The 70133-nt window shown below is 35.7% G+C and overlaps 2 protein-coding genes and 1 long non-coding RNA gene across 5 annotated transcripts; 2 read left to right on the forward strand and 1 right to left on the reverse strand.

The window, feature by feature from the left end:
* Positions 1-20778: 20778 nt before the first annotated feature.
* On the reverse strand, positions 20779-40820 carry LOC125654193 (histone acetyltransferase KAT2A-like). 2 transcript variants are annotated; one of them, XM_048884028.2, is made up of 17 exons: positions 40596-40820; positions 37172-37295; positions 36385-36530; positions 36167-36256; positions 34722-34903; positions 33650-33841; positions 33352-33458; positions 31679-31843; positions 31103-31248; positions 29988-30196; positions 29117-29243; positions 28879-28989; positions 26919-27062; positions 26137-26285; positions 23065-23131; positions 22830-22914; positions 20779-21703 (listed from the first exon to the last, which is right to left on the reverse strand). In XM_048884028.2, the coding sequence occupies exons 1-17, from the start codon at positions 40782-40784 to the stop codon at positions 21510-21512; spliced, it is 2427 nt and encodes an 808-aa protein (XP_048739985.2). In that variant the 5' UTR covers positions 40785-40820; the 3' UTR covers positions 20779-21509. The 2 variants fall into 2 exon arrangements, with proteins under 2 accessions (XP_048739985.2, XP_056000530.1); XM_056144555.1 differs by lacking the exon at positions 40596-40820 and adding an exon at positions 37470-37500.
* LOC125654195 (uncharacterized) lies at positions 37488-38063 on the forward strand. The gene is made up of 2 exons (XR_007362239.2): positions 37488-37627; positions 37835-38063. It is a non-coding gene; the product is annotated as an uncharacterized LOC125654195 (long non-coding RNA).
* Positions 40821-40823: 3 nt separating the features above from the next.
* On the forward strand, positions 40824-58261 carry LOC125654194 (pre-rRNA-processing protein TSR1 homolog). Of its 2 annotated transcripts, none has more exons than XM_056144557.1 (20): positions 40824-40996; positions 41084-41154; positions 41305-41391; positions 43425-43537; positions 44509-44704; positions 47491-47564; positions 47778-47934; positions 48418-48576; positions 48883-49033; positions 49563-49654; positions 50759-50860; positions 53567-53637; positions 53776-53868; positions 53993-54137; positions 54259-54310; positions 55301-55506; positions 55747-55849; positions 56391-56531; positions 57710-57784; positions 58043-58261. In XM_056144557.1, the coding sequence occupies exons 1-20, from the start codon at positions 40885-40887 to the stop codon at positions 58231-58233; spliced, it is 2391 nt and encodes a 796-aa protein (XP_056000532.1). In that variant the 5' UTR covers positions 40824-40884; the 3' UTR covers positions 58234-58261. The 2 variants fall into 2 exon arrangements, with proteins under 2 accessions (XP_056000532.1, XP_056000531.1); XM_056144556.1 differs by having other exon boundaries at positions 40830-41000; positions 41088-41154.
* Positions 58262-70133: the final 11872 nt, after the last annotated feature.

Raw genomic sequence — 70133 nt, forward strand, 5'->3', positions numbered from 1 at the left:
GGTGTTTAACAATGTATATTTAGATGACTGATTACACCATTTAAATATTGCCGAGCCCGATTCTTATTGACAAATCAGTTGTCTACGATGTAAAAAAGATGTAGTCTTTTATTTATCGTGAGAAATAGTCGTGTAAAATGTGGACAAGTCAAGTACGTTTTGATGTTGTTGATTTTAGAAAAGTTTTGTGATTTCAAAGTTACTATTAAAACATTGTTCGGAAAGTTTGATAATCCGCATATGATATACACTTCTTCTGGCATATGTTGTGGTACTATACGTCTGATGTTTTTCTTTCAGAGTAGTTAATGGATATGCAATGAGCAAGTGGTGTAATCTCAATGAGATGGTGTTACATGTACACACGTAAGCTTTTATTGACAAATAATGGTCGATTTCAGTGATACTTTACACAATATGCCATGTATTTCATTTGCAAGAAACAAAATATATATATATATATATATATATATATATATCATTTTTCAGTCCTAACGTTAGAAAATCGATATAGCCTGAAACATGATTGGCACCGCGTATGAATATCTGCAGAAAAGTGTACATTTCCACAGGTGTCTGTATGTGTCAACCAAATGAGGTGCATATGGATTGTTTGTATTCAGTGATAACACCTCTGATTTACCCAGGGGTCCGTGTTTGTCCAACTCTCTATTTTGTAATCCTTAAAGGAGTTATGAAATTAATCACTGCTCGTTATCTTCACCTTTCACTCAAAGGACGGATCTCTTTCCATGCTATCCTATGGGGATCCGGGATAGAATAGGTCCTTAGTACCCCCTTGCTTGTTGAAAGAGGCGACTAAATAGAGACCGCAAACATCGAGGCCCCGTGTCTCAGTAGGTGTGGCACGATAAAGATCCCTTCCTGCTCAATGGCCATAAGTGCCGAACACAGGCTTAATTTCTGCAGTCCTTCACTGGCAGTGGTGACGTCTCCACACGAGTGAAAGATTTTCGAGAGGGACGTTAAACAACATACAATCAATCAATCTTTCAATGTGTGTTGACAAAAATCAAATGTTTATCACGGTCAATACAATTTAATAAAGACCAATTCAGTTCCTGTTCTTCATTAGATGTGTTTAACAAAATGTCCCTGAAAATCCCGTTACATTCAGTTTGTATTTTCCTATGAAGAATTTTGAATACTTCGCAAACCCATTTTGCCCGGAAAACGCCTCCATGTCTATCCGTATTTCCTGATTTCTTAGATTGGTGAGTTCATGTATGATATCATTTCCTGTAACAGTTGCAAAGTAATGCAAGAAGCAATTAAATTTAATGTTTTCTGTTCTGTGCAAGTTTTGTTTTGTTTCTTTTTTAAATATCCTATTCGAGACTCTTTCACATTTGCATATAAACATGAGTAAGTGAAGTGGTACATATTGTTTTTACGTCGATTGCGTTCTTTGTATTTCCCGCATTAAGGCGGATCATATTTAGACGACGTCTTTTGTTTGAAACACAATCAACAATTTTAGAACAGACGATAAATTTCTTCATGGTATTGATTATGAAATCATACCATCCACATAAGGAAAACAATTACATTTGATGATAAAGAACTGCAATGCTATTTTCTTACCTACCCACACATTGCTTGTTGGAGTCCCGAAACCCGCTTTATAATCGTACCAAGGGAGATAAAAATCCACTGGTCCATCAACTCTCCTCTGCATCACCTTTTTTTATTAATAGAGGGCGAAGCCCTCTCACGGCCCGAAGGGTCGTGCGAGCGGAGCTCTCCCTATAGGTAACACGTATATACATGTTTAAAAGGGAAATATAGGAAAATAATGAAAAATTAAACCATACCTATGGAACTTGAAAAGTTTGGTACCAATGGCGTCGATTCGAATATTAGCGCGTGGACATGTATTCCTCCATTTTGAATCTCGTCTACCCTAGTTCACGTCGTTCTGAGATGTTACATAAAATTCGTAAAAGCATGTAAATCTTATTTTCTTAATCATATATAATCACTCCACGATTAACGCCATGTTTTTTGTTGTGGTTCAAATGCTATGTTTGTAAATTTCCTAAATAACGACGCTGAATATGACGTCACAATGTACTGTTTACATCAATTGCGTTATATTTCCCGCGTTCAATATATAGGCGGATCAAATGTCCAAAATTAGGATGCTTTGATACAGCTCCGTCCGCGTGCTAACTTCGGGTTGTTTTTTTGTCCTGTTTTGGATATAGATAATAATGCCAAAACTTCTTTGCTTCGCCCTCAAATACGGTAACGCCGTAAAACATATTAAGAATATCTTATCCATCTAAACAATATTATCAGCTTTATATCCAATGTTAATTATTTCTTTGCCTCGCTTTATTCTTCGCTATCCCGTGGAGATCCGGGTTAGAATGGGTCCTCAGTACCCCTTGCTTGTCGTAAGAGGCGACTGAATATGGCAGTCTTTCGGATGAGACCGCAAAGCGGAGCTCTCCCTATAGGTAACACGTATATACATGTTTAAAAGGAAAATATAGGAAAAAATGAAAAACTATACCATACCTATGGAACTTGAAAATTTTGGTACTAATGGCGTCGATTCGAATATTATCGCGTGGACATGTATTTCTCCATTTTGAATCTCGTCTACTCTAGTTCACGTCGTTCTGAGATGTTACATAAAATTCGTAAAAGCATGTAAATCTTATTTTCTTAATCATATATAATCACTCCACCATTAACGCCATGTTTGTTGTTGTGGTTCAAACGCTATGTTTGTAAATTTCCTAAATAACGACGCTGAATATGACGTCACAATGTACTGTTTACATCAATTGCGTTATATTTCCCGCGTTCAATATGTAGGCGGACCAAATATCCAAAATTAGGATGCTTTGATACAGTTCCGTCCTCGTGCTAACTTCGGGTTGTCTTTGTTCTGTTTTGGATATAGATACCAATGCCAAAATTTGTTTGGTTCGCCCTCAAACACGGTCACGCCGTAAAACATATTACCGAGCGAAGCTCGGACGGGCCGAAGGCCCGTCCGCGAAGCAAGGCTCTAAAGGTAACACGTATGTAAAAGAGAAAAGTCAAATTCAGCAAAAGTAAAAGAGATAATCTCTATATACGTTCACTGAAATTTTCGTGATCCATATGGGCGCCTCCATTTATTTTTTCATTATTTGCTTCAACAGTTATTCGTGTTTTATTTTGAATGCCAATAATATGTATACGGTGTGACCGTTGGATCGAGCGAAGCATGTACGTAACTCCGTTTCCCGAGTGGTAATCATAATTCCGTTAAGTACGGTAGATTATGATTCATTTAAAAATATATATTTTGAATGAAATTTCCTTGCGCTAAACACCCAGTAATTCATCTCACTAAAGGAGTTTATATGGGGACAGCAGTTTTACATGATCCGCCTATTCATTGAACGCGGGAAATAAAACGCAAGGCGACGTCAACTGTGCATTGTGACGTCACATTTAGCCTCGACTTTTTTCTCTTTTTCAAAGCAAACAATTATAAACAACACTAATACATTCCGTATGCAATGAAAAAGGCCGTTAAAATTAAACAAAATTAACCAATAAATTCAAAATGGTAAAAAAGTAACCGTAATTTTATCGTATATTCTTATTCAAAGAAACTCATTAACTCGTTCATCTATTTAGTCGTATTACGGTTTTATAGAGGGCGAAGCCCTCTCACGGCCCGAAGGGCCGTGAGAGCGGAGCTCTCCCTATAGGTAACACGTATATACATGTTTAAAAGGAAAATATAGGAAAACAATGAAAAATTAAACCATACCTATGGAACTTGAAAAGTTTGGTACTAATGGCGTCGATTCGAATACTATCGCGTGGACATGTATTTCTCCATTTTGAATCTCGTCTACCCTAGTTCACGTCGTTCTGAGATGTTACAAAAATTCGTAAAAGCATGTAAATCTTATTTTCTTAATCATATATAATCACTCCACCATTAACGCCATGTTTGTTGTTGTGGTTCAGACGCTATTTTTGTAAATTTGCTAAAATACGACGCTGAATATGACGTCACAATGTACTGTTTACATCAATTGCGTTATATTTCCCGCGTTCAATATATAGGCGGATCAAATATCCAAAATTAGGATGCTTTGATACAGTTCCGTCCTCGTGCTAACTTCGGATTGTTTTTGTTCTGTTTTGGATATAGATACTAATGCCAAAACTTGTTTGCTTCGCCCTCAAACACGGTCACGCCGTAAAACATATTATGTATTTATTTGCTAAAACCTGTTACAATGATAATTGTACTATTCACTTTGAACAAACTGAGTGTTTGAATTACGAATTGCACGTCAGAGTCTTCTATTATCGGTATTCAAAATAAAACACGAATAACTGTTGAAGCAGGTAATGAAAAAATAAATGGCGGCGCCCATATGGATCACGAAAATTTCAGAGAACGTATATAGAGATTATCTCTTTTTCTTTTGCTGATTTTGACTTTTTTCTTTTACATACGTGTTACCTTTAGAGCCTTGCTTCGCGGACGGGCCTTCGGCCCGTCCGAGCTTCGCTCGGTAATATAAGACTCTGACGTGCACTTCGTAATTTAAACACACAATTTGTTCAAAATGAATAGTATAATAATCATTATTACAGGTTTTAGCAAATAATTACATATAACACCATAATACGACTAAATAGATGAACGAGTTCATGAGTTTCTTTGAATAAGAATATACGATAAAATTACGTTTAATTTTTTACCATTTTGAATTTATTGGCTAATTTTGTTTAGTTTTATAACGGCCTTTTTCATTGCATACGGAATGTATTATTGTTGTTTATAATTGTTTGCTTTGAAAAAGAGAAAAAAGTCGAGGCTAAATGTGACGTCACAATGCACAGTTGACGTCGCCTTGCGTTTTATTTCCCGCGTTCAATGAATAGGCGGATCCTGTAAAACTGTTCTCCCCATATAAACCCCTTGAATATTGAGATCTTACTGGGTTTTTAGCGCAAGAAAAATTTCATTAAAAATATTTATTTTTTTTTCAATGAATCATAATCTACCGTACTTGACGGAATTATGATTACCACTTGGGACACTCCAATGACTATTACATCCTTCGCTCGGTCCAACGGTCACACCGTATACATATTAGCGAGCGAAGCTCGCGTCGCGAAGCGACGCGACGAGCTCGCTCCAATAATTACACATATGAGTCACGTGATTTGCTCTTCATCAGCTGAAAAAAGATGAGTATTACCCATAATGCTTCCGGAAAAATGTCGCCGTCACTGCGGTATACTTCATTGACAAATCCGTAATTAAAATAATTAGATTGTTTAGAAAGTACCATATATGTTTTTAAATTTCAGACAAGCTTTCTCGTAGCTTCAAACGTTTTGTTTTTGCTTGGTTTGAGAGAAGGAGAAAAACATTGCAGCTAATATGACGTCACAATGTAACTGTTTACATCCACCGCGTTATATTTCCCACGTTAAATGAAGAGGCGTGTTGCAAGAACTAATGGGCTTCGCTCACCTCAACGGTCACACCGTACAACATATTAGCGAGCGAAGCTCGAGTCCCGAAGAGAAGTGACGAACTCGCTCCAATGATTACACAATTGAGTCACGTGGTTTGCTCTTCATCAGCTGAAAAATGATGGGGACTACCCATAATGCCTCCGGAAAAATGTCGCCGTCTCTGCGGTATACTTCATTGACAACCCTGTAGATAAAACAAATAAATAGTTTGGAAAGTACCACAAATGATTTTAAATTCCAAAACAAGCTTTCCCATACCTTCGTACGTTTTGTTGTGGATCGGAGTTAATGATGACGTCACAATTCACTGTTTACATCAACCGCGTTATATTTCCCGCGTTAAATGGAATGCTTAAAGTCGTGTTGTAAGATGTCATGGGTCTTCGCTCGTCTCAACGGTCAAACCGTATACATATTAGAAGCCAGAGCCCTCTCACGTCCGGAAGGACAGTGTTAGCGAAGCTCTCACTATACATGTAGGTAGCACGTATGTACATGTTTAAAAGGAAAATATAGAAAACTAATGAAAAATCAAACTATACCTATGGCAAACTCCCCGTCGAGGCCTCATTACGTCACCTACGAATTCTGACGGAAGTTTGATACCTATGGAACTTAGAATGATTGGTCCAAATGGCGTCGATTCGAATACAACCGCGTGGATATGTATTTCTCCTATTTGAATCTAGTGTACCTAAGTTTATGTCGTTCTGAGATGTTACATAAAATCATATTTTCTTAATCATATATATGTAGACCTAATCAATCCTCGATTTACGCAATTGTACCATGTCTCCTTTGTATATTGTGACTTTGCTAATACCGACGCCTCCGTGGCCGACTTGTTTTGAACATATTTTATTGATGAAATCAAAAGGATTGGGAACAAGTTCTGACAACTTACAAGTCCCTCTCCTAAAATATTACAATATGTCATGCAAGGTAATAATTAACAGGTATAATGTACAATGATTAAACAAATCCGACTGTTTAGAGCATCGCTCTCAAAATCACGCGGCCTTTTATCTCTGTCGGCGCGGGTTCGAATTCCGCTCGCGCTGGTAAGTGAGAAAGTTTACAAGTTCACTTTCGGAAGGTCGGTGGTCTCTTCCCAGGTACATTGTATCTGCGTTCTCTCTTCCACCACAGATAGCTGAAAAATTGTTGAGTGTGGCGGAAAACATCAATCAATCAACCGACGCTGAATATGGCGTTACAATGCACATCAATTGCAATATGTTTCCCGCGTTCAATGAATAGGCGGATCACAGTACTTTTCGCTTCGCCGTTAAAAACGGTCACGTCGTAAAACATATTATGCCTCGTTAACACGAAGAATTTGATTCGCATTAAACGTAAGTTAATGAAAATTAAATCTGAACCGCGTTCACACGGATATTTTAATGCGTATTAGTTTACTTCGAATTAAAATTTAAGTCGCGATTTAATGCGAATTAAATTTACTTCGCATTAGCTTCGTGTGAACGCAAATCGAAGCTAATTTGCATTAAATATACACGCATGCGTAATGGCAAATTTGGGTCACATGCATCATACCCGTGGTCAGCTATACATGTATATATTAATGTTAGATTTGTGCGAAAAACTAATCAAAATGATAATAATCACTAAAAACATGTACAAACACAGTGATTTTTTAAGGCCCATTTTGGGCCCGAATTTCGGCCCTTTCCCCTCCTAAAAATTGCCAATTTTTTCCCAATTTAGCTTGTATTTTTCCCAATAATAAAATTATGAAAGTAAAACGTATTTGAAAAAAAAAATAAACATTCGATGTGAATTATATACATAAGATTTAACAAAGATTATGGGAATGATGATTTGGATAGAATAGTTGAACATTCTAGAAGGTTAAAGAAAATTAGATGTGTAAAATAAAGATAATATAATGTTTGATGTGATTTTAAAACGTATTAATGATAAAATTGATTTTTCCCAGTTTGACTGAAATGTTGACAATTTTTCCCAATTCGAAAGCCACAGGACCCTTGTAAAAAAAAATGTAGAAAAATCACTGAAACAGCATGTCATTAGATAATGTCATACGTAAATCTGTGCTAAATTTACATAGACATAATGAGCAATACATATGGAAGGAATTACTTTTAAATAAGACAAAAAGTGTTTTACATTAGTGATATTATGATTTTCTTTTTTACATTTTTTAAAACAAATATGCCGCTCATTGTTAAAGGCTTTTTATACCATATGACGTCATAGTAGACTTATAATACGTATTACGTCACAAAAATATTCAGTGGAATGGTGAAAGAGACGTTCCGATATTTTTTTTAAACTGGGCTCATGAAGAAGCAATATTTTGTCTAGAATGAATGTTGGTCGTCAGAGGAAATAACAAGTTATTTCTTGGGAACATATAAAAACAAACACGACAAAACTCCTTGTGTGTAGATCAGTTACATAGGCCTAGTGTTTTGAACAATAAATTCTGTATCTACCCAATATTCGTTAAAATATAGATCTATAAAAATAATAATATAGTCAATCCTTTAATTCATTTCCCGCACCCGTTAATTTAGAGATGCATACGAATTTAATGCGCATTAGTTTACTTCGCATTAAATATTACCGCCGTGTGAACGCTATTTAATTCGAATTAATTTAATGCGGATTATTTTACTTCGCATCAAATTTAATGCGAAGTAAAATTTAATGCGCATCCGTGTGAACGAGGCACAAGAGAGCCGGCTCGTACTGACTGTAGCGGGCAAAATAATCCGAGGTAAATCTGGACAAACTCCCCGTCGATGCCTCATTACGTCACCTACGTTAGCAAAGGAACTCTGGCGGAAGTCTGGGTCAACATTCCGTCAGTATGTTCCTAATTGAATTCTTGCGCGGTTCAATCAATTTCAATTTACTGTTTATGAAATAATATTGAAAATCTTCACATCTTTTAGTGTTGAAATTAGATTATAAGGGGTTTTATTTTTATCTTTTTTATACAATATAAATTGGTTTGGGACAGTTTACGCTTTTTATAAATCGCTTTGCATACCTTTCCTCAGAATCTTAATTACTCGATCTGGTCTTGATTGTATAAAGACACTTCGGCTTGAAGAATTCCTTTACCTCAAATCAATTGAGAATTCCTTAAACTTAAATCAATTGAGAATTTTTAACCTCAAATCAATTGAGAATTCCTTAACTTGGAGAGGTAGAAAAAACGACTTGTATAAAACGTCCTCTTGTGAATTACATTCCGTGGGGATCTGGGTTGGAATAGTCCTCAGTACCCCTTGCTTGTCGTAAGAGGCGACTAAATGGGGCGGTCCTTCAGATGAGACTGCAAACACCGAGGCCTCGTGTCAAAGATCCCTCCCTGCTCAATGGCCATAAGCGCTGAGCATAGGCCTAGATTTAGCAGCCCTTCACCGGCAATGATGATCTCCATATGAGTGAAAGATTCTCGAGAGGGAGGTTATTTTGATATTAAATAGTATACAATCAATCAATCTTGTGAGATACATGTACTAATTACATGGGTATATGTACATCTCAAAAAGCTTCCAGAAGGTAGAAACTGACCATTCAGAACGACTTAAGGGGCTAATCGGGTGGGAAATGACATAAGTAAGATAAATTATAGGTTCTGTTTAAAAAATAATTTCATTTTAGAAGAGGGAAGGGGGTATGTACAGAAGATATATACAGGCTATCCACACTTCAGGTGCCTGTGGTCCCAATGACAGACTTAGAAGAGCCAGGACCCCCCTTCCTTTTTCGACACAAATTGTGAGTAAAACTCCAGATTTGGCACCCAAAATCGCTGGGTACTTTGGCTAATATTTGACTTTCATATCCCCCCTTCGGAAATCCACTGAGTCCTGCGTGCGTTTCTTCTAGCTCTTTGTTTTCTAACGGTCATACTAATCCCAAAGTAAATTTTAGCTCACGTATGAGTTTTATTTAATTCCATTTTTACCTCTTTTCTCGCATGCAGAATCTGCCAAAATTTTGGATCTGTCCACTACACTTTCTCTCACTAGACGAAATGCTGCACTGTTTACTGTCTATGCGCATGCGTTTGAAGAACGAAAGGAGGAGACTCGATATTTTTTGTACAGGCCAACAAAATGTATTAATTTTTACGTTAAAACGGGAATTTTCAACTTTAGATAAGTGTTATTCTCACAAAGTTCATACATTCAACTATGCAACAAAAATTGAGAAAGCGCTGGAAAAGTTTACTTTATTTGAGTTTTTTCATCAATAAATTGCGTTTCAGCCTCAAAATAACAGGTTTTCCTTCAATATTTGTTTCTAAACTTGTTATATCTGTTAAATGATACATTAATGTTTCCAAATTTGACACAAATCAAATAACGTGAATTTTAATCGAAATTTCCACTTCCTGGCGATTTTTATTCAAAAAATGATGTTTATCCCCAAAATAACAGCTTTACCCTCAATATATTTTTCTAAACTTTTTTCATGTGTTTTGGAACATAAATTGAATTCCAAAAATGAAAAGAAACCTTTTGTTGCAACCATTACTTCCCCTTTCGAATCCACTTGACTATTACCGCATTGGTGCAGTTAATTTTTTATCGTTTCAGAGCCAGAATTCCACGTGAATAATAAACCTTTTTTTTTCCAAGTACTGCAAACATAATGGTTACCATGATGGTAGACATTTCACACATACGTTTGCGACTATAAATTCAGTGTACTCGTCGCGCTTTAGTCTGAACCTACAGGATGCTAGGGGCAACCGCACACATTAAGCCTACTACGATTTACTACTGTGACGTCATACAAATTCTACGTCACAATGGAATAAAACTATTAACGCTCTCGATTGCTTATAAATGCTAACAGCACCTATATTCTAAGTGTTAGCGGACCGAATTCACAAAAGTAAGTTATTTATTGAATGTCTAATATTTGTTTTTTAAATTTTATATTTAGGATGATCATTTTATTGTTTAAAAATACATAAGCATGTACCCAGTCAAGATGTATGGATCTTTGGTTAAAAAATTTTCACACGTTTTAATAGTCTTTATGCGTGTGGTGAAAATAATGAAAAATGCGATATTTGAAAACATCGATCTCTTTTATTTGCCTGTAATAATTATTTACATTATTTACCGGACCTAATTACCGGACCTAATATGATTTATATGTTGACATCTGTTTAAGTAAGTAAGTAAATTTTATTTAAAGTCGGCACTGTGTACAAGTAACAACAAATAACATGAGCTCTACAGAGCTCTTAAACCGACTATCACAGACAAAATAAAATACAAATATCACATAGTAAGCATGCAAAAAACACATATATACATATTTGCTTACTAGATAGATCTATAAATTCATGGAATGTGAATTCATCGTAATCACTATAAGTATTTTGTATTTGGGAGATGCTATTATTGATATTTTTCTTATATCAAATAGATACTGTGTTGATATGTATTTTCATAGATTAGAACTGATAATAATAAATGGGGGGGGGGGGGGGGGGGGGGGGGGGGGGGGGGGGAGAATTAGATAAATCAAAATAGGAAAAACGTAAAATGATAATGATAAAGAACTGATATTTAAGAAATCAAGGAGGGTTGGATTGTTCTCTGCATAATGTATACTTTATTTCTCCACATGTGCAGAAATGTCGGAAACCCTATATATCAAGTATTGTATCCGCACAAATCACACGTCTGTATTATACTTCCGTGTACATGTACCACGCGCAAATTGTCTTAACTACATGTACGACACACTGCATTACTTCATTTTTTAAAAAGTCTTTATCTATATGGTTTTTTTATTTAGGGTTTTCATCCCTTGTCCCTTTTTGGGCGGAAAGGCTAAACTTACCACCACCGCCATCCCCACCTCCACCCCCTAGACATTTTCTGGATTCACCACTGACGATTATATGTGGCTGTGATCTATTTGCAGTAAATAATGCCTCATCTTCGAGCACAAGCAAGAAATGACATCAGAAGTTGTCAGAAACGCACAACGATGTTCCACTCTGACATGCCAAAGTTAAACAGCTATAAAGCTCCTGCCATGCTATCTTCTCCTAATCTTTACACATCAGGGGCGGATCAGAGTTTCCATATCGATGGACATCGCATCAAGATTGCTACATCTGCTTCACCAGGGGTAAGCAAAGATTACTCACTCAGTGTGCATTCAGTCACACACCCACACACCCAATAAATAAGCCACTTCATTATAATTATGTTATACATTTTATTTTACTTAATTAGTCATGCCTTATGGATTTTAAAGATCGGATATTTACATATAAATATTTCTTTTGCAGTCGGCAGATTTCTTCAAAGGACCACGTTTAGGTCGCGAAAAGTGCGACCCACGAATGCTTGATCACAAATTTCTCAAAATGCACACTAGTCCATCATATGCACAGAGAGATGATTGCGCACCATACATGCACAGGAAAAGCGTCCCAGCAGCAAGAACATTGTCAAGCATTTCGTCGTCTCAATCACCCTCGAAAACCAACATACCTGGTACAGCATGTTCTAATATAAATTCAAAATGCAAATCAAGTTTAAGAAATGAAAAATACTCTTATTTGTATTTATTCTTTCTTCTTTACCTTGAGATTTTTTGTTTTTTCTTTACAGTACTTGACATAAAGTCGGTGACTGCATTGAGACCTTCCACTACCAGACACTCTTCTCAGTTAGCAATTCAAAAGAAAACATCTGTTGCACCACTGTATGTGTCCAAGTCAGGTAAAGCAGACGACAACACCTTGCCGCCATTGTTAATAAATTCAGTTCACGACAAGAAGGACAACAAACTTCCACTTTACATTATACCAAACAGTGATGTATCAGAATATACTACACCCAGAAACTTAAAGGAATTGGAAGCCGCCATGGAATCTCCTCTATCGTTTGCTGAAGCTGTTGACTTTGAACATATTGAAAATTTCTTTTTGAAAGATATTGAAACGAGGATAGATCCCACAGGAGTGGCATCACAAACACCACCAGGAAATTTACCTACTCTGAGAAATGATGACGTGCGTGGAGAGGTGGTTTCCAATAGTAGCACAACTCGTCTGTCAATTGCAGAAAATGTAGACTATAAAGATAGTAAAAGACACATCACTAGAGGCAGTTTGGACACTGAAATGATTAAGGTAGCCCCAGCAGTAACATCAGTAACAAACCAGCGTTCATCGCCGAGAAGCAGTCATGCGACCATGACAACTTTACCGCCTATTAGAGGGTCAACTTCAATGAAAGATGGTGTTCCTCCAGATGTGGTTTCCTCCATTAGCTCCAAATATGATCCAACCCAACTACATGTACCAGAGTTGTCATCCAGGTAAATCGTTTTCTCAGCTAATGATTATGTATTACAAATGCATTGGTTTTATATATTTAGCTTTCTTTTTCCAAAAACATTTTGGTAAAAACTTTTTGGGTATACATTTCAGAAAAGATGCCCGCCATGTAAAACAGAACGGTGTTGACTCTCTTCAGGGTACTAGTACATCTATTAAAAACAAGGAGAAGGAGGGATGTGCCCACCCAAAGGTGCTTCACCCCCTTCAAGTTTTCCGAGGTAATTCATGACAGTTCACTCTCCGGTCTAATTAAATGCTTGTTGCCTCTGTGAAAAGCAAAAAGTGTGAAATAATTATTATCTTGCGAGCTAGTGCATTTTACATGTAGTATTTTCCATTCTTCACTAGATTCTTTTCTCCATTTTTCTTTCAGAATTCAATATACCAAAAGAAATGTACGACATCTGCTTCCAACCAAATACCGATAAAAGATACGACCGCTGGAAAAGAACAGAAAGGAACGACAAAAGACGAAGGACGTCGATGTCGTCAAACCATTCTTTTGACGAGGAAGACCAAGAATCGATTACAGCATTTCACAATTTAATTCTCTGCAAACAACAGAAGACGGTTGAAGATGCGGTATCTAGGATGAGGATATTCTCCAACAGTGGCACTGATAGCTGTAAATCTAAACCTAGTACAGAATCGCCCCAAACTCGACACCGTAAGAAAGTGGGGTCTTCGTCCACTGCCTCCGAAGTTAAGCCAATTAGGCGTGAAGTCTACGAACATCCTCGTGTCAGTTTAGAAGGTAGTTACTTATCTTCTCATAATACATTAATTCTATATACAATACAGTAAAACATGGTTATAACGAACAAGCTTTTAACGAATTCACGCTTTTTGGGAAGTGCAATTTATTTTCCTAGGAGAGGAAAATAATGAAACTTTTGACATAACGAAATTTGGTTATGATGAATTGTTTTCTGCTGGTCAGGGAGATTTGCTATAACCGTGTTTTACTGTATATGGAAGTAGTCAAATGACAACTCACTAATTATATTCATACCCATTTAGATACAGGTGCATTGTGTGCTAAATCTAATCCATATAAGGATAGCACAATTTTACCAACCTTGCACAAAACTCGCCACAAGGTGACAATAGACAAGCACAATACACATGTCCTTCCGATTTCGCCGGAGAAATTGGACCACAACGTGATAACACTGGAGAAGCGCAATATCCTGATTTCCCCGGAGAAATTGAAATTGTATGGATCGCATCCAGTTCCTTCTAACGAAAGACCAGAATCCCTTCATAATCCCCATGCAATCAAAAGGTATCCACCACAAACTTTTACAAAATTTGAAACCGTACGTCCGTTATTCCAAAATTTCACGCCTCGGTTATTACAATGCTTCTTTTAACATTTACAACAGCCTTCCTACTATTTCAATGGCCAGAGATACCTCGGTAACAATGAGTTGGTCCACTGGAGACAAGTCCACGCCCGCGATGATGGGGTCCGATTCCAAGAAAGGGAATTTCGTTAGTCAACACACACGGAAAACCAGAGAAAATGCGACACTGAAATCAAAGCCTGGAAGGATTATGGAATCTGGATCATGTAAGTTTGCAATCCATGTAATTCTAAGACAGTGACTAATTAAGACAACAATCTAATCAAAAGCATCTGTTTGGGAACGGAACCGGAACGGATTTTAATCAAATTGCGGAGTCAAAATCTGGAGAATATATTGAACCTAATTCACGTTTGTAAACACAATACAATATCAAGGTAGTATTTTCTGTTTCTTTTACATCCCATTTGAAAATATTCAATCACATAGACACGTGACCATCTCTAAGTGAGGTGCTATAAATGTAAACCTATTCATGGTGCTCAGGACTGTAGCAGTGAGGGTTCTATATCATGTCAACTCCTACCGCAACACGGAACCTTCGTTTTAAAATCATCCAAAAGACTCGTGACTTTCACTTCTAATGCCAAACACTTGGGAAAGGAACAGCTACTATCTATGTTAAACGTGTTAGAGTTTAAGAGGCGGCGCCGGGATCAAACCCGGGCCGGCCCCTTTGTTGTGAAGGCCAGGTAGTATCCAAGTCCAAGAAATGATTGAACTAGGTTCATATAGGCCTGTAGTAACAGTATCGCGCTTTGTCTGGAATATATATTTAACTACATGTTAGCAAATAAGAAATATGGTGTGCAGCGTTTCATTCTTTATGATTTATTAGAAAACTCTTTGTTTTAAATCAAATGATGCCCTGAATGCAAATCACATATTTATATATACCATTCAACAGCATAGATAAATCTGAGTTATATTTTAATAGATATGGACAACTACCAAGCCTCGAGTCCAAAGTCCAAAGCCCAGGCTTCACCGGCTGTTGGTCCTCTGACCCCCGGGATGTACAACCCAGGTGTCACTTCTGCCTTCACATTCTCTATGTTTGAGTTACCCAGAGAACATAAAGACAAGAATGACACAATGAAGAAGAAGGCATCTGTAACCAAGAAAAACCCCAAGAAGTCTAAATATTAAAGTTTTTATCAAATATTTCATCTTGCAATGTAGGAACTTTATGTTCTTTGAAATTCTGTATCTTACTAAAATTCTGTACACAAATTAGAATAGGCCTATAAATACAATTCTCAAGAAAATAAAAGTGATACAATAACACGAATTCTTTTCCCCCTCAATACATACAGAGATCTGAATATAAAAGTGAAATAGTGAAAACAACGATCATTGATCAATCTCATAAATCCTATAGAGAATACAAAATTCAGAGTAGGGCAAACACGGATCCCTAGATGTGCGTTCAGGTCAAGTAGAGATTACTGTACAGAATTAAATGGATTATACGCCAAATTAAAGGTGCAATGGTTTTAAGCTGAATTAGTAGAAAACAAGTGATGACTGGATTTATGCTGCAACGCGTTCGAGGAGACGTTGACCACTGGTTGTGTCGTTGGAACGGTGGAATGCGACTCGGCTCCATTTCAATATAAAGGAAAAAGCTCAACACCTTTTCCATCGAAATTGCCCTCGTTGACTGAGCCCCATTTGGGTAGTCATAGCAGAAAGTTGATTGGTGTCATGTGTCGCATACACCATCAAGTCATTATCGCAATTCACCTTTGAATTAGAACGCTTTACCCGATATAGTATTGCGTTGTGTGACGACACAATTGAATGAGACGATTGAACAATTTGAATGACATGTTTGATGTAATACATCAAGAGTTTTCATTGGCCGATTACAGCCCGCCCACTTTCTTGAGCGGATTCAGTGTAGCTGGAGAACTGTACATAGCTCTCTGAAAAGATCCACCTCTTATAAAAACCTTTGATTTACGGGTCACAAAAAGCTGCGGACGGTTGAGGCCTGAAATCGGTGTATTCTTGTGTTGCTGTCTCATAAACTCAATATAAAAAAATCTTAACATATTTTCCTACTATATACTTGCGTCCAAACATACCTTCAAATATTCATTAAAGCCACACACCACCCGAAAACTCGCAGCTTCAAATGATTTCGTTTGTTGACGTAGCCATGTTAGGTAGCCGGTCAATTCGAACTCTTGCTATTGGTATCTATTCATAAAATCGGTTGTAAGTTATGTATTCGCTCTTCATTTATTATCAACACGAATAATTAATAAAAATTAAAACATTTTTGTACCAGTTTTTGTAAAGGTAAAATAAGCTGTAGATGAACGAATATGCTACATAAGGACATTAGATGGAGACCGGCCGGCGCGGCCGCTCATGACTAATGAAAGCCGCACTGCCGTGAGTTTAGCTATTTGAATAATTATCATTTAATAGGATTGGGGTGGTATATTATTTAAACAATTTAGCTAAAATATTTGTGGGGTATTAGTACACATCTAGACGCTATTGTGCCAATATGGAAATGAACCGGGATTCGAATTGACTGGCTACCTAACATGGCTACGTCTACGAACGAAATCATCAAAAGCTGTGATCGAGTCTTTGGGTCGTATGGGGCTTTAATAAATATTTGAAGGTAAGTTTGGACACAAGTATAGTAGGAAAATATGTTAGGAATTTTTTTTATATTACATTTATGAGACAACAACACAAGAATACAACTTTTTCTCTTTCTTCCTTTGAAGTTTTTTTTTTTTATCTAGCATCTGGCCGTCATGTTTTCAAATGCTGACTACTCCCGTATAAGGGAATTTGGGCGGACTTATACATATGGACCAATGAGAGTTTCTGTTGCATTTCGCAATTGTATTACAAACAGATTCAATTGTGTCGTCACACAACGCAATACTATATCGGCCAAAGTGTTCTAATTCAAAGGTGAATTGCGATAAGCCTTTCCTGTAGAAAGTGATACATAGTATTCACAGATGTCAAGTTATTTTTGGTCTCAGCCAAACTAGACGTCAGGTTGGACACCTCTGTTTGAAGATCGCTAGTCCCCGCAAAGTGCATAGCACTAACCAGGGCTTTAATGTCAGACATGTTTTGATACAAACGGGAATTTTCCTTCTTCAAGTCACCATTTTCTTTTTTAAGGATTTATAACTCCTATAAGGAATACAAAATGAAGAGTCGGGCAAACATGGACCCCTGAACATACTAGACGTGTGATTAGGTGCCTAGGAGGAGTAAGCATCCCCCTGTCGACCGGTTACACCCGCCGTTTGGGCTATATCTTGATCAGGTAAACGGAGTTATTCGTAGTCAAAATCAGTGTGCCGAGAATGGTCTAACAACACGTCAGACAGCATTTGACCCAAACTAGATTTATTGGCAAACTAGATCGTTATAACGACGTTAGAATTTGCGAAGTGCTTACTTTAAACGAGACTGTTGAAATCCCTGTACATGTACCATCAACTTGTTTGTCAATAGCTTGCCTCGATTTAAAAACTGACCATACGAAGAAGCTCTTGCGAATCGAATCAGTTGAGAGATATAAACAGCATATGCAGGTGATAATGGGATATTGATACATAAATATTGGAAGTTGACGATGGAGAAGCTGATATCATCCTGTTTGTCATAAACTGAAACAAAGTTTGAAGGTATTCACTATACTTTCAATAAAATATCTAAGTATGAAGCAGAAGTGGACGACTCTGTATTGTCTTTTACTTCGAGCTCATAGGGATATGTCGAATTGACATATGAATGAAAGTTATTATTGTCAATAGATAAAAGGTCGTCGTTATATCTAAATGTCAAATTGAAGTCCACAGCAAGGGGTTTTTTCTTCTCAAGTAGAAGTTTCGGAATAAATTCTGCTTCATATGAATAAAAACAGGTCAGCTAACAAAGGAGCACAATTCATGTCAATTGGATTTCAAACAGACCAAAAACCATGCACGAAGATAATGTCAATGAGGAACTCTAGCATAATTTTTATTTCAAGTTCAGAGTACTTGTGCGTGGAATCAAAGTGGTGTTTAAAAAAGTAATATCTTGGCTGACTGATCACTAGATATGAATATTTCCGTTTTCCATTTTTGTTGAAGAAGCAACTGTCGTGTAAAATGTTGAAAAGTCATAGGTTTTGATGGTGTTGATCTGAGAAAAGTTTTGCGATTTCAAATTAACTAAAAGTTCTTTTTAAAAAATTTAGAATCCACATTTGATTTACACCACTTCTGGCATATGTAGTCGCACAGTAAGTTTGAAATTTTTCCTTCACAGCTGTTAATGTTTTCGTGAGGAGCAAAGATAGGGGCTTGGTAGAGCACTTACTGGATCCAGTGATGTATAGATTTTGTTTCTAAGGGTTTTTATGCAGTTTAGGAATCCAGTATAGGTACGGTAACTCATATTCATTCAACCCACCAACTGGGATACCAACTGTGTCTAAAACCGAAACCTGGTTTTGAAGAATTTCATTTTTTGAAAGGGCAGTTGGAGTATAAGTACGATTACCATTCTGAAAATGTTTCAAGTTCTTCTTTTTCATATTTAGCCCATCGTCTGGCATAATCTTCGACAGAATTCATAATAGAGATGAAGTTCTGTCGCCAATTGAAAGACCGAAGTTTTCTGTACTTAGGACCTTTTAGAATAAGTGATTTGAGGTCCTCATTTTCAACTATATCAACATCACCAGTAATGACATGTCCAGCTGGACTACAGTTGAAAGAAGATGAAGATGAAGAACACTTAGGTAGATTACGTATAAGATGGTCTGTATCTAGGCACTGCAAATGTTTAACCAAACATGTAGCGTGGATTTTCGATCTGGTAAGCAAATCCCAATAGCCAACACCCTAAACAAGTTATTTCCAAGGTCACGAACAGTAGGCCAATTATCAAGGTCACAATGTCAAAATGTTTGGTACCATTTAAAGGTTTTTTTCACAATGAATGCATATATGAAACATGAAAGTACTGTCATTTACCATTCAGATGTTATGGCCAAAGTTAAACATTTTGCAGACTGAAAAACGAACAGAGCAAACACGATTACGGGATCATACACACTCGTGATCTTAATATCTCGAACTGTTGAATCACTTTTGTGAATTAATTATCACTTCTTTAACTGTCTCATATCAAAAGTATCTCATATTATACCAGAATCAATGTTTAAGAGTTTCATATTAACTCTTTCTGATTTTCATTGATTTTTTAGTCCAAAATAAGGCATTTCGCTACATAAAAATTCATGTGAATTCTTGGTATAAATAAAGAAGTTGTGAATGTTAACACCGTTTCTTGATAATTAAAGCAATTGTGTTCCTTTTATTTCGGTGTTAAGATCACTCATAATTCCCAGTTTTCGGCAATTTTGTTTTATCAAAATTTACGTTTTTGCCCCCAAAATACATGTTTCCCCTTTGTTGTGCGTTCTCAATTTTTATATACGCTAGAGCATCTCTTAATTCACCGTTTGAAAACAAAAATATCTCTGTTGCAATTAATTTGAGGTTACGCTATATTTTTGGCTAGAATGACTGGAGTAATACGCATTCCATAGTCAGATACCCACGGGTGATGTCGTTTTTTACTCTGAGTAAAAGATTATATCACCGTGGGTATTCAACAATGTACGCATTCATGAAATCATAAAAATGGATCTGGTACTTCCGATAGGGAAGCGGTAGATTTTTTACTACACTGCGTAACAGATGATCTCTCCCAATATTTTCTCAGAGAGCTAAAGTTCTGAAGTTAGCTTTATGTTAGATGTAAGTGAAGCTTGTGTAACACACCCTCTGTTGGGAAAATGCATTTACTTATACTTGAGGTCATTCCACCAAATATGAAATGAAGCACATATACTCAATTAAAAATAAAAGTTACATAGAATGTAAAAAGTTAACAGAATTCAGTAAATTATATAGTGTCCTGAAATCGACTTCGCTTAACCAAATGTTACTTGAATCAAATAACATTCATCATGATTGCAGCGAGATGTTGAATATGTCTCTACCCCTCCTTATATTCATGTGCAATTAAAAATATTATTTCGATAGACTTCACAAGACTTTCACCATTATCGTTTGGCTAAAATTTGAATATATCATACATAATTTTAAGAACCATGTTAACAAATCTTGAACTTAATGAAAGACATGCAGTGTCTGCTTTATTTGCAGTCTCATCTTCTCCCTTCTACTCGGTTGCAGACCTGCTGTCGATGCCAATTCTAAAATATTTTCACATTCTTTCACAAACAATGTGTGCGTTCCATTGACATTATTAATATTTTTATGTGCACGGCAATAATTTCGTTTGACAAATCAATTAACATACATTACCAGTCAAACTATATTCAGTTGCGTAAAAGGGTGGTAGTGAAGAGGTAAATCCACAGGACGGACCCGATATGAAGGAGTAGCTCACTACGCGAGTCAACTCAATAAAATGACAGACACACAGTAAATGGTGGAAGAAAGGATTGTTCCTGTCTAAACAAGATACTTATTACAAAAGTATTACAACGTAAAATAAAATGTGATCAAATGAAATGGCATGTACTCAGTTTTGTTAATGTCACATGAGATTCAATGCAGGGCTAAGTACTCCCTGATCAATAAATGATATGTACAAGATTATTACATTCATGTACAGTTTCTTTGGTTGCACAGCTATGAAACAAACTTTCAGACATATCCTGTATTTAAGTTTATAACCATCAAAAATTTTACTGGTGGCACAACAATGAAATTGACTTTCCTACAAGTCAATGATTTCTCTTTTTAACCATAATAGTGCTTATTGGCAACACGGCCTTGAAATTCACTTTAAAATTTCCATAAGTCAAGCATCTCTCATCACAATTTTTTCTGGTTGCAAAGCAATGAAATTCACTTTTCCACGAGTCCAGTGTCTCTAAATTTACCCATCACAAATTCCTTGTTTACAAAGCAGTGTAATTCACTTATCCACGAGTCCAGCGTCTCTCAGTTTATCCATCACTTATCCATGAGACCAGCGTCTATGACTTTACCCAACACTTATCCATGAGACCGGCATCTCTCAGTTCACCCATCAATTGAATTATCCACGAGACCAGCGTCTCTCAGTTTACCGAACACTTATCCACGAGTCCAGCGTCTCTGACTTTACCCAACACTTATCCATGAGTCTAGCGTCTCTCAGTTTACCCATCACTTATCCACGAGACCAGCGTCTTTCAGTTTACCCATTGCAAACTTTTCCAGTGTGTTGGCACACTTGTAATACTCCGTATCGGGTTTGTTGTACGATCTACAGTTTGTAAAGATCCGGGTCATGTCCGCAATAAACAGTCTTTTGTGACAATAGTAACGATTCTTTAGACGTTCAGCCATTGTCTTCAGATCTGAAATATTTACCACAGTAATACAATGTTCTCCTATAAACTGTCACCTGCTCAAGAAGCCCAAGGTGGAACAAGCATTCAATAATAATAAGAGTTCTGTAAAGCGGGACACATTCCTTTTCAATGAGTGTCTAAAAGATTTTTCTATGAAGTCCCTAATGACCTTGACATTAGACCCCAAAATCATTAGTGTTCTTCCTCTCGATAAAAAAACTAAATGTGAGGAATGAAATCAATCGAGTAAAGAATGTGGCCTTTAGAGAGTCTACAAGGTCAGTGTTTCACACACTCCCACAGACAACAAACAGTCCTGTTACTATATCCCCTCTCACTGTGAATTGTGAGTGGATAATAAGCAACATACAGGGATTAATTTACAGATATATAAAAATCTACATACAACAGTGCAATCACGAGCAAAAACAATATTCACAAAAAAAAAAAAATTCTTTATCAAACTTTACAGATGTAATTTCTTCTCAGATATTAATAAATTAAAGTTTGCTATTGTCAGACAGGTCAGCAGTTTCTTGACATAATTTTGAGAGAACGGGAATTATCTTGGTGTTCCTCTCCTCCTCCCTCTGTTTTAATTGAATGAATTCAAAATTATGAAAAAATACTGATGACAGTTCCGAGTCTATTGTAATGGTGAGATGTTTATTGAAATTGGACCAGAAATCATTTTGAGGAAAAAATACTTGTCAATGAATTATAGAGATTTTTTTGGTGAACTATGATTTGGCACATAACTGTACATGTATAACAACAAGTTTGAGAAAATGCAAAATCTCAATTTTTTAAGCATCCCAGCAATGATCTGAGAATCATGAAAGGTTTTGAAACTTGGTGGTTTTGATCATTTTTTTTTTCTTTTCAACATTCATAAAAATGTAAAAGCAACTTCTCTTTCAATAGCAAATTATATTACACATTCCTGAATTGAGCAATTCGAAATGTTATACAAGTATTCAAATAAAACACCAATTTCAATGCATATCATTTTCCACTGTTACAAAGTTGGGTCTCATTACTTAATGCTGTGTGACAAAGCCAAAAAATACACATACACTGTACATACCCATTGGGAACTTGATGTGGTCATAATAATGTACGGTGCACTTACCCATTGGGAACTTGATGTGGTCGTAATAATCTGGGGCATCTGATTTCTCAACAGGCTTAAGGAACGGCCAGGCACTCGCATGGCTCTGAAAGTTTAACAACAACGTACAATGAACACATATAATCAATTTCTTTATCTATTAAATGACAATCACAAACATAGAATAAATCAAGGCTTTACCCTGGCTTGCTGTATAATGGTCTTATCACAAACATAAAATAAAACAAGACTTTACCCTGGCTTGCTGTATAATGGTCTTCAGTATGTTGTGTAGCTGGTCAGGATCTGTGGGTGGGTCTTTGCTGAAACAAAGTTAGTTATACCTTATCAACACAAATTCTGAAATATATCGACATGTAACTGTAGTTTAAATCAATTTTGTTGGCATCAGATTCCGTGGTTTGGCTTGAAATGAAGAAGAGACATTTATATTCAAATTTGTGGAAAGCTAAACTTTGTTCTGTTCTTTTATGTGATATATATTTGATTTTTGTGACTTTGTTCATCCACAAAAACAGCGACAATCCAATCATGTTCAATGAATAATAAAACTGTAGTACATTATCTAGATATACATGTAGGTAATCAATGTGCATGATTCTTTAATACATCATTTGAAATCTAGCCAACCACACAATTCTTTACATCTCATTTGAACACCTACTAAACACAATTCTTAATATCTCATTTCAACAGCCAGCGAACCAAACACAATTCTTTATATCTCATTTGAACACCTACTAAACACAATTCTTAATATCTCATTTCAACAGCCAGCGAACCAAACACAATTCTTTATATCTCATTTGAACACCTAGCCAACCACACAATTCTTTATCTCGTTTGAATACCTAATAAACACTGTTCTTTATCTCATTTGAATACCTAATAAACACTGTTCTTTATCTCATTTGAATACCTAATAAACACTGTTCTTTATCTCGTTTGAATACCTAATAAACACTGTTCTTTATCTCATTTGAACACCTAATAAACACTGTTCTTTATCTCGTTTGAATACCTAATAAACACTGTACTTTATCTCATTTGAATACCTAATAAACACTGTTCTTTATCTCATTTGAACACCTAATAAACACAAATCTTTATCTCGTTTGAATACCTAATAAACACTGTTCTTTATCTCATTTGAATACCTAATAAACACAAATCTTTATCTCATTTGAATACCTAACAAACACAAATCTTTATCTCATTTGAATACCTAACAAACACAAATCTTTATCTCATTTGAATGCCTAATAAACACAAATCTTTATCTCATTTGAATACCTAATAAACACTGTTCTTTATCTCATTTGAATACCTAATAAACACAAATCTTTATCTCATTTGAATACCTAATAAACACTGTTCTTTATCTCATTTGAATACCTAATAAACACAAATCTTTATCTCATTTGAATGCCTAATAAACACAAATCTTTATCTCATTTGAACACCTAATAAACACAATTATTATATACCTAATAAATAGTCTATTATAAAATCTGCATAAAATCTAGAGAATGTTAGCGTTCAATATCCTGAGAATTTATTGAACACTAACTTTGCTTTGCGTAAATTGTGTGCGCACGAAACATTCCGAGTATGAGCGTTCAATATTGATGTTACCGTAACGACATAAACAAGCAAAAATGGCAGACGACAGTCCTCCGAATCTGACAGAGCCAGTATTTGATATCATATTCATCTATCTAAACAAAATGTTTTATTGTACATAAATTATGATGTCCCCATTCACAAAATCAGTTTGCTTCATGCATTAATGACAGGTTTAATATTGAACAGTTAAGAAATGCATACTGATATTGCACACCTTCACCTTATATGCCAATATTGATGAATTCTCGTCTATTTTGGAGTATTTTGAGTGAAAAGGGATATAATTTAACAACTAAATACTTTAGCTATATAATAAAAGGGTTATTAAACTTATATTGGTGAATATTGGCACTCGTTGGCTGTTAAAATGCACTCGCAAGCTCATGCATATTCACAGCCAACTCGTGCCAATATTCACCAATATAAGTTCAATAACCCTATATTATTATATAGCTAATAAATAGTCTATTATAAAATCTACGTAAAATCTAGAGAATATTAGCGTTCAATATCCTGAGAATTTATGTACAGTAAAACATTTTGTTTAAGTAAATATCAAATACCAGCTCTGTCAGATTCGGAGGACCGTCGTCTGTCATTTTGGCTTGTTGTTTACGTCGTTACGATATGGTCAATATTGAATGCTCATACTCAGAATGTCTCAGGCGCACACGATTTACGCAATGCAAAGTTAGCGTTCAATAAATTCTCAGGATATTGAACGCTAACATTCTCTAGATTTTACGCAGATTTTTTAATAGACTATTTATTAGCTATATAATAAACACAATAATTATTCTTTATCTTGTTAGAACAGCTAGCCAACCATAATGTAACCTACCCGTATATGTATAAACTAAATATTACTTTTCACTATCAGAATATACTGTTCTCCTTCTCAATAAAAATAGCCCCCTTTTTTTCTGGCAGGAGGTGGGGGGGGGGGGGGGGGGGGGAGTGAGTATCAAACTGTGCCATGGCCTATGTAAATTCATATCGAACAAAAAATAATAAAAGTAATAATTAATTATGTATGTATTTAAAATTGCAGTTGTGTACATATTCTAGAAAACACGAATTCAGCATTTGTATATATATCACATAAGTGAGAGCTACATGAACAGTATTAGCTCCGTGCTACATTGTATATGCAGTATGTGAGCACTGTGAATAAGCAAACATACAACGTACATGTACAACTAGTAAATCATAAATATTACTACATGTAATAGACAAGCACACATCAGTACAATATATATGCAGTATGTATTTGTACATGTATTACGTAACTTGTAAACAAAACTGGTACTCAGTGCTTTATATCATATATATGTACATGTAGCTATTGGGCTAAACTGTGCATCTCTGTTTTTGATGGTCCACACCATTCCTAATGTTATGTCTGGTTTCCACCCCCTGTCCACTTTACCTATCATCCACATCTGGTTTCCACCCCCTATCCACTTTACCTATCATCCACATCTGGTTTCCACCTCTTGTCCACTTTCCCTACCTATTATCCACATCTGGTTTCCACCCACTGTCCACTTTCCCTATCTATCATCCACATCTGGTTTAAACTCTCTCTCCACTTCACCTAGTATCCATGTCTAGTTTCCACCCCCTGTCCACTCTCCCTTCTTAATATCCACATCTGGTTTCTAGTCCCTGTCCACTTTACCTTGTATCCACGTCTGGTTTCCAGCCCCTGTCTAGGATGCCTGGTATGTTCTCGATGGGAATCTGTCTCACTCCCTCCTTGAAACACTTTAACCCCGGGTACACCTTCTGCATTTCTGACTGTTTCCTCTCAATGATCTTCTTCACAATCTGTCCAATAAAGCAGGGAAATTTGACAGCACTATTAAAACTGAAAAATTTCCTGACCACAAAGATAGATGTATCGATTAAAAGAAAATATCACTCCAAAATTCAATAACAGAAGCACAAAATTGTAGTCAACCAAATTTTCACTGTCAATTGAGTAAACGAGTCACATGACTCAAAACAAAGCTCAACAGTTTGTTAAAATGTTTTCAAGAGACTGTTTATGTGATGAAAGAACCCATAAAATCAATATCAGTAAGTACAAGAAGCATCGTTTTACTGATTAGTTGTGAGTTTAACATTAAATTCGACTTGGAAGTATTCAAAATTGGCTTGAGGCAGCAAAATTTCCAGTAATGGCACTGGTTCTGACGTTTTCCTGGCAATTATCAAAATCATAAAAAAATCAGGAAAACGTCAAGATATATCAGACTAAGACAGAGGGTAAGGTAAACAATGCCTGCTAACGTGTAAAACATTGCTAAAGTTCCAAAAAAAATCAAATCTTTTGTGACGTTTTCATCTATTCCTTCATCACATATAGATGTACACGTGGTAGATTTAAACAATCAGTGAACTATCTATCTAGTCTTTAAAACTCTGTAATTGCCACATTGAATTTTGTTCTTGCATTACCTCTCGCTGTTTGCGTATGATGCTGGAGAAGTTGGTGTAAGAGATCTTGGGGTTCAGCTCACAGCCCATGAGAGTGGCTCCCTCATAGTCCTTTATGTATCCTAGGTAGGCCGACTTGGCTAATTTTATCTCCTTGGAAAATCCCTGCATACATATCGATTCAATTGTTCATCTTTCATTTCGATGTTTCTAATCACAAGCTTTATGTACATGACATGTATGTACATGTAAGAGTACAGACATTAAATAGACCATACACACTATCAGTATACAGTAAAACATGGTTTCAGTGAACACACTTTTAACGAATGCACGCTTAAAACAAAGTGATTTTCATTACATGTACCTGTAGGTTTAAAACATATTATGAACTTTTCATACATGTACATATTTTTTTAAAATGTAAAATCAGAATTGTCCCTAGCAGTTTGCTGTAAGTGTGTTTTACTGTAATTATACCCCCTGCTACAAAGTTGTCCGTCTGTAGACGCAATGGTTTCCGAACTCTAAAGTGTTATCCTTTCCACCTACAGTCACCATATCATACATATGGACTACCCATGGGACGAAGATGTTCCCTATCGATTTTGAGGTCAAAAGGTCAAAGATCAAGCACACTGGACATTGAAGTAGCAATATGGTTTCCGGGTTCTAAAGTGTTATCCTTTCCACCTACAGTCACCATATCATACATATGGACTACCCATGGGACGATGTTCCCTATCACATTTGGGGTCAAAAAGTCAAAGGTCAAGCACACTGGACATCGAAGTAGCAATATGGTTTCCGGGCTCTAAATGTTATCCTTTCCACCTATCAAATTTGGGGTCAAAAGGTCAAAGGTTAAGCACACTCCTAGAGAAGAGACTACACAAGGTTTTGTTATGCCCTCTCTTTTTTACACTCAGGAAAGAGGTAACTTATACCTATTAACAACACCCTTTGGGATATTGGGGTAAGCAGGGGGTATTCTTGGTGAGCATTGCTCACAGTACTTCTTGTTATTTTGGGAGACTTCTATAAACATAATCATTTACTTAACACTATATTTATTATAACACATTTATACAATCTAAGGTCAAGGGTTAGGGTTACCCTAACCTTAACATCTTTAACTATAGCATAATCTAGACCTAACCCAAATCCAACTATAGCAGCAGAATTGTGTGTTATCACTGACATTTTTCTCAAACTAAAACTAAGTTTCTACAAAAGCCATTGCAGTCAAAAATGTAATATAAGAAATAAATTTTCATTTTAAAACAACACTTACTATGGACGGTCATGCGACCGAATCCCAGAATACTGGAATGTGATCACTTAATGTACTAAATAGTTACTTACTTGATTAACGTACCGATTGTTATTGTACTAAATAGTTACTTACTTGATTAATGTACCGATTGTTTAATGTACTAAATAGTTACTTACCTAACTAATGTACCGATTGGTTAATGTACTAAATAGTTACTTACCTAACTAATGTACCGATTGGTTAATGTACTAAATAGTTACTTACCTAACTAATGTACCGATTGGTTAATGTACTAAATAGTTACTTACCTAACTAATGTACCGATTGGTTAATGTACTGAATAATTACTTACCTAACTAATGTACTGATTGGTTAATGTACTAAATAGTTACTTACCTAACTAATGTACTGATTGGTTAATGTACTAAATAGTTACTTACCTAACTAATGTACCAATTGGTTAATGTACTAAATACTTACTTACCTAACTAATGTACCGATTGGTTAATGTACCAAATAATTACTTACCTAACCAATGTACCGATTGGTTAATGTACTAAATAGTTACTTACCTAATTAATGTACCGATTGGTTAATGTACTAAATAGTTACTTACCTAACTAATGTATCGATTGGTTAATGTACTAAATAGTTACTTACCTAACTAATGTACTGATTGGTTAATGTACTAAATAGCTACTGTACCTGTTTCTTGAAGTATCCAATGGCATACTCATCAGCGAAGGTCAGGAAGTGCAGAATACTGTGACTAATGTGATAATCTTTAAGGTGGTTCATCATGTGAGTACCATATCCCTGGATAAACAACAAAAAACACTCAAAACATTGACAGCTGAAGAAAGATTGTCCGACATTCAGATCTCTGTGATGGTACCGTTCATACAAATGTACAGAGAGAATGACAGAATGTAAGCTTCCTGACCTTGACTTGTTCGTTGGAGGTCACTGCACAGAAGACAATCTCGGTGAATCCCTGGGTGGGGAACATCCTGAAGCAGATCCCTCCAATCACTTTATTGTCCTTCACCAGGGCCAGGCATTTGTGTTTCCTGTCCGAAAAATCCATTCACAGTGATGGTAAATAATAATGATAATAATAATAAATAATAATAAATAGTAAATAATCACGATTCCTGTCAGAAAAATCCATTCACAGTGATGGTAAATAATAATAATAATAAATAGTAAATAATCACAATTCCTGTCATAAAAATCCATTCACAGTGATGCTAAACAATCATGATTCCTGTCAGAAAATTCTGTTCTAAACTGAAAACCATATTGCAATGTGCTTACCAAATAATTATCTGAACAAGACAACACAGAACCAAGTATGCACTATAAACAAGATCAAAGTTTGAAATGTTACAGAGGCAATAATTGCCTGTTTCTTGGCAGGATGCAAACTATAGTCTATTTTGGCAAAAGGTTCCAAATACCATAAGATCAATCATCAAATTTATGCCCTTTAATATTCTAATGCATATTAGTACATTATTGACAACCATCAAAACTATTCCTAATCCATTTTTATCATTCATATTCATTAAGTTTTACACCCATTAAAAATACCTTCAATGTGGTAAATGCATCACATATTATATCAATAACAATGATCATATTTCATGAAAATTCATGATATCTATTGTAACTTTTATAAGTTATGTGTCTAAGTTATGTGTCTAAGTTATAAGTCTAACTTATGTGTCTAACTTATGTGTCTAGTAAGTTGTGTGTCTAAGTTATGTGTCTAAGTTGTGTGTCTAAGTTATGTGTCTAAGTCATGAACTTACGGATCAAACACAAGCCTGGTGATATATTCCTTGGGCATTCTCGGTAATTGATGGGAGAAAACATTCTGAAGGCCGATGAGCCAGACCAGTGTCTGTTTGGAGGGCTTCTTACTGAGACTGTTACCGACCACATGGAACTCAATCACACCCTTATTCTCCTCTCGCCTGGCTGCCTCGTCACGGGCCACGTGGGCCGGGAACAGTGTGGGCTACAAGATATGGAATCAGAATCTAAACAACAACCCCACACATACACACATGGGCCGGGAACAGTGTGGGCTACAAAGAAAACGAATCGGGAGTCTAAATATAATTTTAAAAAAACACCCCCTGCGTTTTACAGGGTGTCAAGCCACTTTTGGTCTAAAAAATATTAGGATTATAAGATTTTGTTTTAGCAGTTTATAGGGCAAATTACAAATTTACAGCAGATTTATAGGAATAAATAGGGTTTTTATTAAAGAGTTTGTAAAATTCTTTTACTGTTTCTGCATAAAAATCTAGCAAGCATAGTATTTTACTGGGGAAGAAATATTATTAAACATAAACAAAGACAAAATCCTTTCAGATGTGGACAGTTTTCCAGCCAATAGACACTTCTTATACAATCATCATAGTTATTCTCTTCCTAACAATTTAATTATATATCAATCTAGCATCAGCTCCTGGATTTTAGGTGTTTTCCCCCCTTTTTTATCATTTTTGAAAATTGGGCTGTCATTTTTTGGGGGGATATATCGGGCTTTATAGGGATTTTAATGACTTATAGGAAAAATATAGGAACCTTCAAGCTTATAGGAAAATATAAGAATAAATAGGGACTTGAAACCCTGCAGTTTTATTTCACATTGAGTTTCTCATTACCATACAATATTCATCTGAATCAGTAGGATAACAGACTTACATACTACAGTAACTAGCATATGAATACACTGCAAATAGATAAAAACACATCACACAAATTACTCTGTTTACAACATTGGAAATTGGTGTAGAAGCATAAAAAGTTAATAATGACATACAGCACTGATGGTTTTCAGGAAGTCCTGTTTCAGTGGTGTGTACATCTTTACTTAGTAATACATGTTTATATTTACATACACCAATATACTTACATCTGGCCCCACCATCTGCTCCGGTTCCGTGATAGTCGACACAATGTTGGTCACAAGATCTGAGGAAACATCTCCCTCGATCCTCTTCCTCTTGATATCCTCAGGACCAAAGGATTCCTCAAGTTTACGTTTCAACTCAGAACTTCCTGTACGAATCAATTTATACAACTCCACATTATAGTACACTACAGCACTTGCTCACTCTATGATATAATCTGCTTAAACTTAACATGCTTTCTCTGGAAAGTTTAATGTTTTGCATTCTGCACTAAATCCCCCCCCCCCCCCCCCCCTCGTTTTACGAAATATTTGTGACACTTGGGGACATGTCCAGGTTTGGTGTACAACAGAATTGTAACACAAAATAATCACAAGTATTAAAGTTAAAAGTTGATTACAGTATCCCTTTTTTAGTATTTGGCAAAAAGATACCAAATCTTGAATTGACCGCTTTTCGAAATAATGGAAAAGTACAGTATTCCAACAAAAACATGCGAAATAATTACTATGAACACCAGGGAAAAATCTTACAAACTGGACCACCAGGTTTTCAGAAGATTTCCCATAATACCTCACCTGTGTCCGATCTGGATGACCGTCTGGCTCCCACCACCCCCGGGCTGAGATTGATGGAGGTGAAATTTTCTGCTGCCTCCTTGGTCGTGGGCGTAGTTGGCAGTGGCCCAATAGACAGGAACCGACTCAAACCACTAACACCTGTAGCTAATGATGGGGTGGTGGCTATTGTAAATAAAAATCAACAAAATTGTACATTCCAGAAATATAACAAGATAAGCTTGACTTTAAGCTGGCATGCAGATAAGCACAAAATAACACAAACTACATGCACAACAAATTTTTAGACTGACATTTACATTGTTTATTTGCTTATGGCTTTCTTTCCATCAGAATAATTTTAGGAATCCCTCCTTCAGAAAAATTCTGTACCTAGTGAATTTGCAAGCAATTTTTTTTAAACCAAGTACTAATATTGGGAAGTAGGACTTTCATAAATTTTATTTTGAACATTTTCTTGGTTTTGTACTTTTTTCATTTTTAATGTAACTTTCTGATACTTGGTTGATACTCTATGCATTTGTAACTATGTGTGTATATGTGGTGTTTGTAACTATGTGTGTATATGTGGAGTTTGTATTTTACGTGTGGTTGGTGGTGTTTGTAAGTTATGAGTGGATGTTGGTGTTTGCAATTTACATGTGGTTGGTGGTGTTTGTATCTGTGTGATTGCTGCAGTGTTTGTAACTTACATGTGGTTGGTGGTGTTTGTATCTGTGTGATTACTGCAGTGTTTGTAACTTACGTGTGGTTGGTGGTGTTTGTAAGTTACGTGTAGTTGGTGGTGTTTGTATCTGTGTGATTACTACAGTGTTTGTAACTTACATGTGGTTGGTGGTGTTTGTATTTGTGTGATTACTGCAGTGTTTGTAACTTACATGTGGTTGGTGGTGTTTGTATTTGTGTGATTACTGCAGTGTTTGTAACTTACGTGTGGTTGGTGGTGTTTGTAAGTTACGTGTAGTTGGTGGTGTTTGTATCTGTGTGATTACTGCAGTGTTTGTAACTTACATGTGGTTGGTGGTGTTTGTATTTGTGTGATTACTGCAGTGTTTGTAACTTACGTGTGGTTGGTGGTGTTTGTATCAGTGTGATTGCTGGTGTTTGTAAGTTAAGTGTGCTTGGTGGTGTTTGTAAGTTACGTGTAGTTGGTGGTGTTTGTATCTGTGTGATTACTGCAGTGTTTGTAACTTACATGTGGTTGGTGGTGTTTGTATCTGTGTGATTACTGCAGTGTTTGTAACTTACGTGTGGTTGGTGGTGTTTGTAAGTTACGTGTAGTTGGTGGTGTTTGTATTTGTGTGATTACTGCAGTGTTTGTAACTTACATGTGGTTGGTGGTGTTTGTATTTGTGTGATTACTGCAGTGTTTGTAACTTACGTGTGGTTGGTGGTGTTTGTATCAGTGTGATTGCTGGTGTTTGTAAGTTAAGTGTGCTTGGTGGTGTTTGTAACTTACGTGTGGTTGGTGGTATTTGTATCTGTGTGATTACTGCAGTGTTTGTAACTTACATGTGGTTGGTGGTGTTTGTATCTGTGTGATTACTGCAGTGTTTGTAACTTACGTGTGGTTGGTGGTGTTTGTAAGTTACGTGTGGTTGATGGTGTTTGTAACTTACATGTGGTTGGTGGTGTTTGTAACTTACGTGTGGTTGGTGGTGTTTGTAACTTACGTGTGGTTGGTGGTGAACCGGCTACATTGGCAGCATTCTGTGAGAAGTCGGGGTCCCAGATTGGCGAGTTAGTGCCATACACTTCCTCCTCCAACATCGACAAAAACCTGTAACCAACAACAAAAACCTGTAACCAACAACAAAAAACTGCAACCAAAAACTTTAACCACCTTGGGAAGTACTCACCTTGGGAAATGAGTAAGAAAAGTTTTGTAAAGCTATGACATCACCTTGGGAAGTGAGTGATACTCACTTTGGGAAATGAGTAAGAAAAGCTTTGTAAAGCCCCAACACTCACCTTGGGAAGTGAGTAAGAACTAGCGTTCTTTTTTCTGGAGGCATCCTCTCCTTCTCGGCCCGAAATTTATCCAGGAGTTGTCTCCTCATGGTTTGGAACACCGAGCGCAGTACCGTTCTGCCAAAGATCAGGGTCGTCTCATACCGCGGCAGACTGTCACAGAATGCCGGAACATGACAGTAACACAACCATCTGAAGGGACACAAATATTCCAGTCAAAAAATAAAATCAATCTCTAATTCATACTGATGCCATTGCTTCGTCTATCGATAGACATCTACTACATTAAATATACATATGCAAGGGGGCACAATAATCATAAGAAATAAATTTTTATTTTTGAAAATACATGAGGGTTTGAACTGTGATGCTTCACGCCAGCATACCTCATGATGCATGTTAGTGCTTCATGGAAAGTACTGATGTGAAGTATTGTAATTCACACTCTCATGTATTTTCAAAAATGAAATTTATATTTACATTCTACTATCATTTCTGTCCGAATTCTTAATAATTGAAATAGACTTACTATATTTATCAAGATTCATAATGTACATTGTTCACAACTGCATCACACCCAAGAGGATATGGCTATCATTATAATGAAGGCCAAAACATAGGAAATGTAAATATAGGTCATTCAAACATCAATCAGTTTCACAACAATATATGTTTGAATTGCTAATTACCCATAATTCAGTGTGCATCATATATATTGTAACATCAGCAAGAATCAAAGGAAACACACTTGAATTTTGATTTTTTAGGAATTTACAAGAACTTCACAATATATGTACACTGTACTCATCATTAAATCAGGATTTTAAGGAGTATTATTCTATTCTACAGAGTCATTCTATTGGCATGATAATCCAACCAACATTGCAAAATTATGTGAATGTATGAGTACAACATTTTGCTATTTTCTCGGTTGAACATGGAACAAAAAATCAAGTTTAACATGCATAGTTTTATTTAAAAGGAAAGATTATACTCAAATGACTGCTCTAATAAAAGAAAACTAAAAATTGTTTAAGTTTGAGATTTTTACGAGAAATCCAAGTCAGGTCACCTTGTGTAGTTGACTTTATAGGTCTGCATGTCCTCTGTACCAGCATGCTGTTGGCGACTGGTCGGCGTTTCCAACTTCCAGTGATTTAAACAGTGGAGAAACATCTTAGCCAGGTCATACATCGTCTGCCATTCACGTTGTGCTAGATGTCCGAATTTGTACACCACAAAATTTGTCACTCCCTGTCAGAATGAACCATAAATAATGAACAATAATTACACTACTTATTCTTGCATTTTTCATAAGGATTTCTAGACTTTTATATGCTGTGGTGACAAATTGATGCTCTGAATTTCACAATGATAATTCATTTAGGAAAGACGCGTGGAGGCAAAACATTATTTACAGAATGACATGCTGTAAATCCCTTATACAGGGGAATTCAGTACTGTACACATCATTATTTGCATGCTAAGTCCATGGCCACAGAAAATCAGCGGAATTTCTATCAAAGTACTTTAAGTTCTCTTTTTTCTCCCATTGAAACAATTACACTACATATAGTGTATTTATGATTGGTCTGCCAGACATGGTCACAATGGTGAATTCTATTGTCACAATACGATACATATTGCAACCTATGCCACGACTCAATAATTTCAATACGATACAATTTACAGAAGAAACCAATATTTTAAATAAATAAGTTACATTGAAGAAAAAATTAATTACCAAGATTCTAAATCATAATCTTAAAAGCAAAATGTTCCCAAACTGCCAAACGGTAAGATACCTGTTGCCTCTGTAGTTTAAACTGATAAAGTTTATTATCATTTTTGTCAACCTCAAGGCAAACAACATTCTGAACTTTATTCAACGCTATTTTGTCCCTCATGCAGGTAAAAATAACAAGTACAGGCTGAGCCTGATGTATTTTACTGAACCCGTTTGTATTAAACGTATCGAATATCAAGGCAATGAATCGAACATTGCATCGAGCGTTTATATTGAACAGTATCGTCGATATTTTGGTGAATCGTTTCAGCCCTAGTCACAATAATGGTGAATCAAAATAAACCGCTAAGTAATCATGATGCAGATATGTCTAACATTGCAGGAAAAGTCTGTTTTATATTCATTTCATTTAAAACCGTAAGAATCTACAGATTCTCTCTCTGCTAAAACCTGGGCAGAGTTGGCAAAAGAGCACCCACCAGACATTATGTCCTGTAGATCTGGGACAATTTGAAATTTATTAGACAAATTAGAAATTTTAAAATCAAATGTAAATGAAAACTATGTCTTGCTAAGAAATCTACAAAGGCAAAATTGTGGAAATATGATATTGCAAAATACAAGTGATTTACAGCACATTTGTATTTAACACAGAAAAGTTAGATTCTGGCAGAATAACATTAAATTTACAATTACTATAAGTCCAGGACGTGTTCAAACATAGTAACATCAATATCATAATGGGAACAAGAAACACTTGTAGGTCAAACCTTGGCTATACTGGGTTTTTCAAATGGAGGGCTTCCTAGGGGTCCTTCTATGGTGGGACTACTCATGTTCAGGATGCATTTCCTTAATAGCTGTGAAAATTATAAAGGGACACAAATAAAGCAAATTACATCAAAAGAAATAAATATGAAATTTGATATAAAAGACTATCTATCCAAACCCCTGCTGATATTATTTCAGATATGTACGTAGTAGTTACTTTAAACAGGAAAAAGTAGACTTGTTTCGTTTCAGCATCTTCCTCTTTGTGAACACACATAAACAGGTTCTCGACATCCACAACGATTCTTAGCAGGCGATTCAGCTCCTCCTCGGGTGTGTTGTCTAAATGAGATACATGGGCACCTGCAAAGCAGAAAGAAAAACTTAAGAACAAAACCCATAAAAATTTACAAATAGGAATTACATTGGTTGCATTAAAAGTTAAATTTATTGATTATATAAATTATAAATTAATTTTATAATGGGTCCTGTCATGTTTTGTTTTGCAGGGGAAGGGGACTGCATGATAAAATGTGTTAATGTATGCATAAAAAATTGTCCCCTACTTTAGACATGTGTCATTTTATACAAAGTATTTCATAGAAAATTGTAAAAAAAAAATTGAAGAGTTATCTCATCAACATCGTCAGCATCTTCCTAATATACATGAAAGGTGAGAAGTGCTTTTGCTTTCTATGTGTATATGATTTAAAACAAAAAATTTGCATGATTATTATTATTATTAACATTGATTGTCGATGCCTTAGATTTATCATGACTTCCAAACTGGCACCAAGCAGAAATTTATCAGAAATATTTCAGCTTACTACATAAATACTCAAAAAGCACGACGGTTGCTTCAACAAAGCTAGGAACGATGGAGAACATGAAAAGTATTAATGTGTCTAGATTAACCCTTAATCAAAGCTATCGCTAATACAGCAACTGTATCACTGAAAACTCTTCCATTACAGCTGTCAAAACATGAACAGGACTTTACTTACTCAGTGTGTGATTACAGCTTCTACAAGGGTCTGTGAGATTGGCCAATGGCTGTGATACATCGACTCTGGGAGGCGTTGGAGGGGGATTTGGGTTCTTCCAACCATTGCACTTACAATTTTCCGTCTAAAAAATCAAGTTATAATATAACACTTTTTCAATCTGAAAGTCAGAAACTGTCAGTCATCAGTGAAAACATAGTGTATGCTGCTCTGTTTGGGTTAATAACAATCAATGCTATCTAATCTTGATTGAGAACACTGAAATTTGTTGCATATTGAAAGCCCTTCATTGGTATACATAACACTATCAAACTTCCGTTATATAAGCCGTCTCCTGCAAAGAACGATAACTCGTGCGTAGGGGCAATAACCTTTACCGTATTTCCGGTTGCAAGAACGTCGAGCCCTACTTTCGCTATAGCCGCGCGCTATTCTCTCGAGCCCTCTACAGACAAGGTAAGCTGTATTTGACGATTATTTTAAAACTTATTGATGATATATTAGTTTTAGAGGAGATTGTGTAATACAGTGTCACAAATTATAAGTGTAATAATGTGCAAGAATTCATGAAAATGAACATGCATAGATGTAGCTGTATCTAGTCTATATGCAGAGGGGATTTACATTTGATATCTGTTCTTATATTTACTTTTGTTGTTGTAGAAAATGTCGTGTGAGTCGTAGTCTACATGCTGTACAAATTTCAGGAGGATGAATGTTCACAGAGTCACTGTCAATGTCAATATAATAAAGGGAGGTGATTGCAGCTTTGAAGTTTTCTTTGGGATGAGACTTGGAATTAATGGGAATTTTCACTCCACAGAGCCTACACATACACTTTAACTTTAATTCATGCTCCATTTCTGTAGAAAAAATAAAGTTTTGAATAGATTTTGTCCTTTTCATTATTTGTTTTTACACAATGTAGCAAATTAGTATGTATATATGCAACAATACTTTCCATTATAAACAAGGATTATTTTAAGTGTATGCATATGAACACACTGATTTACAACATTTAAATGTCCATCTTGGGTCTCAAACCACCTATATATTATTTATATATGTGTGCTCAGACTCAAATGAGAAGTACAGACAACTCTCATCTTTTACCAAATATCTTGATGAAAACTTTTTCCTCCGGACACAACTTTTAAAATTATAAATATAAGATTCTTTAGAAAATTTATATGAACTTGAAATTCAGTCATCAAGATGTATGGTGAAAGATAAGTAGTATTCACATACTTTTCAAATTAGATGTATATGCAACTTTTCTCCAATATTTAGAGGGTATACATGCAGAATGTTATACTGCATGCAGCAGCTACCACAGGCATCTGAAATGTGGATACCCCCCATTTATTTAAAAAAAAAATACATTCTTTCAAATAAAAACATTCTTTTAATGTGTTCAGTCAATGGTCATTTATACTTAATCACAATCTGATTTAAAAGTTAATTTCAAATAATTTGTGTTCATGAATTTTCTTTGTATTTTTTTTTTTTTTTTTGCATTGTAATGTGTAATGTAATTCATTACTTTACCAAAGTAATTGTAATTTAATTAATTACTTATATGAATGAAAGTAACAGTAATTGTAAAGGTGAAAATTCCAATGTAATTGTAATTTAATGCGTTACATTTTAAAGTAATTGACACCAGGTCTGGTCATGTATAGCATAATGAAAATACACTAGGTAAAAAACAAAATTTGAAGATAAAAGGGGGAAGAAAAAACAGGTATCCCTTTAAGACATATTTTCAAGGTAATAACTTAAAATAATGGGAATATTGAAGTCGATTGAGTACACTAAATCGACTTTTGATATCATATATATACAGATATATATGTGTATTATATATATTTGTATATATATATGTATATTGTATATATACACACACAATAATAATAACAATAGATATATCAAAGTCAATCGAGTATACTAAATTGACTTGATATATATATATCTTTAAAATAATGGGAACATCAAAGTCAAATGAGTATACTATATTAACTTTTGATGTTATACATACACACACACAGAGATATATATTAGAAATATCAAAGTCAATTGAGTATATATACTAATTTGACTTTTTATACCATATATCATATTTAATATACTGATCTCTGAGTGTTGCATGTTGGTTTTAGTGCAGTATTTTCTATATATATATATATAATATATATTATATAGTCTATATATAATAATTTATGTGTACTATTTCTGTTTTATATATTATATAGATCTATATATATTTATATATATATATATATATATATATATATATATATATATATATTTGAGTGTGTACATGTGTGAGCAAATGATATAAGAGAGGGAGAGAAAATTTATTACACTATACAATATATATATATATATATATCCCCCCCCCTCCTACTTCCTCAGTGAATGCTGGCAGTGCAGTTCTGAGCAATAAGGGATCTTGTTCATATATGTGATATTTCGTGTATTAACAATTTTGCAGTCGTCTGCGCAGCTGGGGGCAATGTGTTTATGAGATTAATTTGTATTGTTCCTCATGTTGTTAAAATATTCAGCACATTACTTCATTATGTCATTTTTCTGTGCCAGACTTGTGATTTTCAGTCAAAGTGTAACCTGTAATACGAACGTGTACCCCCACAAAAAAAATACCAAAAGAATCTACGTATCCTCTATAACCATGAAAAAATTATCGTTTTATTCAACAAAATTCCATTAATGAGCAATAAAATTCTGCAAATATATATTTTTTATCACGATTTGAACTGAAAAAACTAGCGGAAGTCAACTGATTCGAATTTAAATTACCGTAGATAAAAATTTTCTCGCACGATCAGACTTAATTTCATACCACCGGGCTCGACATTTTGTGTTCTTTCGGAATCTGATGTGTGCGCATCCATTTAAAAATAGACTAATTTTCGATAGCCCTCGCGCATGTACCATATCCTAATAGAAAGAAACAGAAGCGAGATAAATAGAATACCCGTGACGTCACAGTTTCAGACGCAGTATTTCAAATATGGCTGACTGAGCAGGAGACGGGAAGTTTGATAGTGCATAATAATATGGTAGCCACATCTTTCTGAGATGCTGAAATAAGGTATCCACTAAACACTCAAACATGCATCATTTGAAATGACTAGAATGGTTTTGTAAATAATGCAGATAATTGACCATTTCTGACTTAATAATCATTATCCAACTCTTGATCCTCCATATAGTCAATAAATGATACATTTAAAATTGGCAATATCATAAATTTAACCAATTCTGCACTTTGAAACTGATAATGGGATATGTTTCCTGTTGCACGTTGCAATGGATTGATGAAAACTTTTTGGATAGCTCTAAGATTAAATATATAACAAATGCTGTAGTTTAAAATTACATATGTTGACAAAATATGAACCTTGCAGGACGAATACACGGCCAGTTTCTCCAACTTTTTCGTCCTTGAGTAATTTTTGACCATCGCTTTCTTCTGTGCAATGCGCTGTAGATTATTAGGGCGCGACATTTCACCCGTTGTGCCCTGTGTAGGAGGTTGCTTTCCTTGAATTTGTGCATCGTTAACTGGTAGCTTCTCCTCGTCGGCCATTTCAGTCGCTTATATCGTTCGTTATAAAAATAGTCTGGCCGCTTAAGATTTGTAAAAATCAAAACTTCCGGTTTACAAACACGTGTGATTCTTTGACAGAATGGCTGCGGATGTTCAACAACAACACCGTCCCGGGGCCCTAAAACAGCAGAACAAATCCCACAAACACGGAAAACACAAAAGTAAAGGTCAACTGGACAAAGATACAAAAGGCAAGTACACTGCTTGTTTTAATGACCATTCAGAAATAGAACACATTTGTCCGAATTTACTCACGATGCATTATATATATTAAATAGGGAGAGTCGACATAAAGACAGCTACAAAGAAATATAAAGCTATCCAAAGGAAACAAGACAGAAAGCATCATGTGAGTTTTTATTGTTCGTATTTCAAATCGACAATTTTATTCTGAGAAAACCCTGCGATGTGTAGATGAATCCTAACTTGTATTTTTGGAAGAACTCTGAACTATAAATTTTCTAGTTACTCAATTTATACAGCTTTCATTAATTTTCAGGCGGATCAAGTCCGTAGACAGAAAAGAGAAGAAGTTTTAAATCAGAAAAGAAGCAAGGGAGGCAACCTATCACCTCCACATTTTGTGGTAATATTTTTTTAGGAGTCATATTAGAACTGTGATTCTCTTTTGAAACCAATTTTACAACCTCTTCAGAATTAGATCTGTAGGTTTTGAACACCATATAAGTGTCACGCCATTAAGTCTTGTTAGTATTAGGTAGTGTGAATGATATGGCATTCTTGTACTAGCTCTGGCTAGTGGGTTAACCCTTTAGCTCGATTGGTAGAGTGCTGAACTTGTGTGCCAGAGAATCGAGTTCAAAACTCAATCAGAGGCATAAAAATGTCTCTGTTACGTATCTAGTGCCCATGTTGGGAGAGACGTTGTCCTCAGTACTTTGCCCCACAGGTGTTGGCACTCCGGAAGAGTCAGGGATGACTCTTAAAAAGGATGGGACAATGTGGTAGTGTGAGTGATATGGCATTCCTACTAGCTCTGGCTAGTGGGTCCTTAGTACAGTATAGTTGAACAGTTGAATATGAAGCCTTTTAATTTCCTATGGCCATTGGCCAAAGTTTTATTGTACTTAATGAACTTTAATTCTGTTCCCAGAATCATAATAATCAAAGGGAACAGTACAGTTCTGAAACCACTGTAAAGCATGATTACACTTTTTGTAAGTAATATTGATGCAAGTCAACCAGACACAAGGGAAGAAAGAGGCAGCACTCCAAAGTGTGATGGCTACACCAAAGTGCGATGGTCTGCGCTAAACCCTGATGGTGTGATACGCCAAAGTGCAATGGTCCACACTCATGTGCCAAAGTGTGATGGTGTTAAACACTAAAGTGTGATGGTGTGACACGCCAAAGTAAGATGTTCTGACATGCCAAAGTAAGATGGTACACATTAATGCACCAAAGTGCGATGGAGTGACATGCCGGAATCCGTTGGTTTGCAAAACTTAATGGACACTGTGTGTTGGTACAGACTTTTACCGTGTTTCGTTTCACCAAATTACCAATACAAAATAATAATATCAATAATGAATTATTTCATTACCATTTAGTTGTTGTGTTATTAAACACAAAATTTTCAAACGTGAAATGGAATAGAATGTTTTTGCATTATTCCATACCTACCCCCCACCCCCAAGGAATTTATAATGTGTACATCACAGGTAATAAATGATCATGATTTAAATCATGTTTGAGCGAAATAGATATTTTGACAACAAATGTACTTTGACATTTTCACAATCCTCAGCATTGTAAAAACTGCCCTTGCTATTGTTCATGTCAATCTTAATCACCCGTGCCTTCCTCCAATATCCCGAAGACGTTTGAACCAGTAGAAAGAACTTCTGTTGGGGCGAACTGAAGGTGCATTTCTTCGATTTGATTTTGAAAGACCATCGCACTTTGGCATGTCCATCGCACTCTGGAGCGACCACCCATCACACTTTAGAGTCTTACATATATATACACTGAAAAAAATACATCTCCCATACCCACGTAATATTATACATTTATTGTATGATAGTGAAGAAGGTATGAAGGTTTATTCACCCAAGAAAAATCATATTCCCCGAGGGCAACGAGGGGAATATGATTTTACTTGGGTGAATAAATCTTCATATCTCCCGAACATAAATTTAATGCAATAAATTGTTAATTATACAGAAACAAAGCAAGATTACAAAAATGCAATCAGATTACGCATTGCATAGAATTCCCATACTGAGGTATAATAATCTGCTTTATTTCTACCACTCATTCCTTTGTTGCCAATGGGTGGTTGTATGTTTCTTTATGTCTCGTTTGAGAATTTTTTACTCATATGGATACATCACCATTGTTGGTGAAAGGCTGCAAAATTTAGGCCTTATAATGCTCAGCGCTTATGGCCTTTGAGCAGGGAGGGATATTTATTGTGCCGCACCTGCTGTGACATGGGGCATCGATTTTTTCTAGTCTCATCCGAAGGACCGCTCCATTTAGTCGCCTTTTATGACAAGCAAGGGGTACTGAGGATCTATTCTAACCTGAATCCTCACGGGAACACAATCATATGTAATTCAGTGAGCGTGAACTTAATCGTGTAAATTTCTGATGCAGGTAGTGTTATTACTGCATGAAGGCCTGGATGTCAGCAATGTGTTGGGAGTCCTGAAATCATGTGACGAGTCTGCAACAGTCACACAGAATGAACAAGGGGTCCTTCATGTCAGGTGAGAGATAAATTTCATCCATGATTTGTGCTCCACTGGCAATGCTACTACATGTTTGTGAAACAGCAAAATGTAATCTTAAATTTTCTTTATCAAGTGAAGTATTAGATACATAGTTGGTCAGCCGGAAGATGTTGAAGATCGTGTACTTACGTAATATGTAATTAACGCAAACCACTGTATCACTGGTATTTCGGGAAATAAAGTCATCTTGAATAGAAGTTGATTTACTAACAGTATTTGTGTCTGTCCATTAGTCCATCTATGTACAGTTTTTGTCCAGTGATTTTCTCAAAGGCTGTTTATTGACAGTATACTAAATTTTTGGGAGTGTTGTAATAATGCTCTGTATACATGTACCTACATGTATACACCTGGTATTTTTAGATTGATTCCTTAAATGTTTAGGAAGTTATGTCAGCTTAATGTGGTTATTTAGCCATTCTGCCAGTATCCCCCCCAAACAATTTTGTATTAGATTTACCTTGTCTGTCTGCCCATCTTTCCATCTGTTATTGGGCTAGTTAGGTTTAAATTCAAGCTGTGAACAAAGATCTATATGATGTGTTTCTCAGGTTTGCATGTCCTCCTTTTTACCATGTTTACACCATGAATATTGATAACATTCAAGGTTAAAGAAATTTAGTGTAGCTAGTCATCAGATAAAGCATGAATAATGTTGAAACGTGTGTCTCTCTGTCTTCAGCTATGTAACTTTTCAAGTATGCCCCGCATGGATAAGCCCTGTGTGAGGTAATAGTCTCGTTAAGATGCACCACAGGCCAAGTTTAATTTGCAATAGTTATTCTGTTTGATCCCTTCACAATACATTTACCACATTCACAAAGAGTTTTAGAGTAAATTGGCTGTGTGCTACAGTGTATTGAATATTTGTCCATGAGACAATCCCAATTGAAATTTAAAACATCTAGAATTCTGAATTGTAGTTTGCATACTGTATATTCTTGCAGCATTCCCCGATTCAAACAGCGGGTGTCGTTTTACGTCCCAGAGTTTACGAACTTGTACGCCGTGATGGACTCGGTGAAAGTGGCTGACTCGCTGCTGTGTGTCCTGTCCTCAGAGGGTGGGATTGACGAGTATGGGGAACGAGTGCTGAGATGTCTGTTTGCTCAGGGCCTTCCTGCCGTCACGTGTGTTACACAGGTATCTTCAGAGTACATATGTATAGCAGAACAGTTTTAACCAGTAGTTTTAACAGCTTTTAACTGTTCCGGTCAATACTACCCTAGTGGCTAATACTGTTCAATACTCAGTCTGGTCAATGTGATTTGAAGTGTTCATTTTCCTCTTTTTGTACATTTCTTGCAAAGATAAAGACAAATTAAGTCTTTTTTTATATGGATCAATTGTTGATTAATACTTTTCATTAGTAATATAATTATATGTAATTTCATAAGTTTAATACATTTGGTTTGTTGAAGCTGTGACTGAAATATCTTCAGTACTATACTAGAGGGTTACAGATAGCATAGCTTGACAATTGGAAACAGACCTGTTAATACATGAACCTGGACAGATTAAGAATAAAAGGTAGCTGGACATTACCTGAGCACAGGAAGCAGAGTGGACAGGTGTTAATAAGCATAGGCTGGGACCAGAGATGACCAGTGTGCATGTTATTGTTATGAAAACATCACCAACCCACCCCCTCAAATGTTTATTTAACAGTTAAAATGAAGATTGATGAAACAATAGGTAGTTCTTGTTAAACTAAGGAATTTGAACAGAAACCTTTACATCTTCCCCAATTCGACAGAGTCATTTACATTATTTATTTACTATTATGACTTATAAGTATATTATCATGATTATGAACTGATAGTACATGTTATGCACAATCTAATTAAAATCAGACTTCTTAGATCTGCGTCGTATACTCTGCGTAAGTAGATCTGCCATAACCCGATTAGGGGTCATGTTCAGATGAACTTTATGTCAGCCAATCAGCGCGTCGGCTTTGAAATCGTCGGTGTTCACAATTCAAGGAAAATGGCTGCGATTGTTTGGTTTGAAAGAAAACATATCGCAGCTAGATGCAACGTCACAATGCACCGTTTACGTCAACTGGCGTTATATTCCTCGCGTTATTTATGTAAACCATCTTGAAAACTATTCAAATCGTACCCATCCCTATTCATACATAAATCGGAATTCACAATTAATTTAATTTGGGTATATTTCATATCGTACGTTTTGTTGTTTGTATGAACAGAATAGATTAGGCATTAGTGCAAAAGTTTAAAATTCGTTATGCGAGAATATACAATTTTACAGTGTGGAATAAACTTCATGGGAGAGAGATTACAGCAATTTGTTTACAGGAACCGCCTAAATAGCCATCATTGTCTGTATGGCGCAATCTGACTGGCTGATAGTTCTCATGAATATTCCAAGCGAAAGGTCATGCGGACATGACCTCTAATGGGGTTATGTCAGATCCTATTATAGCGATTGTGAGCGTATCCTAGGATCTGATTTTAATTAGATTGATGTTATGCATTACAGTACTTACCATAATGGCCACTAAACATTTAAAATGATCAATAACACAGACTATAATGACCAAATAATTTTCTATCAACCAGTATTGACTGGTTTTAACCAGTATTGACCACCGGACCGGTCAATACTCATATTGAGCACATTTTTGCCAACCCTGAATTATTGTAAAACTCACTGTGCACTCTCTCTGCATGACTACAATACCTGTATACCTGTATGTAAAACTCACTGTGCACTCTCTCTGAGTGACTACAATACCTGTATACCTGTATGTAAAACTCACTGTGCACTCTCTGCGTGACTACAATACCTGTATACCTGTATGTAAAACTCACTGTACACTCTCTCTGCGTGACTACAATACCTGTATACCTGTATGTAAAACTCACTGTACACACTCTCTGCGTGACTACAATACCTGTATACCTGTATGTAAAACTCACTGCACTCTCTCTGCGTGACTACAATACCTGTATACCTGTATGTAAAACTCACTGTACACTCTCTCTGAGTGACTACAATACCTGTATATCTGTATGTAAAACTCTCTGTGAACTCTCTCTGAGTGACTACAATACCTGTATACCTGTATGTAAAACTCACTGTGCACTCTCTCTGAGTGACTACAATACCTGTATACCTGTATGTAAAACTCTCTGTGAACTCTCTCTGAGTGACTACAATACCTGTATACCTGTATGTAAAACTCACTGTGCACTCTCTCTGAGTGACTACAATACCTGTATACCTGTATGTAAAACTCACTGTGCACTCTCTCTGAGTGACTACAATACCTGTATACCTGTATGTAAAACTCACTGTGCACTCTCTCTGAGTGACTACAATACCTGTATACCTGTATGTAAAACTCACTGTACACACTCTCTGCGTGACTACAATACCTGTATACCTGTATGTAAAACTCTCTGTGAACTCTCTCTGAGTGACTACAACACCTGTATGTAAAACTCACTGTGCACTCTCTGAGTGACTACAATACCTGTATGTAAAACTCACTGTACACACTCTCTGCGTGACTACAATACCTGTATACTTGTATGTAAAACTCACTGTGCACTCTCTCTGAGTGACTATAATACCTGTGTACCTGTATGTAAAACTCACTGTGCACTCTCTCTGCGTGACTACAATACCTGTATACCTGTATGTAAAACTCAATGTGCACTCTCTCTGAGAAGTCTTGAATTACTGCTCTTGTGTCCTATTCATGCTGGAGAATTATGTCTGATTGGAGACTGTATGGCTATCCTTGTTGTCGGAACTCACGCTTGTATGTGTAAAGACTGAGTAAGGAATTTTTTTGCTGCCTGCAGCAGTATGTACATGTGTGATTGGAGACTATGTATGGAATTCGTTGCTGTCGGAATTCACACTTGTGCACTTGACTTACTCTTTGCTTTTTTTAGGGATTGAAGAAAATGGGAGGCGGGAAAAAACAAAGCGAAGCCAGAAAATTTCTACAGAAAAAAATTGAAAAATGGTACACCAATGTACTTTATTTGTGATGTGAATTTTTCTTCCATGATATTACTCAATATCAGTAGACTATCATTTCTTGTATGATCCACTTTATACAATCATTTAATTATAGATCAAATGTTGATTGTCTTTTCTGTATATCATAGATAATCGTGACGCATGACGACGACATGATAGTGGTATTTATAAAATTTACAGTTTCTTTTACAATCAGGTTTCACCAGGAAAAGCTGTATTCCCTGGACTCGGAACAAGACGGCCTTCTGGTGATGAGAAATCTGACCAATCAGAAGATCAAGCCAGTGCACTATAGAGATAACAGGCCTCACCTTATAGCAGAGGAAATTCAGTTTGAACTAGAGAATGAAGAGGTCATTTTACATCAGAGTTTCTGATAAGAATTATAATGGCTAATGATTGAATGAATAATGACTGTACATTGGGTAGTTTTGGCATTGGAATATTTGAGAGATTTTTATTTAAAATTTGCTTCGAAATCTGGGCACCTTTTTATTTAGTGGAATTCATTTCAAACTTGTATTATTTGTAGGAATACAAATTGTGGCAATTTTATATTTGGCAAATAAAAGCAAACATTTTCAGTGCAACAAAATCATCCCATATGCAGACATTTTAGATTAAGTTGTTTGCTATAGTAATCATGGTAATACATGTTAAGGTGTATATATTAAATGGTTTGATATTTTGTGAAATCTCTGTATGACCTAATTAAGAATTAAAATTATTTTATCACATCTATTCCTTTAAAGATTCATTAAACCTAGAATTTAGTAAAATGAATTTCTCAGCTGAATAGAAAATGCTTAACTACTGAATCATAACATAAATTTTAGGCTCCCAGTGGAACCTTGAAAGTGGCCGGGTTCCTGCGAGGGAGAAATCTCTCTGTGAATGGCCTTGTTCATATTCTTGGCTGGGGAGACTTTCAGATGACCCAGATTGATGCCAGAAATGACCCCTACCCACTGTTTCCAAAGTCGGACAAGCACAAGGTTTGTAATGGGGATTTTGTAGGACTAGGGATGATATTTTTCAGTGGGGAAGGGTTGTGTTTGTAGACAGACAAGAAAATTTGGGAAGGTTGACAGGTATGATAATGATTACAAGTGTATACAAGTCAGAAAAGCCTTATTTGTGTAGATAAAAGTTTGAAGGCTTTTAAAGAAAGAAAACATTATTGGTAAAATTCATTTCCAGCAATTTTAGTTGTATACTCAAAACAACAAAATCATGGAGGGTATCATTACTGGTTTGGTCACAAGAACTATAATATGGTAAACACTGATTTCTGATTGCAGGAAAACGCGATGGAGGAGGATTCAGGAGAAGTCAGGGTGTTGGAGAAGGCGGACGCGAGTCGTCAGGAGTCATTACAGAGCGAGAACATCCCCGGGGAAATGGAGGGCGAGCAGACCTGGCCCACAGAGGAGGAGATGGAGGAAGCTGAAGGTCAGAGATCAGCAGTAGTCATAATTTAACTTGAAGGGACTGTCCATAGAGCTATTGTCATGACCCTGGTGTTGGTGTCGGTGTCACACTTCAAGAAAAAAACTTTAACCTGAGCTATATCTTTTGAACTAAGGGGGAAAAGATTTTGATATTTCACACATACATGAAGAAACCTTTCTTTTGGTACTTAGACTTGTGACCTTTATTAAAAATCAAAATCTGGGCTATATCTTTTGAAGCAAGGGGATATGCTTTTGATATTTCACATATAAATGTTTCATGAAGAGACCTTTGTTTTGGTACCAAGACTTGACTTCATGACCTTGGACTTTGAACCACTTTTCGAAAAACATTAACCTGGGCTATATTTTTTGAAGCAAGGGGGATGGGGCTGTGATAATTTGTGTATAGATACCTCATGAAGAGACCATTGTTTTTGTACCAAGACATTTGACCTAATGACCTTGAACTTTGACCTACATTTAAAGAATTGATGAATTATCAGTTTAGTTTGTTTAAATTTCAATAGCTGCACGGAGAGCAAAGACAAAGGTTGTAAAAAGGGTTCCCAAGGGGACATCAGACTACCAGGCTGCGTGGATTGTGGACAGCGAAGAGGAGGTAAGATATGGAAACCAGTCTCCCTCATATTTGATGATGCAATTCACAAATACATACACCTTTTACATGTACATTTATTTACTGTGCTTAAGAGGTTTACACCTGAGCTTTAGAGTATTGTAAAAAAAATATTGGGAAGTGTATTTTTGATTTCTACATTGAAGGGGAATTAGGAAATTAAAAAGAGAAACTGGGGTTGAGTTACAGTATTCTAAACATGACCTTTTTGCACTTAAAATTTATTCATTTAAACTTGATTTGTCTGTTGGTGTCAACACAATATAAGCAACACAAATCAATCATTACATAGAATAAATACATTTATAATCATGTCTTCTAACACTACAGATAAAATAAAAGTTTAATACTAGTAATGGATTTAAATAATGACCTTTTTGCACTTGATATGAGAAAAAATTCATGATATCAAATTTGAGTTTAATATGTCCATTAGGAGTAATGTCAATTTCTAACATTTCACATAGTTTTCAATGTCTTGTCTTAAAATTTAACATGGATTCAAACTAAAAAAAAAAAAAAGTGGGGGGTTAGAGACCAAATTTTTAAATTATTGGCGAAAAACTGAATTTTTATACAAAATTTTGAGTAAATTGATGTAAGCTTTTTTAAGAATCAGTGTTTTGTTCGAAAAGATACATCAACCAAATCCAATTAATTACAACATTTGAACTAGTTCCAATTCTCAACTACTTGTATCATAAATTATAACACTGAAATACATGTATAGAAGTATAAAAATTGAAGATATATTGGATGAAACAGAAACTGTAATATCAAGCAGATTTAGAGCTTTTTGGTTAATCAATCCTTCCGCCGCAAAATATAGTCCCTGCAAAATCCTTTCAAAATGTGAATTGACACAATTTTTTTTTCAACTGGATAGGGTTCATTAATCGATGTGTAAAATGTTTGCACCAATGGAATTAGTTTTGAATTAGTAAATACTTAGTTGTAGCATCCTGCACAGTTGTGCTCAAAAGCTAAGGAGCTAACTTCCTTAAGGGAGAATAGTAAATAAGTGTTTTTAATGCTCTGAGTTTGATGTATGATCTACATGTATGTTATATTTTTGCCCTGCTGTAGACTGAAGATGATGGGAGTGAGGATGAGGAGATGGAGGAAGAAGACATGATGGCAGTGGATGCCTCGGGGTCTGAGTCTGGAGAGGAAGTGGAATATGACACCGTGAGTATACAGAGGGTTTACATCATACAGAAGGTTTACATCATACAGAAGGTTTACATAATACAGAGAGTTTACATCATACAAAGGGTTTACATCATACAGAGAGTTTACATCATACAAAGGGTTTACATCATACAGACAGTTTACATCATACAGAGGGTTTACATCATACAGAAGGTTTACATCATACAGAGGGTTTACATCATACAGAGAGTTTACATCATACAGAGGGTTTACATCATACAGAGGATTTACATCATATAAAGGGTTTACATCATACAGAGGGTTTACATCTTACAGAGAGTTTACATCATACAAAGGGTTTACATCATACAGAGAGTTTACATCATACAGAGGGTTTACATCATACAGAGGGTTTACATCTTACAGAGAGTTTACATCATACAGAGGGTTTACATCATACAAAGGGTTTACATCATACAGAGTTTACATCATACAGAGAGTTTACATCATACAAAGGGTTTACATCATACAGAGGGTTTACATCTTACAGAGAGTTTACATCATACAGAGGGTTTACATCATACAAAGGGTTTACATCATACAGAGTTTACATCATACAGAGAGTTTACATCTTACAGAGAGTTTACATGTACAGAGAGTTTACATCATACAGAGGGTTTACATCATACAGAGAGTTTACATCATATTGAGGGTTTACATCATACAGAGGACTACAATGTACACTTACACAGTTTATGCATATAAGGATTTAACAGTCACCTAAACTCAGCAATTACAGGACAGTCCAAATAATATACATATTGTAGAAGAGATTCAAAGGGAATAGATAGATAGACTGCAAGAAATATATATAGTGTCGGACCTAGATGAGAAAAGTAACTAAATCTAACATTATAGTTTACTTTTAATATTATTCCTCTACTGTTTTTTTTTTTCATGTGATATTTAGAACACTATGAAGTCAATGAGAACTGATTAATGGTCACCCGTGATGCCCCACACTGAATCAAAGTTCATTTTTCATGCATTACTTCCGACTATGAACTACTGATAAACTTTTCAACAAATCGTTTTTCAAGTGCCCATCACTATTCACTTGTCCGAAAAAAAATTCCACTGCTACCGGACAAGCGTTAATGTTGACCCCTGCTCCCAAATTTGGGAACTAGCTAATTCCCTCATATACAATGATGTACTTTAATTACGTCTTCCCTTTCCAGAAGGGGAACATAATGTTTCAGTGTGAATTCTTCCGCTTCTCATACAAAGTTTGTCCAGACCATAACTTTTTTGTCTATTGACATAGACCTTTGATATTTGGTATGTGGGTATACCATGATAAGACAGTGTGTCACATGTGATTTTGATGACCTTTAACCTTGACCTTTTATGTAAAGGTCAATAATAGAATTTTGGCATTTTTTTGCCTGGACCATAACTATTTTGTCTTTTGACATAGGCCTTTGATATTTGGTATGTTGTAAGTTTAATTTACTATAAAATGTTCACAACACTGTTCACTGGTTGAAGCACATATACATATAGGTGACTATTATGTACTGTAACTCTTTCTACTTTATAAGATGATCCTTAAAAATGTTTAATAACTATGAAAAATGGAAGGGGATACACCAGTTTTAGTATGCTAAAACAATTCTTCCTAGTTGTATATCATTCAAGTTTTGCAGTGAATAGATTTAACAATTTACCAGAATCCTGCAATCACAACTTAAGAGCTAAATCTCTTTCAGACAAATGATGTACTGTACTTTGACTATGTATTGTACTATGTGGATTTTGCAGTCATTAGATTTAACATTGAGATACTAAATGATGTGCTGTACTTTGACTATGTATTGTACAATGTATGTGGATTTTGCAGTCATTAGATTTAATATTGAGATACTAAATGATGTGCTGTACTTTGACTATGTATTTTACAATGTATGTGGATTTTGCAGTCATTAGATTTAACATTGAGATACTAAATGATGTACTGTACTTTGACTATGTATTGTATGTGGATTTGCAGTCATTAGATTTAACATTGAGATACTAAATGATGTGCTGTACTTTGACTATGTATTGTATGTGGATTTGCAGTCATTAGATTTAACATTGAGATACTAAATGATGTACTGTACTTTGACTATGTATTGTACACTGTATGTGGATTTTGCAGTCATTAGATTTAACATTGAGATACTAAATGATGTGCTGTACTTTGACTATGTATTGTATGTGGATTTACAGTCATTAGATTTAACATTGAGATACTAAATGATGTGCTGTACTTTGACTATGTATTGTGTGTGGATTTGCAGTCATTAGATTTAACATTGAGATACTAAATGATGTGCTGTACTTTGACTATGTATTGTATGTGGATTTGCAGTCATTAGATTTAACATTGAGATACTAAATGATGTACTGTACTTTGACTATGTATTGTACACTGTATGTGGATTTTGCAGTCATTAGATTTAACATTGAGATACTAAATGATGTGCTGTACTTTGACTATGTATTGTATGTGGATTTACAGTCATTAGATTTAACATTGAGATACTAAATGATGTGCTGTACTTTGACTATGTATTGTGTGTGGATTTGCAGTCATTAGATTTAACATTGAGATACTAAATGATGTGCTGTACTTTGACTATGTATTGTATGTGGATTTGCAGTCATTAGATTTAACATTGAGGTACTGATTTGTAGTTGACCGTGACGGAGGCTGGAGATGTGGCTAACTATGACCAGACAATCGATATGGAGGAAGAGGAGAGAATGTATTTTCTATTTTGAATTTAATAAACATTATGTTTATTATTTTAATTACAAAATCAAGAATGAAACAAATTTCGATGATAAAAATTATCTATATAATGTATAATTACTGACTCTAATGTGCAGTGTGTATTTTGTAGGTTAGAGAAAATTAAGGAAGAAAGAAGTCATGTTATGTTTCCTGATGAAATTGACACTCCACGGGAGAAGGACGCCAAGGATAGGTTTCAAAGGTAAGCATAAAAATGTACCTCATAAATCTTACAAAGATACAAATCATTATTAGTATGATGCGAATGAAAGTTGCGAAATAAATTTTCCAAATGCACACAGAGTAATTATTTATTTTGATTACAGATACCGAGGGTTGAAGAGTTTCAGGACCTCGCCCTGGGACCCCAAGGAAAATCTCCCGTCAGACTACGCCAGGATATTCCAGTTTAAGGATTTTAGGAGAACTAAGAAGAGAATTTTAAAGGATTTAGATGATGAGGGAGTCATGGTTTGTCCCAGTTTTGTCTGAACAATTGTAATTACCGTTTGTGTGGTACAGGCAGTTACATGTAAATGATTTTGATTGGTAATTATCTTAAACTGACATCAGAGCCTAATTTATTTTTCAGAGCGGCTGGTATATTCAAATTCATATTGCTAATGTGCCAAAAGATTTTATGAGTAAGTACATTTATTTAAATATCAACATACATTTATACCCAGATTAATGTTGTTGACTCAGATCAGTAGGGTTCTATTATGCTATGGACTCAGATGAAGGAGTTCTCTTATCATGTTTTGAACTCAGATCAATGGTTTCTTTGTGGACACAGATCAGTGGGTTCTCTGTGGACACAGATCAGTGAGTTTTATGTGGACACAGATCAGTGAGTTCTCTGTGGACACAGATCAGTGGGTTCTCTGTGGACACAGATCAGTGAGTTGTATGTGGACACAGATCAGTGGTTTCTCTATGGACACAGATCAGTGGTTTCTCTATGGACACAGATCAGTGAGTTCTCTGTGGACACAGATCAGTGGGTTCTCTGTGGACACAGATCAGTGAGTTGTATGTGGACACAGATCAGTGAGTTCTCTGTGGACACAGATCAGTGAGTTGTCTGTGGACACAGATCAGTGAGGTCTCTGTGGACACAGATCAGTGGGTTGTCTGTGGACACAGATCAGTGGTTTTTCTGTGGACACAGATCAGTGAGTTCACTGTGGACACAGATCAGTGAGTTCTCTGCGGACACAGATCAGCAGTTTCGTTTTTATCAAGCTCACACTTTTTGCAAAGTTGTTTCTTTTCAAAGCCCCCATCTGGAAGATTCACAACTTTCATTCTGAATGCCAAGTATTGGGAAGAGTTACAACCAACTTCAACCCCAGCGGTCATTTCTATGTCTGTCACATAAACCTCCAGCAGTCATTTCTATGTCAGTCACATAAAGTTCCAGCAGTCATTTCTATGTCAGTCACATAAAGCTCCAGCAGTCATTTCTATGTCTGTCACATAAAGCTCCAGCAGTCATTTCTATGTCTGTCACATAAAGCTCCAGCAGTCATTTCTATGTCAGTCACATAAAACTCCAGCAGTCATATCTATTTCTGTTATAGAAAACTATTCACACATTTATAAAAACCATTAATGATAGCCTCTGTTTCCAGTGTCATACAAACCAGGGATGCCAGTGGTGATGTTTGGTCTGCTGCCACATGAACACAAGATGTCCGTCCTTAACTTCCTGTTGAAGCGGGTACCAGAGTACAGGCCACCAATCAAATCCAAAGACAGACTCGTCTTCCATGTGGGTTTCCGAAGGTACTCGGCTTGTCCGGTATTTTCACAGCATACCAATGCAAACAAGCATAAGGTTGGTGTTGGTTTTATTTGTCTGTACGGCAGGAAGAGAACGGTTAGATTGAGAAGACGAACTCGTTTTCTTTCCCCGAATCTCGCTTATCGTCATGATAAGGGAGATCCCGGGAATATGTTTGAAGATAACTGTATTGCAAATATCAATTTGAATTTTGATCAAGGAATTTGTTTAGGAAATGTTTGAATCGTTCAATTCAGTTTTCATTGTGATTTAAACTGTATTATATCATTTCAGTTTGAAAGATTTTTTGCCCATGACATGGTTACCATGGCTACCATTTTTGCACCTATATCATTTCCTCCGTGTCCTGTTCTAGCATTCAAAGAACAGCACGACGGTAAGTCATTCCCGACTCATAGTGAAAACAAACCGGAGGTCACTGGTCAGATGGATCAACAGAGGGTATTAATCCCACTGAAAATCAATTCTAGTTTAATTATCTGTTCAGAAGATTTTTTTAGAGTATATGGTAAAATAGAAATCTCGTTTTGTTAATTGAATCGTTTTTTCTCTCAATGATTTCTCTTTTCTATATTTGCCTATCTGCTGGGAATGAAAATCCCCTCTTTACCAACAGTAATCAATGATAAACAATAGTAATTAATGATAAACAACAGTAATTAATGATGAACAATAGTAATTAATGATAAACAATAGTAATTAATGATAAACAACAGTAATTAATGATAAACAATAGTAATTAATGATAAACAATAGTAATTAATGATGAACAACAGTAATTAATGATGAACAATAGTAATTAATGATAAACAATAGTAATTAATGTTAAACAACAATAATTAATGTTAAACAACAATAATTAATGATAAACTTGCTTGTTGTAACTTTTTTATACTGTGTTTATTTGATATCAATAGGTCAACATGAATTAGTAGCCACAGGGAGCTTACACTCGGTAAATCCCGACAGGATTGTCACTAAACGTATCGTCCTCAGCGGTCATCCCTTCAAGATCAACAAGCGGTCAGCTGTGGTCAGATACATGTTCTTCAACAGAGGTAATCAATGCTTGATGATTTAACTTGTGATAACCCTAATCAACAGAGGTAATTAATGCCTAATAATTTAACTTGTGATAACCCTACCCTACCCAACAAAGGTAATTAAAAATGCTTGATAATTTAACTTGTGATAACCCTATCCTAACCAGCGTAGGTAATTAATGCTTATTGATTTAACTTGTGATAATCCTAACCAGTAGAGGTAATTAATGCTTGATAATTTAATTTGTGATAACCCTACCCTAATCAACAGAGGTAATTAATGCTTGATAATTTAATTTGTGATATCCCTACCCTAATCAACAGAGGTAATTAATGCTTGATAATTTAACTTGTGATAACCCTAATCAACAGAGGTAATTAATGCTTAATGATTTAACTTGTGATAACCCTACCCTAATCAACAGAGGTAAGTAATGCTTGATAATTTAATTTGTGATAACCCTACCCTAATCAACAGAGGTAATTAATGCTTGATAATTTAACTTGTGATAACCCTAATCAACAGACTCAGGTAATTAATGCTTAATAATTTAACTTGTGATAACCCTAATCAATAGAGGTAATTAATGCCTAATAATTTAACTTGTGATAACCCTACCCTAACCAACAGAGGTAATTGATGCTTAATGATTTAACTTGTGATAACCCTAATCAACAGAGGTAATTAATGCTTAATGATTTAACTTGTGATAACCCTAATCAACAGAGGTAATTAATGCTTAATGATTTAACTTGTGATAACCCTAATCAACAGAGGTAATTAATGCTTAATGATTTAACTTGTGATAACCCTACCCTAATCAACAGAGGTAATTAATGCTTGATGATTTAACTTGTGATGCTTATTGATAACACTAACCTTATATGAGATTCATTTATGATAAGTGCCTATGTCAAAAAACAGAAAATATGTATTTTTTGGATAATAAAAACATTTTCAAAAATTAATCGTTACAAATAACACATAACATTTAAATCACCATCTTGTGACGTAATGTCATAAAAAGTACAAGTCGTGATGTAATGAGTTACCTTAATTGGAAATATCTTCAAATGAGAAGAGAGAGTTCTGTATTAATGAGTCAAATGAGAAGAGAGAGTTCTGTATTAATGAGTCAAATGAGAAGAGAGAGCTATGTATTAACGAGTCAAATGGACATTCCACATTACAGATGATATAGAATGGTTTAAACCCGTGGAACTTCGAACAAAGTGGGGAAGAAGAGGCCACATCAAAGAACCACTAGGTTAGTAAATGTCATTCTGTCCACTAAAAATGAACATGATTTATTCTTAGAAAGTATGTAGTATTTACTGCAGACAGTGATAGAAAGCAATGTAATAAACGAATAGTGATTCTCCCCATTTATTAGTTCAACAGACACTGCTCCATTACAATTTGGTATTATTTTGTTCTTGATAAAGAAATAAGTAAACCATTGTTCATTATCTTGATACCTCCTCTTCACTATTGTACCACATATTGTATGAATTATTTACAATAGGAACTCACGGCCACATGAAGTGTGTGTTTGATGGACATTTGAAGTCGCAGGACACTGTACTGATGAATCTGTATAAAAGGATGTTCCCAAAGTGGACCTATAACCCCACGGTACTAAATCCACCTCCAATGCTGGAGAGTTCTCAATCTATGGCGACAGAGCCATCAGCCTATCAACTGTTTGATGATTGATAACAAATTAAACCTTTTGTTGAAATACTCTTTGTTTTATCGTTATTATTTGTGAATTGAAAGTCTACACTATATGTACTTTACTTTTTTTTATACTTTCATGCGCAGATACAGTTTGTTTATAAATGTGTGTTGTTTGAAGTTCGAGAATTTTTAACCCACTGAGACCTTCACCAGCTTTAGATGTAGACTCTATAATATGCTATGCTTTGGAGTATATTTAAAAGTGATAGTTGTTTACATAATGCCAGTCGCAAATTCTCTGGTCTAAACAAAAAGAAAAGAAAAGAAAATATCTCTACCAGATAAAGCGTTAACGCGTCATGAAAAGTACGCCGGCGCGAGGTGTCATAGTTCATACCCCCGTGTATACCGTATATACTCGCCTATAAGTCGGTCCGCCTATAAGTCGGTTGTATTTTTTAAGGTTATTTTGTAGGAATTTGCCATTGACCCGCTTATAAGTCGGTACAAATTTTTGTCAAAATCGGTTGACAATTTCAAGTCAATGCTCTAGTGATTTTACGTATGTTTCAAAAAAATATTTTGAGATATTAATAATAATGAGGTGCCCCATATCCAAGCCATATCTGTTTGGGGTTTAAACGCAACCCTTGATCTATTATGGGCAATGATCCCTTGTGTACCTAAGCAATTATGGTCTCCTAATTACCAGTACCTGACACCGTGTTTAGTTAGTGGCATTCGCCTCGCGAAAACTGTTATTGTGAGATTCCGGTATAATTCATTGTATCAACAATAGAGTTTTTAAGAGTCAAGAATGATGATCTAAATTATCTGTTAACAATATTCAATATTTTATGAAATATATTTCAGCCGGTATACATATGAATATTTCAATATTAAATCGGGTTCGTAATTCAATTTTACCGATAAACGATAGATTAGTTGAATAGAAGTATTAGTTACCGGTATGTAAATAATTTTTAACTAGATAAAAATATGTAAATACTTGTACTTTAAAATACATAAACAATACAATATGTCTAGATATTTGTGAACAATAATCATTTGTGCGGTAGTCCATGATAATCGTCAGAGTTGTTAAAAAAACACTACATTACGCCGCCCAGAAAAATACCAATCTTCTTAGGACATAGAGTTTTGGACCAAAAATTGACTCCCAAAAATCCGACTTATAGGCGAGTATATACGGTATTCAGAAATGAAATGTAGTTCGTATATTTACATTCTACGTGCGTACTTTTATTTCTGTCTAAATTGCCAACCATTATCAGGAATGTTCTATACACTGTATATACTGGAATTGTTAACAACTACAACACATTTATGAGGAAATGGCATTACAGTGTGTGAAGATATCAAACTAAAAAATATTGGAAATGTTGATATTGCGTGATTATCAGGGTTGTTACTCATTTTGTCTACAACTACTACTATAGATCCTGGTGGCCCAGTGGTACATAAAGAGTCTGTGTTTGTGAGTTTAAGCCCCGCTTGAACTTTGTCCGCGTCTAGGTAAAATATATAGAATTCAAGTTTGGCCTCGACAATAGTGCAGCAACTTCCACCCATTTTATGTAGGTGTACCCAGTGAATGATTGACATGAGGATGTTCCAAGAGTTTAAATCACTATATTGCATCCCGAGCATTGACCAGCCTGTGCATCAAGTATTAACATGTTCTCTATTTTGATAGTATAGAGAAATTTATCTTTAGATGGGGCTCCATAACTTTCTTCATTCAGAACGATCAATCTAATAATATAATACAAGCATGTATCTTTTTTTCCACACAAATTTGGGGGGGGGGGAGAAAAGTCCTCACCATTTTCCAAAATAAGATATTGTTTCTACGTGCCTGAAATGTTTACATGTTATTTCTAAAAATCTGAAAATAGTGCCAGATAAAAATATTCACAGACGGACATACATTAATTTCGATACCCCATCTCCACCGGATTTTATTTTGCGGACATAAATCCACAATGCTCTGACCTGACACCAGAAATGTCAAGAAACTATATACTTGCATTGTACCTGACACCAACACTTCTGATTGTACCTGACAGTAACGCTTCTAATTGTACCTGACAATAACATCCCGTGGGAACCCGGATTAGAATAGGTCCACAGTACCTCTTCCTTGTCGTAAGAGATGACTGAATGGGGCGGCCCTTCGGATGAGACCGCAAATACCGAGGTCCCGTGTCACGGCGGGTATGGCATGATAAAGATATCTCCCTGCTCAAAGGCCATAAGCGCTGAGCATAGGCCTAAATTTTGCAGCCCTTCACTGGCAATGATCTCCATATGGGTGAAAAATTCTCGAGAGGGACATTAAACAATATACAATGACCTGACAATAATGCCTCTGATAACTACTTGCATTATACGCTTCTGGTTCGAACGAAAAGGTGAATGGGTTCCACGATAAACCTGATTATGAATTGCTGAAGGATTGGGCGACCCTGGGATAATGATTTTCTCTACACACGAAACCTTATCAGGAACTTTAGGAAACTCCAGTTTGCTGTCAGCTTTGTTTACAGATTTAAAGACACCATATGACCGTTTTAAATTTCCTGTTGGCTGTTGTTGTTTTGGTATGTATGATTATAATGTACTTTAGTTATAGAACTGTCTGATCTGTACAACGAGGACGTTCACCTCTAGATAGTAGGCGCGGCAAGGGAAACGAAGTATATTAGATGTATATGTAATTAAAAACGATGAAGATAATAAGCAATTTTGAATTGTTAATATAAAATTATTGGCTTCTGTAGAGGTCTTTACATGCATGCGCTAGTTCTGTGGAAGAAATTATGTACATGTAGGGTACGAAAGTTCATTGGGCTTATTTTCGTAGCTGAACAAATTGCGTTATAACGCGAAACTCGCAAATAAATACGTATTTTTCGCGGTATAACGCGAAATATTCTATATAAATACTATTATAGTTATGTAAAACAGGAACCCGTGATTAGTACAACGAATAAAGTGTTATAAGTAACCTTAAAGAACTATACACACGCCTACATTTTACATGTACACACGCATACCGGTATTTCAGATTGTTTGGCATAATGCTATCAAAGTTTTATTTAATGCAAATGAAAGAATTCATATTTGTAATTGATCAATACCAGTGTTGCTTAGTTAACATTTTTTGATACAGTGTTATAAGATTTCGTCCATTGAAATCAAGCCTTTAAAGGGTTCATATTTTTGAAGTTAAACATTAACAAGCTGTCCTTATCGGTGAACTGAGTAGTAATTAAAAGTGTCACTAGTCCCAAGGGCTATGAATTCTAGAAAAGATATGCAGGTGTAGAGAAGAAGAATTTTGAGAATTTGTCAATTTTGGACAGTTTTTTGCCATGCCCCTAAAGTCCCAAGGGTGCAAGAGTCCTGCATTTACAATTTGTGTCCCCTTTGTCCCAAAGATCTTTCACACCAAATTTGTTAGGAATTGTAATAGTAGTTATCAAGAAGGTAAAAATTTCTTTTGTTCACACATTTGATAACTGGCCCACCCTAATACTAAAACCCCTTCCCCTGGGATCATCAAATTTACAATTTTGGTAAAGGACTACCTGCTCTTTCTAAATATCCATTTAGTTTCAATTTAGTATCAATAGCACTAAAGAATATTTTATCAAGTGTTTTACACATAAACACTATATACCAAGTTTGGCCCCGCCCTGAGGTCAGGATCCCTACCCCAGGGATCATGAAATTTTCAGTTTTGGTAGAGGCCTTCCTGCTCTACATCACTATGCACTCAATTTTTCTTACACACGTGATGTTATAGAGAAGATTTTTGAAAAGTGATCAATTTGGGCAGTTTTCGTCCCGCCACTAAGGCTCCAGGGGTGCAAGAGTCCTGAAATTTACAATTTATATCCCCTTGTCCCAAAGATGCTTCATACCAAATTTGAAAAGAATTGGAATAGTAGTTATAATACCACCGCGGGTCATGGATGATATTCCTTCCGAACTATGCCGCCAGTTCCTTAATTACGCTCAAATTTACAAACAAAGGAATAGATATATGCCATCAACGTAAGCAACATTCGTCGTCATAAAAGAGTTCAGTCATGTATTCCAAACATACATGTATTTCAAGTTCAAGTCTACATCCTGTATTTCCTACAAATATACTTCTACTATTGAATCCAAACTTTTTAATTATAAACAGATTTGACAGTGCTTAGATATAGACCATCTCATACGTAATCCACCTACGTGTTTTCTTTCAACTGTTCCGTGGGGATCCGGGTTAGATTAGGTCCTCAGTACCCCTTGCTTGTCGTAAGAGGCGACTAATTGGGGGCGGTCCTTCGGATGAGACCGCAAAAACCGAAGTCCCGTGTCATAGCAGGTGTGGCACGATAAAGACCCCTCCCTGCTCAAAGGTTGTAAGCGCCGAGCATGGCCTACATTTGCAGCCCTTCACCGGCAGTGGTGACGTCTCCATGTGAGTGAAAAATTCTCGAGAGGGACGTTTAAACAATATTTAATCAATCTTCTTTCAACTATAGTCCAGCTGGATATGTCATTACTGGTGATGTTGATATATGTGAAATGATGACCACAAATCACTTATTCTAAAAGATTCTAAATACAGAGAACCTCGGTCTTTTAATTGGCAACAGAACTTCATCTCGATTGAATTCTGTCGTAGATTATGCAAGACGATGGGCTAAATATGAAAAAGAAGAACTTGAATCATTGTTAGAATGGATTAAAAATAAAAGAGGAATATTAATATATCGCATTAGACACATCAAAACAAAAGTACGTACCATATATCCTTCTGTGTTTAGTAAACAAGAAGTGATAAAAGAATTACATAGGATACATGAGGAATATGTTTTGTTTCCAGCTGACAAAGTTAGTAAGAACATTGTCTTTGTTTGTAAGAATCATTATTACAAATGTCTTTTATACGAACTTGGCATTAATTCCAGTTTTGGCAATCGTACTTATACTTCAACTACCCTTTCAAATTCTTCAAAACCATGCTTCAGTTTTAGACACATTTAATATCCCAGTCAATGGGCCGGATGAATACGAGTTACCATACCTATACTGGATTCCGAAACTTCATAATAAAAGCCCATACAAACAAAGATAAATTGCTGGATCCAGTAAATGTTCCACCAAGCCCCTATCTTTGCTACTCACAAAATAATAACAACTGTGAATGAGAAACACCAAACGTATTGTGCCACTGTATATACCAGAAGTGGTGTAAATGAAATGTGGATTCATAAAAATTCTAAAGGATTTTTAGAAAAATTGAAATCGCAAAACTTTTCTCAAACCAAGAACATCAAACAAGAACATCAAAACGTACGACTTTTCAACACTTTACATGACCATTCCTCGCGATAAATTAAAGACTAGACTTTTTGACATCGGTAAACGGAAATATTCATATCTATGGTGATCAGTCATCCAAAAATTACTTTGTTAAACACCACTCTGATTCCAGCCACATGTACTCTGGGGATGAAATAAGAAAATATGCTGCATATGGTGTTTATATTTCTCAACTGATTCGATACGCAAGAGCTTGTACTGCGTATGGTAAGTTTTTAAATCGAGACAATCTACTGACAAACAAGTTGATGGTACAGGGGTTTCAACCTCTCGTTTAAAGTCAACATTTCGCAAATTATAATGATCTAGTTCGTCAATACAACCTATCATTGGGTCAAATGCTGTCTGACGTGTTTCATACCGATTGTTAGATCGTTCTTGATACACTAATTTTGACTACGGATAACTCTGTTTACTAAATGGGTACAAAGTCTGGTACATGTACACGTCTGCGATAAGGTGGGGTGTGTAAATAGCATCATTTTTAGGATGTACTTCCGTCAATAATTTTATGGAATCTGAAAAACGACATCTTAGGGAGTTAGTCCACGAGACCATTTCTTTGTAGAACACTAGATAGGTATACTACATCGTCATAGTGGCTGACTTCCTTTTAAAACAATAATAATATACATATCAGTCATTTTAAATATCATTACCTAACTGAGTAGCCAATACGTTAGCACATACACTCCTGAACTGTAGATCACGGGTTCGGGTCCAGCAGGGGTTTAAATATTTTCAGATTGGTTTCTACTAAAACTGCATGTCTTTGCTATATAAAGTGAATTTGAAAGTTTTCGGTTTCAAAATATTATTATACATATCCTCCATTTCTCATCCATATCATATTCATCTGATGTAGCATTCCTCCTTAAGTAAGATACGCACGTCAATTAAGCATTGTGAGCTGCGTGATCAAAGGAAATTATAATTAGTGACGTCTTCCATATTTGCTGAATATTATATTGAACATATGCGTTAATGGCAATCTAACAACTCAACTTTTGACAAAGGGGATGACTTCAGCTTCTCTATCGCCAACGTCCCATACTCATGAAGCAATATCCCATTATCACCTGCATATGGTGTTTGTTTCTAAGTTGATTCGTGCTCTGTGTATGATCAATTTTAAATCAAGCCAAACTACTGACAAATTAAATTTGATGCTACGTGAGTTTCAAAAGTCTAATTGAATTAAGCATTTCACAAATTCTATGGTCGTTATAATGGTTTGATTTGCAAGTACAACCTGTCATTAGGTTTAATTTTGTCTGACATGCTTCATACCAATTGTTAGACAGTTCTTTACATACTGATCTTGACAACGGATTACTCCGTTTACGTGATGAAAATATAGGGTTTGTGGTGGGTGTGGCCGGATAACGGGTTGCTTACTCCATGGCACCTGATCCCAAAACTGGTATTTCCAAGAGTCCGTGTGTATCCTTGACAAGTTTCGTATTTGTTGTGGTATTTATGAGCTTGATCGCTGTTCGTCATCAATGTATTCAACATACCGTAGTATGATACATCGTATTTTATTTTTAGGGTTCCATGCACATTGTAGTTTCACAAAATCTGGACTGGTACAAATGTCACCCTGAATGCGGAGTAAATGAATGTTGTCTCCATAACTGGAATGCCTTTGGGAGGAGAGAGTTGAGTGACGTCACAGGTGATAATTTCACGTACTGTGCTCCTCTATTGGTGGAAGGTGACGTCTGCTACGTGCAGCACGCGGTGGAGCAGTGCCCATGTGCTCACGGTCTCATTTGTGTACCAGATCCGGGAGAATATGCACTTTATCGCGGACGATGTAGATCGGGTTAATTACAGATGTATGATATAAATATCACAGTGGAATGTTTTGTATGCACAGAGACAGAAACATTGTCGAAGTAAATCCAGTTTCAGTTGATTGCATGAAAAGGTGAAGATGTAACGAACAGTGATCAATTGATTGCATATACAAAAGTGCAATAACCTAACCTTTTTGCCTTGGTATATTCAATCTTAACATTTTCTTATAGAATTACGAATCTTGGAATTTTTTAATGTTAGGATTAGGTGTGAACTGATTTTAGGATATGATGTCGTGATGACAGGATTGAATAACACTCGATTAAAAGCATCATCTTCGATTCTGAACTGATTACTGTAAGATTTAACATATCTAAGTTATACATTAACATTTTGGCAAATATATCTAAGAAACAGGGTTTATCCAGGTAGCTATAATATCGTAAACCCACTACTGGTAGAGGCATTAGTAGTAAAGGTCAATGGAACTTTTTAGCTCATAGTATTCATGGATGGAAATTAATCATCATACGCAAAGGTGAAATTTCAAGCATTTGAAAACATAATTAAATGGATTTACATTGTTATAAATATTGAAGCATCAGAGCATAGTTAGGCATAGTTTATACAAACAGCACCAGTAACTTGGTTACATGTGTTTAGGTACATTAACGCCATTCCTGCATGGTGGATGTTTATAAGCAAAACTAATTGTTAAAGCACACGTATAGCCCGGAAATTTTACAACGAATGAATTGCGTGCTTTTTTCGTCCGGTGTTACTACAATCACCTAACCATCAAAGACAAAAGTGCCATTCAACTTTTCCCACACTAGCGGACTAGCTTGATATGCCAATCTGCTACTAGTTTTACTTAAGGTTGTTCCATCCTCATGTGACATCAATATTAATGTTTAAAAGTGGAAAATTGTTATTAATGTCCACTCAATATAGTTTAATTTAATTAATAATTATTAATTTTATTCATAAACAAAGAAAATGTATATGTTGCCACCTTTTTAAAGATATCAGACATACAAAAACAGAAGTATACGTCAACATCAGAAAATCACACATTTTCGTGAAACAGAAAAATAAAAATAGATAAAAACTTGTTGAAATGACAAAATTTGAATATCAACTGTTTTTAAAAAAAATTTGCTAATTCCTAAATATGTATAGATTAATTGTGGATGTTAGGGAAACCAATGTATAATGGACATCCAGTAGAAGAAATTCCAGCATAGGAGTTATTGCCCTTGACAACAATTTTTAATCATAAATAATTGATTATCTATGGAAAATATAAACTTTTTCAGTATTAATAGTTTACCAGATTTTTTAATATATCCAGTGAAAAAAAAAATCCTCAGAAAGATATATTTCTATCATGTGCAAAGTTTAATTTATTAAGATTTTTGCAAAAACCTATGACATCACACGAGGATCGATCAACCTTAAATCTTGGTTAATTGGGATGTCCGACATTCCAGTGGTTTCACTTACATGTAGGCTTTTGATGCTTTGTCGACTTTTTATCCTGGCTATTATTTGTCGAAGCCTTCCCTGCTGAATTGGCCCTACGCGATGTGAGACATCTATTTCTCCTGCTTCGATCAGTAACCCGAATTTTTCGCCCAGATTCTGGATAGCTGCGGTTGTGTCCTCTTCCCTCCCACTAATACCCGAGATCTGGATCAAGTTTTTCCGGCTGTACGCTTCAAGATCATCAACACGCTTTGCTAGATCCCCTTTTTATTTTTTACAATTTTAAAATGGCTATTTTGCAATGACTCGGAAGTTGGTTATTTAATTATACATTAGCTTTTTCATGGATCATTGGGGACCATTATTGCTATTGAAGACATTTGCAAATTACTAGGTAGGTAAGAAATAGATCTACCACGGGTCACTTGAGGAGAAGACATAAACAGAGGTATTTTAATGCCTTTACGCAATGCTGACTTGATGGCACATGCATGGGTGATGGTGTTGAAAATAGAGACATTTATGGTGCAGTATTTTTAGATACTTGTGGAAAGCAGGAAAGAGAGGTCGAAGAGAGCGGATGTTATATCAATATCTGTTGTACTTGAGCGTCGGCGTTTAGATTCAAATGGAATGTCCGGCATAGTATGCAATGTAGATGAAAGGTGAAGATATAGAATAGTGATCAATCCCATATCTCCTATAAGGAATACAAAATAGAGAGTTGGGCAGACACGGACCCATGGACATACTAGAGGTGGGATCAGGTGCCTAGGAGGACTGAGCATTCCCTGTCGACCGGTCACACCTGCCGTGAGCCCTATATCTTGATCAGGGTTAACCTTACCCAGATGCATAGAATCATGATTTATAACAGTAAATGTATATTGTAAATGTGTATTGTATAGTTATGTGTATAGGTGTATATCATGTTTGCCACCCTGTTTGTTTACATTTAAGATTGGTCAGTGTGGTGGTCACTTGTGTCCAGTGTAATCGCGCGAGGTTAAAACAGAATAGCATTATTCTAAGGGGGGTATGACACCTTGTGAACATTCTGTCATTCATGTAGACAAAATGTATTGCGCAACTATAATATCACTCTAGTGTATAAACTAGACAATAAAACATTACAATTACCACTGAAATGTGCTTGAAAGTGATAAAAACTAACAATGGTGTGAAAAATGCCTTTTTACCAATAAGTCAATTTATTGATTTTTCAATTATTATCTAAGGTCGTTTTTTTTCTGAGGTCTATGCATTTTTCTTGTTTTATTTCTAAAATCTCATCTTTCGATGAAATGAAATGTAGGTACATGTATCAAAGAAGAAAGGAAGACGCAGACCGATCACTTTGCCCATTAAACGTGTTTTACGAATAAATTATAAATAACTCATATCTTAAAATGTGAGAGAGAAAAAAAAGGGGGGGGGTTCTATTATGGCAACAATTTGGATAGTGTTTGCAGAGAGGTCGTGTCTCTACTAAAGGTAGCTGCAGGTCTGTAGCACTCCGAGATAATACTGGAACAGAGCAGAGAACTATAAATCTAATCCTTATAATACTTTTCTATTAATAAGGGCGCAGTGTGATTTTTTCGTGAACGACTGGGGTCTTATATCTTGTATTATTGTATCGCCGTCTCAGAACTTCAGTTTATTTCCCCCCATATTTTTCCACTTCATGTGTGGCCAAACATTAACCCTCATATTTCCACAGAAAGCTACAGATTTGCTTTATACAAGGAGACAATTCTTCGTAAAATGGTGTAATTCAAAACTCTGGTACACGAGTAGACAGGAGGTACTTAACAACGATTGAACCACACACAACGTAATGAGAGGTTTAAAGCTGAGGAAAAACAAATACATTTGTATTTTATTGAATTACATTTACCACTGAAACATGCATCTTGTATTAAATGAAAGCTGAAAATAACGAACAGTAATCAATCTCATAACTCCTATAAGCAATACAAAACAGAGAGTTGGGCAAACACGGACCCCTGGACACACCCGAGCAGGGATCAGGTGTCTAGGAGGAGTAAGGATCCCTGTCGACCGGTCACATTCGCCGTGAACCCTATATCTTGATCAGGTAAACGTTATGAGGTTGATCACTGTTCGTTATCTTCACCTTTCATGATAAATTGCTGATGTATTTCGTTCATTTGAATTTGAATTGAATCGTTGAGCTAAATGATATTGAACATTCCATAGTCAAATGACCTTTGATCTTGTGACTGTCAAAACAAATACGGTAATTTTTTTCTCTAGTGTAGCAATGTTGATGTCTATCAAGCAAAGGGTTAATAAAATATTGAGCGAACAATATTTTCTTCTGTCTAGAGTAGTTTGACCCATGACCTTGTAAATTTATATTCAATAGTGGTAATTTACTCTATGGACTACCAGTGTACCGAGTTGATTCAGTTTAACAAAGGGTTCAAAATATGGAGTGCATAGAATTCTATCATAGCCAAAGAAGTTTGACCTTTGACTCTATGATTTAAAATTCAACTAACGTTATTGCTTAGTTAACCAGGACTATTTCAGATGGTTCCCCAAAGATCCCTCATCTTCCAAGTGGTGTCATTTTGTTAAGTCCCATTAAATCGTTCTGCAGACATTTGTAGTACAAAAAGAGACTTCACTTTATTTCCTTCATTGATAAGAAACTTATGTAAGTAACTTAGTTATTTGAGCATTATCCAAACCTTGATTAGTAATTTTGACCATGGCGATCTGTTAAGGATCTCTTTTCTATATATATCTACAGTATGATATTTTTAAACCAACTGATTGAAAAACAAGAAAGTTCTAGACGTTAAGTTGTGTCCAATTACAATTAAGCAGGCATGTCATTTCCGTGAGCCAAGTGTCCGATTCGCTTACTTTCATCTCCCCCTTGGCGGATTTAGTCGCATTTCTAAGCCTTCAAAATATCGCTTTTTGAATTTCCAAGGCATTCAAACAAATAGCGTCACACATGCAAATGGGTTTGTGTAATGGTGGTCCTCATGTCCAGCCCGTGTTGTCACCGTTGCCATGGTATTTTGTCTTAAAAAACAAAGACGAACGATTTTCGGAGAAAGGTTTAGGGTTTACGATCCACTTTTAGAGATATTCGATCATGTACCTCAACCAAATGACGATAAAGGCTGTAATGTGCTGTATAAACTGAACAAACTCAGCAAAATTGAGTACGATGTCAAAAGAAAAGTAGAAATATCAAA

Source organism: Ostrea edulis, chromosome 7 (genome assembly GCF_947568905.1).
Source record: "Ostrea edulis chromosome 7, xbOstEdul1.1, whole genome shotgun sequence".
NCBI classification, from domain to species: domain Eukaryota; kingdom Metazoa; phylum Mollusca; class Bivalvia; order Ostreida; family Ostreidae; genus Ostrea; species Ostrea edulis.

Excerpts from the sequence above, each read along its gene's own strand:
- LOC125654193 (XM_048884028.2), bottom strand. The coding sequence starts at position 40,784 with ATGGCCGACGAGGAGAAGCTACCAGTTAACGATGCACAAATTCAAGGA. Across the intron at positions 37,296-40,595 it reads CCGTGTATTCGTCCTGCAAG|ACGGAAAATTGTAAGTGCAA; the intron begins GTTCATATTTTG and ends TTGATTTTTTAG. Across the intron at positions 31,249-31,678 it reads GTCATCCAGATCGGACACAG|GAAGTTCTGAGTTGAAACGT; the intron begins GTGAGGTATTAT and ends TGATTCGTACAG.
- LOC125654194 (XM_056144557.1), top strand. The coding sequence starts at position 40,885 with ATGGCTGCGGATGTTCAACAACAACACCGTCCCGGGGCCCTAAAACAG. Across the intron at positions 41,392-43,424 it reads TATCACCTCCACATTTTGTG|GTAGTGTTATTACTGCATGA; the intron begins GTAATATTTTTT and ends TTTCTGATGCAG. Across the intron at positions 57,785-58,042 it reads CCACATCAAAGAACCACTAG|GAACTCACGGCCACATGAAG; the intron begins GTTAGTAAATGT and ends TATTTACAATAG.